A 53,869-nucleotide genomic window follows, 5' to 3' on the forward strand; every position below is an offset into this window, starting at 1 on the left:
TAATATAATATAATATAATATAATATAATATAATATAATATAATATAATATAATATAATATAATATAATATAATATAATATAATATAATATAATGAATTGGCTTGCTTTCAGAGTAGAAGATCTTGATTTTAACAGTACTGTAAAACCATAACAATACTTACACAGACAGAATACCCAGCAGGATTAGTCTTGGTTTCTTAAATAATTGAAGGAGAATGAAGCCATGTTTAATTCAGGATTCAGGTTATGTTTATTTCAATATTGTTTCTTATTTTGGAAGCTGGTAGGCTAGGTTGACTCAAAGTTCAAATTAAGGATGTAAAATATCCAGTTTTGGAGGATTCCATCAGTATGTATAGACTCAGTTCTATAGAAGACACTCATACAGAGAGAGATATGAAAACTGGAAAGCACTGAATGTGAAAAGAAGTCATTTTTAGATGCAGATTAGAGTCACCAAGAGACAGAGGCCCAATTATATGATCCAACAGAAGCATTTCTGAGCATTTATCCACACGACAAAGCAGGAGCATCCAAAACCATGAATTATAAAAATCCATAGTTTCCCTGGGAATGGCTTCTTTGTTTTTAATTACTGGCTGCGGAAAGTTGGAGCTGCATCAAGCTGTCAGAGTTCAAAAAGTGACTGACAAGGCCGATTCGGGTTCACAACAAAACATTTTTTTTGGTTGTTTTTGTTTTAGAAATTGTTTCTCCTCTCCCCTAAGCAGGATTATGTGCTGCGACTTTGATAAACAGGCAGCTGCAGGGAGGCACATTTCTCACTTGAATGTCACCTTATTTCAAATTAAAAGTAAAAGTTATTCATAATCAGGAGAGATTTTCTCAGGCAAAGATAACATGGTAAAAAAAAAGATATTTTATAAGAGTAAAATTTCCTAAAGTCAGGGGGAAAAAAAACCCACTTACTAAGCCTCATCTAAAATCCAGCCTTTTTTAGTAGCCTTTAGTTCGTATTTGACTGACAGGAAATGGAGTTGATGGAGAGGGGGGAGACATGCATGCGAGACAACAGGCTAGGCCTTGAACCTCTATTAAGGCCTCCATGCATGAGCCACAAATGTCACCTTTATGGCAACGCTTTAACTCCTGAGTGCCTTTCCAAACATCATCAGCACAGCATACATCACCAAAAAAGTAAGAACTAATATGGTAGAGAAAACTGAATTATTGTCACACTGCATCGCAACATTTAAAAAAAATATGTATATAGTTGCAATATATTTTAGAGGGAATTCAACCCTGTTTTCTAATAACTTTAATATAAGTTGTTTATTTAGTTTGTGATTAAGACTTTAGTCTTAAGTTCATGTTTATGACTAAATAAGTTCTATATAATAGAGGAAGACAGCTGGTCTTCAAAGTTCTATTTTACCACATTTCATACACTCACTCTAAATTAAATAAACCACACTGTATTTTTTTTTTTTTTTACCGAAATCTATCATAATGCTATTACTAAAAAAATTTAATTCAATTCAATTCTATTCAATTTAGAAATACTTTATTGATCCTAAAGGGAAACTAAACGTTGTAGGTACTCATTATCAGTTTTTCAACGAGTTGTTATAAATGTTAGTAGCTGCATAGTTTAGGGAAAGCCTTTCACTGAAGACACTCGGTAGATGGTAGCAGATCACTCTTTTCATGACAGACTTATAAAAGATATGCAGAATTTTGTTGCAAACGGTGAAGAACCTATAAGTTTCTGTCATGATTTTACCCTTTGTGGACTTCTGGTTAAGTTTCTTTTTGAGTTTTCAGTTACACTTTGATTTATATAATTCTGTGTTTTCTTGGTCATTGTTTTCATTTCCATTTTGTCATTCTAGTTGTTTTCTAGTTATATTTAAGCAGTGTTGTATTTTTCGAATTACCCCCTTGTGACAGTCTTCTATCCACTAGCTCTCTTCTACATACTTCCATCTACATTTGCTCCCTGTCAGCTGATTAGCCCAGTCTTTGTTCTGTCTCCCATATATACACCTCCTGTGCCACATTGCTGGATTCTCTTCATCACTTTATTCCTTATGTGAGTTTCCCTGAGCATCTCCTAGTGTTTGATTCCTGAGTTACTTGCCTGTTGTTTCTGGATTATTTGCTTCTACACTATCAACATATTCATAAAATCTGCAGGATATCATCTCTGCCTTTCCCTCTCTGCATCTGAGTCTTTAACAAACATGAAGAAGTACAGTCTGCTATTTACCTACTTATAGATTGAACTCTCAACAGTCAACAATCTAGTGCCTAGCTGAGATATGAAGGCATTGTGGTGTTTGACATGTTTAGGTCTTTTTAAAATTATACAATTTCTGGGGGGATCCAATTAATAAAAAGTGTAATCAACATGATCTAATGTGAAACATGAAAGGACCAGGAGTCCCATGTGGGGCACTTTTCTGGCAGGAGTTGGTAAGATAGTTGGAGGCAGCTACCAAAAAAATTATATTGGAGCTTTAAAAAGGCACACGATTTGTGTGGAGGTTGATATTCCAATATGAAGCCAACTTAAAACATTTACCCAGAGCAAAAATGGTCAAAGCATGTGTAAGTCCAGACTTACTGATATTAGCAGATGCTTCATCCAATATGAAAGGGCTATTTTCCAAAATGAAATGGGTAGAATTTTCCATTTTTATTTTAGCAAATCTGGTCGTTTCATATCCTAATAGACTTTCAGCTGTAATTGAAGTGGAAGGTGATTCTACACGGTAGAATAAACACAAATCCACATCACCCACAAATTTTCTTTTCTTTCCACTTTACAGTGATGTATCACCTTTTGTTTCTTTATCAAGTGAAATGCGTGAAGTTTTTTGGCTGTAATACAGCAAAATGTAAAAAAGGTTCAAGGGTGTGTGGATAATTTTGTGTGGGAGTGTATAACTTAGTTAAGGGCAAGATTTAACACTGCATAACTCTGGAGCTTTGTATGATCAAATGCCACCAGCACAGCAGTCAACATTGGCTGGACACTGCCCTGACACATGAATTCAGTCAGTGGATTTCATCAACATTAATTTCTCTGCATAATAAGCGTTGGAGGACAACTTGCACCAGAGTGCTGAGTAGCTTCAACTTTAATTAAGATCAAAGTAGTCAGGAAATGTTAAAGTTCATCACTCTCACATAGGGGAGCTGATCCTGTATTGCGTTTCTGCATCACATCCCGATATGATCATCCTTACAGAGACATTCAGACCACTGGGAAATTCCAGGTTAACTAGTCTACAACAAACTTGATTCAGAGAGATTGGAGGGACAAGCAGGGCAGACTTTGTCAGGGGGAAAAGGATATGCTTCATAATGAGTAAATGAGTGGAGTGATGGAGTTAAAGAAGGAAATAATAATGCACATATACAGCAAACACATTTTGAAACTCTCCATGTGCTGTGGTTGATTCTGGCACGCAATTCTACAATAATCCTAACATACTATGACAATAAAGATCCTTTTGAAGACTTGCTGTCTGTCTTTTATTTATTTATTTTTTTTTTTTTTGGTTATTACTGTAAATGCTCATATGATTTCTATATGCAAGAGAAAACAGTTCAATTATTTGTCTGAGGATCAAGTGAGCTAATTTTTGCTGCAGTCAATGAAGCTGCACTCCAAATCCAATGTGTTATTTTTTCAGAACAATGTTGTTAATTTTAAACCAGATTTTGCTGTAAATTCCAAAAGGTTCCACTTTTATCCTATCAGTCCGCATTATATTGCCCCAAACTTCAAAAGGATCATTATTCTTGCTGTTTCGTTCTGGAACATGGATGCCATTTTTGCTCAGTCTAGGACAGTAAATTAACTAAGCTAATTAATTAAATGCATGATTTCTTTTTTTTTTTAAATGGGTGATTACTTTTACATATAGGGCATGCTTGGTTTGACTACCCCTTATCCACACTATACTGCTTTGTGTACTTACCCAAATGAATTTTTGTTATCAATTTTGGTGATTTAAAACATTTAAAAGTGAGGCAAATGAGATCTGTATTGTTTTATTCAATTGCAGGAATTTAAAATGGGCAAATTGATTTCTCCAGATGCACCTAGTGAAGCTGCAAAACTTAATAAAACACACACACACACACACACACACACACACACACAAAAACAAACAAAAAAACTGAATCATAATGATGTATATATTTTGTTTTTCCAAGAAGGTATACTTTACTTAATCATATTTAGTTACTTTAACACAATGGTTTCATATTAGCAGGGTAGGAAATAAAACCATTTTGTTAAAGTAACTAAATATGATTAAGTTAATGCCAAAAGCATTTGTATTTTTTTCAGTGCATGAAGTTTTTAATGTTTTCCTCCTCAGCTAGTTTGCTCTCCTACTTTGCTGTCTGCATCCTTAAACTCCTTGTTCTAGGCGAGAATTGATACTTTTGATAGAAATCATGTCTCCAAGCTCCAGTGGAGCACATCACACAGGAACCCACCGCTGTGATCGCTCCGGTTTTGCGCTTCGCTCCTCCTCGTCTGGCTGCAAATCTCCCGAGCCCTCAGGTGCTGAGAGATGATGGCGCAGTCCGGATGAATCGCTTCACCCTGAAAATTAGACACACGTCCCAGTTTAACTATGGGGACTTAGATACATGCTTTTCTGGTTCTCAATGTATAACGCGTTAGGCTGAGGCGATAGTTGGAACCCATGAAAAAGGGAAAAGTTAGAGAAATAATGTCCCAATCAAACAGCTTTATGATACTTTTAAAAAACGATATACTCTACTATAGTCTTAGGGAACAATCTGACATTAACATTCTGGGATTAACAGCTTTACGAAAAGGAATCTGGGCTGAAAAGTCATGCGTAAACCTGTGCGCTGTTGGACCTCTCATTAATGTCCTCATCCATTCTGACTGCTGATTTGATTGAGGGTGCAGTTGATGGATGCAGGTGGATAGGAAAGCGATAATGAGAGCCACGCAGCTGCGTAATAATATCAGCCCAACTGTGACAGAGCCGCAAGGAAAATCAGGAGGACAGCTCAGGAAAAAAAGGATAACCAAATAATCCCATTGACAATAAGAGAGATTGTTCCAAGATCTCAAAGGAGCAACTTTTGCTAGACTTTGAAGGGGTTTTACGCGCCTTTTTTTCCTTTTTGCGCAAATAAAAAGAGCAAAATAAAAAATACTCACCATGGGCTTGGAACACAGCTGGATGTAAAAGATGAGGAGGATGACTTTCTCGTATCCTTCCTTGCAGTACATTCCCACGCCCTTTGAGAGATGTGTGCAGGTTTGTGTGGTGCTTCTTATAAAGTGACTTCCTCGGTGCAAACATCCAATGTCAGCCTAAAACAGACGCATCCCTGTTTCTCCTGACTGTGATCTTTAAAGTTGACCCGCTGCTGCTGCTATTGCTGCAAATCTGCGCCTCAGCACAGTGAAAGCAGCTGAAGGAGAAACCTCATTCAGACACCAGGGACGCATCAGAACAGCCAACAGCCAATGGCCTCATTTCAAGTCACTGCGCACCTACTGTATGTCTTAAACTGGCAGGAGCTTGTCTATTTTAAACTATTTTTGCTTGTACACAGCAAAAAAATGGAAATCTAAATGAGTAATTTTTGCTTAAATTAAGTACATTTTTCCTTGAATTGAGGAGGTAAGTGAGATACTTTGCTAATGGAACAAGACAATTTACATCTAAAATAAGAGAAACACCATGGCATTATCTTATTTCAAGTGCATATTATCTAATTATCTTATTTTAGGAGTAAAAATACTCATTCCATTGGCAAATCATCTTATTTATCTGCTAAAATTAAGGGTATATACACTCAATTAATTTTTTTTTTTTTTTACTTATTTCAAGATGTTTTTTTTGCAGTGTACGTTGGTTGGCATTCAGAGCCAGTAATAGGAGAAAATATTTGACACTTTTTCTCAATGATTGCATCCTTTAAGAGTGTCTATTCCAAAGCTTTTAAAAAAGAAAAACAAGGATGGATGCTGTCACGCAAATTCAGCTAATTCCCTTTGTAGAGGGATTTTCATTGCAATGTTTTTTTTTGTTTTGTTTTGTTGTTTTTTTAAGTTTAGTTAAATCTGTTTCTTTCAATAAACAATGTGAAAAGATTGCTGTGTTGACGGCTGCATATGGTTCTGTAATTTTAACTATTTCCTAAGTAAAGAAACCCAAAACTGTGATTTCCTAAAACATCAAGAATCATACATTTCATTTTTATTTGGAAACCAACAACATTTATTGAGAAAGACACTCTTTATTAAACATGTAAATTGACTACACTGAGTTAAACCATATATGGCTGAAAAAATGAAGTGTATGCCCTTAGTAGAACCATCACTTCTAGCAATAGTCAGTTGCTGTTCTCATTTTTGTAATTTTCCTGCTTCGAGTGGACTTTCGCTTTGAGGATTTTTGTTGTTTGTTTTTTTTTTGTTAAACAAAATGAGTCAACATTTCCAGGTATTCAAACTAGGTTTGTGCTCTTAGCACTCTTGAAAAACAGTTCAACAGTTTTTCATACTTTTTAATATGTTGGCAGTTTCTTCCTGTTAAAAGGGAGTTTTTCCTCTCCACTGTCGCTACAAGCATGCTTAGTGTGAGGGATTGCATCCGAGTCAATGAGTCGATACAATCAACTGGTTTTCCTTAGATAGAAAACTTTGAATGCCTTGAGATGACATGTGTAGTGAATTGGCGCTATATAAATAAACTGAATTGAAACTGAATTGAATTAACATAACAGTAAGGTATTCATCGTCCTTCAGTTTTCTTTTTATTTCTTTCAGTTACAGTGGTTTCTTTTAAATATTTAACTTGAGATATAGCATCGCACCAATAACAGTTTCAAACATTATTACTTTGACAGGGCCTGATTTAGGGCGACTTTTTCTCATAGCCGCAAACATGATTCCCTTTAACTCTATGGAGAAAATAAGCTCCTCTAGCAATGCTGGGTTCATGGGAGCGCACCGGAGCGAGTGGAGTGGACAGACGTTATGTGCGTGCTCCTAACGGAGTTATCAACATATCCAGTTCCTGCAAAACTGCTCAAATCAAATCTGGCCCAGATAGAGAACACAAACACAGTGTCAACCGCTAACAGATGTCAAAGTGGGGCATGTCAGTATGGTAGGTTATGGCCAAAAGGGGTTATGAAATGATCTCAGCAACATAAATTCCTAGCTATTTTACCATATCACAACTGTCCATTCAGATTTATTCTCACACTGTTTAAATTTTTTACAAAAAAACGTAACTCTGACTAAAATCAAATTTGTACTTTAAAATATTGCTGTTAGTCTATAAATCACAAAATGGCTTATATCACCAAAATACATCACAGGCTTGTCGTCAGACCTTCCAGGTTTTCTGGCTATAATCATGCAGAACCAAACATTAAGAAGCATCATTTAGTTCTCAACATTCATTAATGTGGAAAAAACTCCCAGAAAAAAATGTAAAAGTGCTTAAACCCTTAGTTTCTTTAAATTGAGATTAAAACTGAATTTGTTCATGGCTTTGACTGTGCTATCTAATAATTATTCGCTAGGTTTCCAGTCCAACTTTGGTTCCAATGCTTTCATTTTCTTAATCATTTGATCCTTTTTTCATACAATCATCTTATTTCTGTATCTACAGTTTATCGCCTCTATGTCACTCCAGCTCATGTACAGCAGTCTGAGTTTCCTTGCCACAGAAATGTGTTATATAAATACACTTCCTTTGCCTTATAAAAGGTTTATTGAATTTCATAAAAAACGCTCCCAGCTCTCATTTGAAAAGACCTATTAATTGTGATTTATGTAGCTTTCCGTGTCCCATTAAAACCATGCAGTTTGTGATTACTTAGTGAAAAAGCTAAGAAATTTGGTGAATTTAAAACGTTTATAAACTTATATAAAGTTTATATATATATATATATATATATATATATATATATATATAATCAGGTGGGTTTAAAAGGATTTTTTTTCTGTATAATCTGTACAATCTGTGCATGTAGCTCCCATATTCATATCTATATTTATATTCATACACAACTCTTATAGTCCCTAACTATTACTTTTGCTTGTAAATACACTTGTAATAATATTTATATCCTGTATAGCACTTCTGGATAGATGCAAACCACATTTCATCGCTTTGTACTCGTGACAGTGCAATGACAATAAAGTTGAATTCTATTCTATTCTATTCTATTCTATATTTTTTACATGTTTCTGTATATGTTGTGATGGAGGTGTGTTTCTTAAGAATCTGATGTTTTTTTCTTGTTTTGTTTACATTTTGTACTTCATTTATCATGAAAATGTGACTTTGTTAATATTAAATTAAATAAAAATGTATTGGTATATGCTTGGTGTGCATCATTTATGCATAATTCTACTAATAAAAGCAAATATATAAAAATACAAATTACAAAATAAGAAGAATTTATCTTAATTGATAAATCTTCTTTTATGGCCAATAATGTAAACATTTTATGTAGAGTACAGAGAGATAAGTAGTTTCTTTTCTAATGTGTGTAAAAAAAATTAAGATGACTGTTTGCTTTTTTGACAATAACTTTTCCATCAGTGCTAGATGATTTACAAATGAGTTCCAATCAGTTCACCTGTAAATTTAGATCAGGATGTGGCCAAAAACAACAAATCATTTCCTAAGGACATTTTCCAACAGAAAGAAAATAGGACTCAACCTTCATACCCTTGCCCAGAGCTGCCAAGTGATTAATCAATGGGAGCGCTTCCCTGCAGATGTTTCACAAGGGCTCCTCTTAAACAGTGGAGTAGATTTGTGACCACATTCACGATGGGAAATTGAATCTGTAGATTTAGAATGCAGAGCAAACATTAATGAGCCATCAATTCTGTATGGATACACATTCATAAACCAGTAGGCTATTATTTCTGTATGTTGTCCTGATTGTTTGGTTGCTGATTTATATGGAAGACCAACTCTGGAATAATTTAGAATAAATGTACAAATATGCTAATGTTAAAAACAAAACATAACAAAACAAAACATACATGAAAAATACAAATAATTAAAAGAGATGAGTATATTTATAATATATTAGTTTTTCACCATATTCTACTGTTTAAATCATTTCTTTTTTTCTCTGTCCATTTGCAACAAATACATTTTTTTTCACTTTTCATGAATTTCTTTTACTTTTTATTGTCATAAGTACTTCTTACTTTTTGCCTGACTTATATTTATAATTACCAAATGCATTTATCTCAGTATGCAAATGAGGTAGGCTGACCTTCACTGGCCTATTCTACAACTATTGGTCAGGAGACACTACCAGCTCCATTGGCTGTTCCATTGTCACTACTCCCTCCCCTCTTCCTTTCCCCTCTGGGCCAGAGGTTTCAGGCTGTGTCTGAATGTCTGCCCTAATCACTATATAGGGCACTATAAAGTGGTTACGCCGTTTTAGACGAGTGTCCGAATGTCTAGCGGATGAAAAAGTAGTGGACTCAAATTTTCCCAAAATGCACCTTAAAAAGTAGTGATTATCCTGGATCACTAGACGAGCGGATATATCCCGGAATGCTTTGCAAGGAGAGCTCACTCCGCAAAGCATTAATGGATTTGTTGTCACAGCGGCCCACGGTTGCTATCCAACAGCCACGACAAATTGCAAAAATGGCGCAGGCACCATGCGTGAAGGCGGAGTCACGTGACTAATGGTGAGCAAAAAGTAGTAAACATCTGTCTCAATGGTAAGTTAACAGAATTCACTATTAAGTCTATTATGTAGTCCCCGCTCTATATAGTGATTGAGGGATTTAGGAGTAGGGTGGTCAGTTGGACACAGAGTCAGACATACCGTCTGAACGTTCCAGACAAAAGTTCAAATCCAAATTCATTTATCTATGAAGCACATTTAAGAAAGAATAGATTGTTGACCAAAGTGCTGTGTATATCAACACACAAAAATTTGAAATAAACTAGAAAATAAGTGAAAACATGGCAGCAGATATATTTAACAGTTTTATAAGGTGCTTTTATATGTGTTGACATTCAACTTAAACTGGAATTTTAAGTAAAAATTTCAAGGTTTGAAAAAAAAGGAAATTGATTAATTGATTGATTTACTGATTTCACAGTAGATACATTTATTTGTTACATCAGCTTAAATAGTCAAATAAGAAAAAAGTGCCAAAGGAAGAAAAAAGGTGCATGGGATACATCATATACTGCGTTCACATATGAAAGTTTTTTTTTTTTTCCAAATACAAATTTGCAAAGTTCCCGTTTAGTTTCAGGCCAATTAACAAGCACTGCAAAGCGTATTGCCATCCTACATGATTGTCCACATTACGCCATCATGCATGTTTTACTTTTTTTTATACTTAATACTAAAGTCTTAAGATTTGGCAAAAAACAAACTACAAAAGGAAATTGCTGTTTTTTTTTTTCAGAAGTATAACATAAGGCTAGGTTTGTATTGTATCATGACATTCGAAACAAATTATATCTATAAGAGATTTAAAGTGCAAAATGGATTCACAAAAAGAGAAAAAGGACTGAAAGACAAAAGCAACTAATAAGGCTTCTTTCAAAAGAAAACTTTAAATGTTCAATGGTTTTCTGTTTTTTGATTGAGTAGACATATTTGTATACACACATTGATTATTTTAAATGGCAAAAGATATGAAGTTGTTGAAGGATTTTTTTTAAATTATCAGTCATTTAAATTAATCTTACAATAACATGTCCCCTGAATGTTAACAACATTATTTTATATGTTTTATTGAATAAATGAAAACCTGTTTATTGAGATTTCATATGAAGTTTGTCATTTTGCTTCTGTGCTGGTTCTCCTTTTTAAAAGCCTGTCCACAAAATGTGGCCATGCAGGCTTCCTGACCTTAGGGATGTGTCGTGAGTCAGCCCTTGCAGTCAAACTGTGCATGTGAAATCCTCATTTTAGTCTAGAAGTGAGATGAATTGAATTCAGTTTGACAGCAGAGCTTCTATGGGGTCACACTTAGTGACCATACAGACACAGTCAGTGAAGCAGAAACGGCTTATCCCTTGTTAGCCTGTCCTTATCCAGGCACCATTTTTTAATATTTTAGACCTCTTAATAAAATTTGAAACCATTTATTTTAACGTTCACAAATACTTTGCCTATGGAATTACTGAAGCAATCTAAATAAGTGCTATCTCATCTGTAGACATTCCTGTGATTCAATCCAAGGACAATAAAAATAATTAAAAGTAAGCAACTTCAACTCAAACAGTTTTGTTTTCTTTAAACTTGCAACAAAAAAAGGGTTAAGCATAAGCTTGTGGGCAATATTTTTGCATCTCCAGATTTGTAAATGCTCACTTATATAAAAAGAAAAAGATATCAATATTTCCTTTTGTAAATATTTTAACATATGTTTTGAGTAGGGATTATTAGAGGCCAGCTACCTGACTTCTCAAAGCTGTCCGACATCTTTAACAATCATTGTGTTGTCAGATTTCACCAGAAATAAATTTGAAACAGTTTTATGTAGTGAATCAGAATACATCAGAACATATGTTTGAGATATTTGCACAATTATAAACCTGCTACATTTATCATCTGTTGACCAGCTATTGCTTTTCTTCTTTTATTTAATTTCAACATTTCTCAATTATCTGAATATTTATTTTTGTTATTATTTCTTTTTCCTTATTATGGTGTGTGTTTCTCTTTTTCTGTACAGTTTAACTTTTTAAAATGCAATTTTTTTTTTACCAATTTATTTTACATCTGGTAGTACTTGTAGTATTTTAAGCTCTATTCATTTTTAGTTCACAAGGCTACATTCATAAAAAAAAAAAAAAAAACATGGGACATGTTTTTGGGGGTTTTTTTATCTCTTTTTAGTAATTTTTGATTAACTTGACTTAATTATTTAAAATGACATTTCTATTTCTTAGCTATATGACAATTTTCCACTTTGAATGACCAGAACAATCTGTCAACTCAGAGAGACATTACATTTTTGCTATATCTAAGGAGATTTATCTAAGTCATTTTTACCAGAACCAGATCTAGGAGATTCCTGACCAGCAGATAGAAACACAGACTAGAAGCTATAAGCAGCCAGTACACTGTGAAACAAAAAGAGAGAAGACTGCAGTTATCATATTCTCCAGCCATGGATTGCAGTTATGAACAGCCATGAGCATTAAAGAACTTGTGAACAGCCATGGCAACAATAAACAGCCATAAGCAATTTGGCAGTTATGATCAGTCAATGGCAGTAATGAACAGCCATGAGTGTTATGGCTCTCGCCATCTCTTGACAAGACATTATGGATCCCGGACGAGCCCCCGGTTGTTACCAGCACCAGCAGCAAGTGACACACATGCTGAAGAGCAACATGGTTCCAGTACACTGTGGATCCCAGAGAGGAGAAATTACTTGCCATTTTGCCCAGGCCAGAGCTTATTCATTCTCAGATACATTTTCCAAAATATAAATACTATTAACAAAGTTTAGAGTACTAATTAAAGGAAGAAATGTGAATATGCACAAATAAAATAGGGAAAATCATTTTTTCACATTTTTTAAAAACAGAGAATAAAATAACACTGCTGCCTTGCAGCAAGAAGGTTCTGGGTTCCATTCCTGGCTTGGGGTCTTTCTGCATGGAGTTTGCATGTTCTCCCTTAGCATGTGTGGGTTCTCTCCGGGTACTCTGACTTCCTCCCACAGTCCAAACACAGGACTGTTAGGTTAATTGGCTTCTGTAAAATTCTCCTCAGGTGTGTGTGAATGGTTGTTTGTCTCTGTGATGCCCTGCGATGGACCTTTCCAGGGTGGACACCGCGTCTTGCCCATAGACAGCTGGAGATGGGCATCAGCACCCCTTGGGATCCACCCAGAAATAAGAGATTGTTCTCTATACTTTTAAGACTAGTTTAGGGTTGAACAATATTGCTGAAATTGAAATTTTTTTTCAACCAAAATTGCAATTGTGATTTTTTTTCCTTTGCACTTGCCACGAGCATGTAGACCCTAATCCCCCACCCCCCACCCCCACCCCACACACACACACACACAAGAGAAAAGTGGCAGCAGCGACACTTGACCATGATCCGAACATGCCAGTTCTAGCTTTATATGTAGGTCACAAAATGAGGCAAAATTTGCTGCTATGCAGAGGTCGGTGCTCCCTTTCAACTATTGCAAATGAAAATTATCTTAAATACTTTGGATGGATGGGTTTCAGGTTGGATTGTAAAGAGTCTAAAAATAGAAGCATTTCTCAATAAGAGAGAATATTTAAATATATTTAAAGATTTCGCAAGCATTTCATACAATGCTAAGTCAAAATCAATTCAGATTAATTAATGACTTCAGTGCCGCTACACCGGAAACTACATTTCCCATGTACCATCGTAGGAAATGTAGTTTTCAACAAAACTGGGTCGTACCATCGGGTGGGATCTATTTTTAATAAAACACAAGTCTCCTATGTGACCATCATTCTTAATAGTCTTCTTATATCATCATACAATAACATATTAAATGTACAATTTTCTTCAACTTTGAATTATAATTCATAAAATCCTAGAAACAAACAAACTAATCCCCCCACTGGTGCGGAAGAATACAGGCCTCCTGCTAATGCCAGTCCTCTTCTACCGTCGAATTACAGCTGGGCCGGCACGCAGTTGGACAATCACCGAGTCATAAAACGACTAATAGAAGCAAAGTAAGTGCAGTAAAGTTAAAATTTCACTCCACGCTAACATGTGAGTGCATGTTGTTTGTAGAACCAGCAAACTGTCCTGTTTTTGTAGTTTAGTTAGCGCCACGTGGTCCAACAAGTTGGCGACGCTGTCAAAAACTTAACCTGCAATCAAAGTAGAATCAGCTGCAAGGGAAATGCAGCCTTGGTTTTTATTTTCCTTCATGTTCATATTATTACTCGCCCTTTTACTGTCCTTTTTTATTTAGACCTTTTAAATAGAAGTTTTATAAATTATCGTTTAATCCACATGTTGCTTTTTTTTTTTTGCTAGCGTTTTATCCCAGATGTCATGAGTCAAGTTTTGTAGTAGAAAATTGTTTTTTCCGCTCTTATATTGACAGTCTGGTTGGTTCAATACTTCGAAAGCTGTTTAAACTAACTCGGCTTTTGAAAGGCAAATGTGTGATTTATGTAAAATTGATCAAAGTTTAAGTTTCCAAAACATCTGTTAATTGAGTAAACTTTTTAAGTAGGGCTTAACCGTTAATCGATCACACTTTAGTGAAGATTAATCGTTTTTATTAGTGAAGATTATCATTTATTGAACATTAATCTTTAATTGAAGTATAGAGGCTCCAAAACATGCCATTATCTGACAGGTCAGCTCAGGGGCGCCGCCAGGAATTTGGGGCCACATGAAGGACACTGATATCGGCCCCCCTTAAAAAAAATAAACAAAAAAAAAAAAAAATTGTCTGGTTTAAATTTCTTTAAAAATCTTCTTTGAGTAAACTTTTGCTCTACGATTAGTAATCAAAAAAAAAAAAAATTAAAGATTATTGGATTGGCAAAATGATCGTTAGCCTTAGGTCTAATTTTTACGTTTTGACTCCTTAGCGTTTTAGATATAAGAAACCCTTTAGTGAAATGCTCTGCTTTTAGTGTGTCACTAATCATGGTTGCATTAAAACATATTTGATCCAAAAACGCGTTTAAACACTTTTGATTAATACCTGGATCATATATGCTTTTTTTTTGTATGGAGAGCAGTTTCATTCAAAATTAATTAAATACTTTTACTGATTAATTGTCAATTCTATTAAAGAAATATCCCCATTAAATAAAAAAAATAAATAAATGTTAACATAATTTTATTTTATATTTCAAGAGCTTTTTATATATTTTCACAGATTTTTAATTACATTATTTTATAATGGAGTTTTATTTTGTGACAGTTTTGTTTTGTAAAGCTACTTTACTTATTCACTTTTTTTTTTTTTTTTTACTCAGTTTTTTTTTTTATTGGGAACTAGCTTGTAAAATATCAAACAGCAGAAGAAGAAAAGAATTGATGCCGTTTTTGTTTGTTTTCAGCATTTCCAGAATGCTTCTGATCTTTTTAGATTTATTCGACTGATTTCCAATGTCTGAAAACAGAAGCAGCTCAGACTCATTGAGGGAATAATATCACTCATCCGAGCCTGATCTATCCTGGAAATGGAAATCTCACATCCTCCCAGGAAGCTAACTATTTTGGCTTTGAATTGAAACATAAATCTATTCAAGTTTTTTTTTTTCTTTCATTTTAAACTCATGGTAAATAATGAATAATATGACGAAAGAAACAACTAAAATGTTGATACAAAAAGTATAATCATATTTTGTCACACTACACTGAGCATACCCGATGATTACGTCAAACAAGCAGTTTAACAGAGTGTAAAAAGCATCCTATTGGCTCAGAAAGTAATTAAATATTTTAAATATGTAGTTCAGCATATTTAAAATATTTAATAAAAAACGGGCTTAAGAAAATAAGTCACTAGGTGCGTAAAGTAGCTTTACAATTTAATTGTAATTATTTATGAAATAAACATATTTAACATATTTTTATATTTCATGGAGATATAAATGGTGGTATAGTGGAGGATTTTTGCAAAATTTTTTAAAAGACCTACCCTCTACACTTAATGACTGACCTACAAAAAAAAAAAGCACAATTCTCCTCCTGCACGCTCTGATTAAAAGTTACTCTTTGCATTGCAACCATAATATTTGCAATTTTTTCACCATGTCAGATTCAGCACCAGTAAGTGAATGTAGGGACGAGCACGTAGGACGGCTTAATGTAAACTTATCACCGGAATCATTGACAATTAGGAGGACCAATCACTTTGATGATCCAACCGGAATAAGAACATCCTCCACGATACCTTTTTATTAATGGAATATTGGCTGACAATTTATCAATAGCAGTATTTTTTATTTTATTTATTTTTTTATGAAACGGCTTTCCGTATTTTTGGAAAAAGGGGAAAAAATTTGTAATTTACTCCAATTGCGGTATTTTAGTTTAAGTTGTATCCTACATTTTACTTAAACATAAATAAAATCTCAAAAACGCATGAAAAATATTAGCCTGCAACACTCCTTGATCAGCTTTGCTGGCCCAAATTTTTAGAGTTCCAATTAATTGATATATAGTGGTTGATCGATTCACATAAAAGGTGACATTTATTGTAGAGTAAATTTTCACAGTTGATAACAAGAAACCCTCTTTAAAGCCGTCTTTGATTTGAATGGATCCCAGCGGGGATGTAGATGATTAAGGCTGAAAATGAAAACTTGAGGGACAAGTGAGATTAGCTTTTCCCAAATGTTTATCATGCAGTTTAACCCCCCTGGTGCAAAGTCAATTGAGCTTTACTGCATTTTTGATACAACATTTTAGAAATTCTAATCTCAATCACATTTGCTCCTCATTTTTGCTCTTTCACAAGCTATTTCTGACACATCTAACCAGCATGGTCCTTGTAAAAGGCTAACTGCACTATGAAATATACAAAGAATGCTGTGAAAGTTCTTACCTGATTTTTTTTTTTTCTTTTTTTCTTCATCCCAATTTTTCACTTAATTGCTGCCGATCATGACATTTGAATGTGTTGCGTAAATAACCAGAAAAAAGGGAAATTATTTAATTTTATTAATCAGAGAAAACAAACCTATCTACCCCATTCTCTACATGGTTCATGGATGTAATGAGCGGTTATACCTGCTTAACTGAGTTATAATGGACTATAAGTGTTTTACATCATCACATGTGACCACTTTCAAACATGAACAGCCTGTTAAAATCTGGATGGCAGTTTGTTCTCTAAAGATCCCACTTTTGTCTTCTAATCCTCAGAATATTTATTGAATTATTGCTTTTGGTGGGTTAAAGTAAAATGTGCTGTGAGTTCATTTCCGTCTGCAGTTGTTGGCCTCGTTACTCATCCATTGATGCCATTTTTGCTCTGTCTCATTTTTTAAACATGAGGACTAGTTTTAATTTATGCAAGTGATGTTAACAGTGCTTTAGATGGTACTCTGGCTTCTTCTGTGACCTCACGGATAAGTCGACCATACACCCTTTAGATTGACTGACTGGTTTGGTGGCAGGTCTTTTATTTTCTCCCCCATTTTTTTGTTGTTGTTTGTTTCTAATATGTACAGGTCTGGCTGTCATTAGGCCTCAATTTAGAAGTGAAATGAAACCAATGTTTTCACACCAGAAAAGTCCTCCGGTTCACTTCTGTGCTTAAGAGCAAAAGCAGACTGTCGTCTATAATTATTTTTATGTAAGCCAGTTTGAATTCAAACTGTATTTTTGGGACTATGAATAACAGCACAGCCACATGTGAGATTATTATTGCTCCCACTGGACATATAGGATGACAGCAGGACCGGTCACACAACTGAAAACATAACTTTGAAAGTCTTTCATGCAGCACCTCTATTTTGCATATTTATGCACATACTTCAGCTGCAAAACCATTGTTTCAAGAGCAGCTTATTAAATATAGATTTCAAGACTTTATTTCCAGTTTTGTGACTTTTGGAGAAAGTGTCCTTTCAGCTGAAATAGATCCATCACTTGCTGGCTGCATTGCTAAACAACAGACAGCAGATCAGCTATGATTTTGATTCATTGACTACTATGGTGGCACACCAAGTCCAGCAGAGATGCATCTGAGTCGGTCCAAGGCTGGTTTGTATCCATGCCTAATGGAAACAGCAGCTTGGAAGATGGTGACCCACTTTTTGAGGTTGTTTGGCCCAGACCAGGGTTAGCTGGTCGTCGCTCACACCTGCACTAAAAGTCTGGACCAAGAGGAGAAACAAACTCTGGTTCATTTGATGCAGAATAAATGTGGCATGTGTGAATATGCCTAAAGCAGTCCATAAAATGGGGTGAATTGCAGGTAAAGAATGACTCGCAAAGTGGGACAAAGGAATTGGATTGTTTAGATGGTTTATTTCTATTGGTGAATAAAATCATTTAAGTTTTTTTTTTAAGTTTACTCTGATTGTTTCCAAATTTAAAAATGTTAAATTTTTTAACCTAAAGAATTTTAGGTGTGACGGATAAGGAAACACAAGAAAATTAGTTTTGATGGTCTACTTCCACCTGTTTTTTCATTTTTCTTTATGATCCTTTGATATACAAGTTGGTAATAGAGACAGCCTGGGCAGAAGAATGGATCAAAATCCTCAACAGCGCAGAATCCCTCAAAATGTCATCTCAGTTGGGGGTTTCCGGCAGGCTAATGTTCCCACCGAGGAGCGAGGAATCATCATCGGAGACAACGTCCAGTTTGGAAGAGTGAGACGTCGCTCCAATTTGTCTCAGTCTGAGAGCTCAGGGGCTGAAGAGGAGCGACTGGGCGGCTCTATGGAGGCAAGTTGTTCCTACGGGCGCAGCCCCATCATTCAGGGCATGCAGGCTGAGGCGGTTTGGTACAGCCGCCCCGCGTATGAGCAAGCCGAAGGCGACTATCACCGGCGACTTGCCTCTAACGGAAACGGGCCGCTGTCGTCCTCACCGCGGAGCCCAAGCACTAAAGGGACTTTGACGTTCCACTCCAGACGCTTAAACGATCAACGGCGAGATGAGGGGAACGGCGTCAAGACTGTGAAAGCGTCCGGTACCCCTCACCGTCAACCGGGCAAGGGTCGCAATCGCACTTCCTCTGAGACAGAGCAGGGAGGCAAAGGCAGCAGGGGGCCGAACCCGAGGAAGAGGGGCTTCTCCGAGACTGAAGGCAGGCCAAAATCGGACAAGTACGACACCTGGCGCTAAGAATTCGTGCATCGTGGTGTGTGTGCTCTAACTCGGGCTACCTTTGTCTGTCTGCATTATTGTTTAGCTTTTTTTTTTTTTGTCTGTTTTTACATGTATGCAAACCTATGTTGAAACATTGAAATTTTCACTTTTCTCCTGACAAGTCATTCTTTTATTAAAAAAATAATAAAAATACTGATTTAAGAAAAAATCTTTATCTCAAGGTTTAGTGCAAAGTAGGGCTGCAAGATGTCAGAAAATGTTGGAATAAATTCACAGGCATCAATAGCAGTAAATTGTGCATCCAAATATTGCTGTGAAAGCTAGTAATGTTGTGGCTAAGCAGTTTGGTTTTAAGCGATGACTGTAGTGATTCAGTAAATCAAATGGATCTCATTTGCAGGTTTAAAAGGAGTTCAAACTGTACCTGTTGGTACCGCTTGGCCTGATCCAGAGCTACAGCTAACATGGCAGAATGCTGCTTCCTTTGACTCATGTTCAATAATAAAAGGTTGATTGTGTTTTTGCTGGCAGGCATGGCCCAGCCTTTTGTTTGCTAATCCAGACTTTATAAAGGAGGCAGCTCTGTTTGAGAGGAATGTGTCGCTGTCTGCTGCTGTAACCTATCTGCAAACAAACAGGAGGTCTCTTTATTACGTTTTTACCTATACCCTTTTTGTTTTTTTGCTTCAGTGTACCTTAAAATGTCATAAGCTTTAATGGCTTCCTCACATTCCATCACTGAGTTCACGTTTGACTGCATCGTGTTGTAACCCGCAACTACTAAACCCTTTACTTCTCCTGTCTGTAACAAATAAGCCTTTAACTACTGTTTTCATCATCCTCTCTAAACTGTCCCAGTATCAACATGAGTGGACTCCAGGGCCTCGCTGCTGAGAACATCTGGTTCGACAAACACCGCTACGATGAAGCAGAGACGCGCTTCTACGAGGGAGCGAATGGCCCTGCCACCCAGCAGCAACAGGTAGCAGCCCCTTTAGATTTAAACGCTGGAAGGACAGAGGTATTTATGCTCTGGCTCTTTGGTCAGTCATTTAGAAAGCAGTCAGAAGCTGCTCCAATTTTTCTCACTCCACTGTTGGCAACAGTTTCATGGTCTGTCGCAGCGGTCGGCAGCCTGCAGCAGCTGCTTGCTTGTTGGCTGTTCTCGATTTAGAAGTGGCTCATGGCACTGAGATGGGTCAGGTGGTTTTGGCAGCTGCCCTGACCTGTCAGACTGTCCTGACTTCCTGCATGGGGGGGGGTGTATGCAATTGAACCTTTAAGTAGGTATTGATCTTATTTAAATTTTTCCAAGTATCAGAAGTGAGAACGCTCATCAGCAGTCGGTTCATTAAAACATTAAATTTTTTTTTTTATTTCCTCAGAAAAGGCACCAAAATATCAGTTATTTGGGTGCTCTGCCCACTACTTTCTTTACTGATCGATGAACAAACGTCAAAGATGCAACAGACACTTAACTACAGTTTGTTGATGCAACTGACTGATGTTCCAGGATTTATGAAGTTTTCTGTGTTTTTCTTCGTTAAAGCAAGAATTTATGTTATAAAGAATTTTATAAATATGTCAAATTCTTTATAACTTGTAGAGGAATCTGTTTTTTGCATTCTTTGTAGTCTTTATATTTCTATCTTAAAGACCAGCTGATGCATAATTTATAAGGCTGAACACAATAAGTTGTCCTAAAAATTTAAATGCAGTTTGGGTTATCCTGCAAATTTTATATACGGTACAAAAAAATGCTTCTTTGACTTTAAACTGAAGAAACGGTTCACTTAATGCATTTGATTTGAACATTTTTGATATTTCAAACTGGATTTTGGTCACTTTCCCTGGTAGGTCTTCTACAAATGTTAAATGTCCCACAATTTCCCCATTGTGGCTCAATAAAAGGATATTCTATTAATTATTTGGATTAAGTCACAAAATGTGCAGTACTGTGGAAGAAATAAACAAAGCAGTTTGGGTTAACTGTTGCTCATTTTATGTATGAGTCAAGAAATTATTTTGAAAAAAAGCTTTTAAATTAATTGATTTTAATTAGGAAGTTAAGAAACATTTGCCTCAATAAACATATATACTCCAGACCAGAGCTGTGAAAACGTGAACCCTGCGGTCTTCTCTCTGTCAGTGACTCACCCTGAGGCGCTTAAAGGCAGTTCATTGGGACAATCTACTAGTTTGCATATCATGGGGGAAATAAACATGATCAAAAGGAATGGCTTAATTGGTCAAATGAAAAAAAAAAAAATTGTGTGGGTTAGAGCAAACAAAAACCAAAGATGGATATGCACATTAGTTCTAGCTCCCCAGTTGGTTTTTCATCATGCTTAAGGACCCCAAATATTAACCCTACAGCTTCTTTTAATGCAGTTTCTTCTGAGTTTTTCCTGCCTTTAATGTTTCTGTATTGCTGGGGGAGGGGGGTCCGGCCAAAGCAGCCCAGCAGCACTCCAAAGGTCGCCAGCAGAAGCGGCAGCACAGGAACGTGAGTCTGTCCTCATCCAGGTTTATTTTTCAGTCCTGGGAATGCTGCATGACTGAACACTGAGCTTAATGTTAGGGTTTGGTTTTTCTTTCTCCTCCTTTCATTGTCTGACTAAAAATGTTAGTTTTAGTAGATGATGCATGATCAAAGGCTATAAGTATTGTCCTGGCTGTAGTCACTGTAGATCATAGCTTCTTTATCTAAATGTTGGGAGATTTGATCCCTGTGTTTTTTATGTTGTTTTTTGCAAAGACTCCTGCAATGATCATGTCAAATCTCTTTGAGGACATGGAAATAAAGCTGTAGTGTTATCTGCTCTGCGGAACAGAAGATAATTAACTGTTGGCATTTCAGGCAAATTCCCTGCAGTAGGACCGTTTAACAGTTGGAACGTGTTTTCCTCTACGTGTTTTTTTTTTTTTTTTTTTTTTTTTTTTTTTGCGTTGCCGTTTATATTTACAAATATATGCGACTTGTATGTGATCTCCTGTGTGAACTGAAGTCATAAAACGCGAGTGTCCCGCACGCGCAGCAGAGGACGCGATGGCGTGACAGGCCAGCATGCTCTTTTATTTTATTTTTTCCCCAGAAGTAAACATGGATGGTAGCGCCGGCGCGCATCCAGCTGTCTCTTCCAACCATAAAAATACAATCTTCTCATTATGGTTAAACATAAATACTGCTCCCCGCATCATCATCTGCCATGGTTGTTGTTTTTCTTGCCGCTACTGTGTAGGAAGACGCATAATAGTGACCTTTGTCGGGTATTAATGGCGTCAGGTTGGATGAATCCGACCTGGCCGTTCAGACACAGGTTGCATTTGAAAAGATCAAATTCGTATCGGATTCAGGACCACATAGCCAGGTGGCGTGGGTCAGATTGGAAAAAATCGGATCTGTGTTGTTCAGACTGTCATGAACAGATCAGATCCAGGTCGCATATGGGCAAAAAAATCGGATTTGGGTCACTTCAGGCTGCAGTCTGAAAGTAGCCTTTGAAACCTAGAAGCATGTCTGTTTCCTCAGCCGAGGATGAAAACACCTCAGCCCTGCATGCCCTTTGTTTTTTAACCCTTCCTTCTATCATATGTGTTTCTTCTCTTTACATTAAAAATGGGAGGGATTGTTTTTGTCTGTGTGCCTAACTATGAGATTACTAGCTAATTTGCTGCATCTTCCCACAGTCGTCTTCTCAAGGAGGAGACCAGGAGCTTGTTACACGAATGAAGAGCCTGGAGTTGGAGAACCAGACTCTGCACAAAGGTTTTTGTATTTCCATAAGCATCCAAGCTTTTTTTTGTTCAAAAAATGCTGTTGGGTTTGGCTCAGTTGTTTATTTTCCTGCTTTCATTAATCTGAGGAAGAATTAACAAAAGTTAAAACCATTAAAAATATTGCATATCAAGTTGTAAATAAAATAAGACAATCTTATTTCAAATTCAGTCATTTATAAATGGATATCTGATTATTCTTTGGTTTTAAAGTCATTATAACTACATGTTGACATGCAAAAGTATATTGGCTTTACTAATTAAATGAGATTTGCAAAATGGAGGAAACATTTGGGTGGCCGTCCCCTGATGGCTAATGTTACCTCGAGTGGGAGACTTATTGTAGCCTCCTTAGCCGGGACATCTTCCCTCAGTAACAACTTCCAAACCAAAGAGTGTTTTTGCTAAATCCTTCTTGGAAGGTTTTGTCAACTGTAAAAAAACGGTTGGATCTTTGCTCTTGTGTTGATCCAGTTATTGATGGATAGTTTAGCCTGAGTACAAAAGCCACCCGCCTGCTTTAAAATGCCTTGTGTTAGCTGGGTGAAATGCCATCATTTAATGCCACCCTGTTTTTGAATGTCAGTGGTGGAGGAGATGAGGACAGCTCTGCAGAAGCTGGAGTCCAGAGTGGCCGTGTTGGAGAAGTCCCCTGCACCAGCAGCTGTCCCCTGTGCTAAGGTAAATGGCTGGCAAGAAACTGTGGATTTGTCTTTATGAACAGGGCTCACCGTCTGAATTTTATTTTTTTCCTGTGTATTTATTTTCAACTTTTGGACCTAACCTTTTTGTATTTGGCATTTAGAAATTGGACGTTTCTGAGCTGTTTTTTCCGTTTCAATACCCAGGCAGCACCAGTCCAACAGGTGAAGGTAACCAATGGCGATGATGCTGATGACGACATTGACTTGTTTGGCAGCGATGAGGAAGATGAGGAGGCAGAACGCCTTAAACAGGAGAGACTGGAAGCCTATGCTGCTAAGAAAGCAAAGAAACCTGCCGTCATTGCTAAGTCCTCCATCCTGCTGGATGTCAAGCCTGTAAGCAGAGATGGGAACTCCGGATACTGAATGCTATAAACGCTAACTACTGTGCTGATGATGTTTGTTTTTCCTTGGTGTTGACTTAGTGGGATGATGAGACTGATATGGCGAAGCTGGAGGAGTGTGTGCGCTCCGTGCAGATGGATGGGCTCCTATGGGGGGCTTCAAAGCTGGTCCCAGTCGGTTATGGCATCAAGAAGCTGCAGATAAACTGTGTGGTTGAGGATGATAAGGTCGGCACAGACATCCTGGAGGAGGAGATCACCAAGTTCGAGGATCATGTAAGTTATCTTGGGTTGTATTGTTAATGTAAGTTTAGATCTAAACGAGCAGTATTCATACCCTTTGATATGTTTCGGTAAGCAGCACAATTTCCAGGCTATTGTGTTGCATTTCATGTCATAGAGGAAGCCAATGCATTTGCATTGTGTTCCTTTTACTTTAAATAAAAGAGGCTGAAGAAAACTGGCGAAACCACTTTCTTTAGAAGTTAACATACGGGCTAATAGTCCAGTATTGTGACATCTATTCCCAGCTTTAAGGCTTCAGAGGTTTGTTGAAGACCATTTGCAAGCAACCCTTAGGAACACAGACGAGTCCAGAAAGTTAAGTTTAAAGTTGGGTTCTAAAGTAAAGCACTACATCAGACTACTGTTAAAACTATAATCTTAAAGGTCCTTGGGGAAATAATTGAAGAAAACACTATTTTACTATGGAAGGTGGAGAAGAAAATTGAAGGAAATATATTCTGTTATGCCAAAGTGGGGATGTGGAAAACATGTGGAAGATGATTTGTTCAGATTAGGCCAAAATGCAAACTAAACCAAATCCAAAGACACACTGTCTCCATGGTGATGGCTGCATTGGGCTGTGAGGATGTTATTTTTTATTTTATTTTTTGGATGATTTTCTAGGAAGGGGGGAAAAAAAATTCAATACCTGCTTTCAAATCTTTATTTAATTAAGAGACTTGACAATTAAATACATTTATAGGTTAGTTATAAATACAATAAGGCTGTGCTTTTCTCTCCTCAGGTCCAGAGTGTAGATGTCGCTGCCTTCAACAAGATCTAATCCTCTGCTGCTCCCAGCATTTGTGGATATTAAAAAGCTGAATCTAAAGCACAAATTTGTCTTTCATTTTTGTATAAATATTTACAAAATATTGTGCTAATAAAGCAAGATTTAATTCAATGAGCACAACTTCAGTGTAGAACCCAGGCCAACCCAAAACCCGGGATACACAGGCTGGGTGAATGTGGTCTTCTCTTTATGAAGCAGAACCATTGAATCGGAAACATTATAGTATGTCAGCGTCCCGGCCCTGTAGTCCAGATACACTCCTATCCTGTTACCACATGAAGTCGGGATGGCAACGCTCTCCTTGTTGTGTTGGAAAGAGCAGACTGTGTTGGTGCAGTCCAGGCTCCAGGATTTGGAGTTATGTCCCAGCTTGCAGTCGCTCCCTCCTCCAATCCTGTTCATGGTCTTGTAGCAGATGCCGACTGAAACCCCGCCGTTCCCAGCCCACTCCACCTCCCAGTAGCATCGGCCGGCCATCCCAGCTCTGCAGAGCACCTGGGCCCAGCTGGTGAAGCGGTCCGGGTGGTCAGGGTAGGGATGTGGCTCTGAGCGGGTGGTCACTGACCTCCTGCTGTCAGACACGCTCAGGTAGGAGTTAGCTGTGTTCGGGTCCAAAGTTAAATCATGGTAATCTGGAAAAGAGAACATGGTCTCACCATATTACAGGCTTCAGAAAATATACGTCTGATTAAAGATTTGTTCTCACATTGAAGGAAATCTGCTCTTTTCCTCGGTTCTGTGGTGTGGTGAATGTCTGCATCCCTAGCTGTTAAAGGAGAGGAATATTTAAAGGACACTTGGCCAATAAAAATATCTGCATGCGTCCAAATAGACGTCCATACCTTTAGCCTTTTCAGTGATGTTGGGGTTGCTGCTCTCCTTCAGTGAGTTTACTACAGATACAAACAAATGGTTTATTATAAAATTCTTTAAGATGTTGGGTTCCTGGAATAGACTTACCTTTATCAGAAACTCTGCTGAATTCTCTTTGAAGTGTTTCATCCAGGCCTCCATTCAGATCTCCAAGGGAGTCTCTCATTGTTTTATACATGAGATAAGTAAGAGCATCTGTGTTGGGCATCTCCGGTGTCTTCATGGGGAAATGAAGCGACTTGCACTTCTGCAGAAGGAAAGGAGGCTGAATCACAGGAAGCTTTCAGAATAATCCATGTTAAGTTCATCTTTAGGCTGGGTAGCTTCTCAACATTGAAACCTAAACACTGGATCAGAACTATTTAGAATTACCCTTTACTACATATAAAAGAATTAAACCATCTGGTCTATAAATAAAATTCCTGATACTGTGCTGCCTAATAGGTTAAGGTTAAAGACATGAGCTAGCATGCTAAACATGATTATAGAAAAATTAAACAAGCCCATACTAATTTAATTACCTTTGTTTAAAAACAAAGGGTAATTTTATTCTTATTGTGGTTATCTTTGAGTTTGAAAACAAAAGTTAACACCAAAACATTTTATCAGTCTAATTGTTAATGAAAATGCTTTTTGATATCCTTTGCTTTATAGATTTAACTACAGAGGTGATGTTTGCGGGTTGGTTAGGCTGCCTGCTTGGAGTGAATTTAGGTTTGTTATTGCAAGCAAACATGTTTTGTAAGGGGATATTTGGGAAAAAGTGTAATCCAAAAATTAAAAACTTCTTAATGGAAATAGTTTTTCAAAATGTGTTTCTTCAGCTATGTTTTACTTCTGTTTCCTATTAAGTTTTATAGATTACACTTCAGTTCTTTGGGCAGGCTTTCCTCTGAAGTGAGGAGACATTTCTATGGGTCTGCATGGACTTTAGAAGCCTTTTTATTGGTCACTGTGCACGTCAAGAGTGAACATTTATACTGGGCTTAAAGTGAAGCGAATGTGACCTGTTAAACATTTTAGAAATAAATTAAAATATGTTAAAACCTGACAAATTTGAAAATATAAATGGAATAAAAACTGGAAACGACTAGAAAAAAAAACCCCTCAAATCTGCAAGTTATTCTCAACCTTTTTCAGACAGACGTTTTTAAAGTAATTTCTGGGTACCTTCCTGTCTTCAAATTTCAATTTATAAAACATGTTTGCAACAATAATGGAACAAAGTACACTTCATACTTTAACCCTACAGCTGGATTTAAACCCCTTTTTTTTCCAAACACATGCAAATACCAAGCAGGGTAGAGGTACCTTTTATGTAATTAACTTAAAGGGGTCATAGAATGATTATACAGGGTATTTAATGCTGGTACTTAATAGACATTTAGTATACTGTTAAAAAGATGAGGTGGAACTGATCACATTGGCAACAGTGCTCCCTGAACAACACTTTGTATCAAGAAGAGGCATGAAAATGTTACAGCAAACAAATGTAGGCAAATTTGTGACGCTAATCTTTAAAGGGGAGCAGAGAGCAGGTGGCATTCCTGAAGTTTTGTTTTCACAACCAAATATACTCATTGTTTTGCAGAGGTTGGAAATGATTTTCATTTATAAACTGATAAGGACTTTTGTTTTTTAACCATGATCCTTAATTCAGCAGTTCCCTTTATTGTTACAACCACATTTGTTTTATTTGGGTTATGGAACACAGCTGGCATCACCAGTGCATAAATCAAGGAGATGAAAACCATCCATACCTGGAGGAAATGGATGTGGTCCTCTGTGTGAGAGAGCTTCTCCAGCTCCGCCTCTGTCCTCCTATGCTCGGCCATGTCCCTCTGGATCCTCTCCAGCATCTCCTCAGCCTGAGAGATCACCAGTCTCTCCTGGGATTTGATCATCTCCTTCACCTCTCCGCTTTGTTTCTCGATGGATCGAATTATCTTAGTGTAAATCCTCTCGCTCTCTTCCACCACGGCCTCTGTCGAGTGCTGTAAACATTAAAGTCCACTTTAAGTATTTCATTTTTTTTTTTTTTGGTATATTGGAAACATTAAAACCTGTGGATCAGGTTGATCTTGCCTTGATGTATCTGATAGCGTATCTTAGTTCCTTCTCTGCATCCTTCAGTTTCTGCAGCGACTTCAGAGATGTTTCTTTGAGTTTTTTCTAAAGGAAAATGGATGAATTATAGTATTGTAGGAGATCTATCCCAGGTTAACTTTCTGGATTCAGAAGTTCCAGAAACATTGAGCTGAAGCTTCTGCTGCAGGACAAACATTTTACTTTGACTATTTTCAATATTTAACATCTTAAAGGCTCCACATGATGCTATAAGGTCATGCTGTGCTTTAAAGACCACACTTTTAGCATCTGTGGTGCATTTTCTTGACTTTCAGAGTCCCCAGAGATAAAGAATGAGTCATTAATGTTTTATCTATACATTGCAAGCTTTACTGAGAGTTATTGTTCCAAATGCAGAAAGATATAGAGCAGCATTTGCTGCTTTAGTTCTACTGCAGACTATTTTGAAAGTGCTGATTTATTATTTTATTTAAAATGAGGAGGTAGTTTCTCTTTGATTTGAACTCTATTCAAAATACAGGAAAGGAAAAAGGTTTATATAAGTGTTTCAAGATTTTGTGAGTCAGAATATGTGGGGTTGCTGCTCCTGCACTCAATTTTAATGGAAACTCAAACTAAATTATTACCAGTTTTCCTGAGCAGGGATAAAGCCAGAGAGCTTGTTTCATATGGATCAGTATGATAACCAGGAATAAAAATGCATTTATTTTTTTTTTTTCAAATTTGAATAAAACACTTGTTTAAAAAAACACAGAAGTAACATTTATTTTCCAGCTACAATGAGGCTTTTTTGAGATTCAGCAAAAATGCTGAATAGCTAACCATAAGATTAGATTTTTTTTTTAAAGTGCTTATAACATACATGCATGGCTAGTTGACTTACTGAATAGTAATAAACTGTTCAGAAAAGTAAAAAAATTACTTAAAGATCTTGATTTTAAATTAATTGCATTTAATGATAATTGATGTCTGATAGGGAATTGAGACAGGCATCTCTCAGAACGTAATGAAAAGTAGATTGTAAAGGCAGATTAAATGCTAAACACTACAAATAATTAAATTTTTGTTTATTTGGGGGTTATTTTTCAGTACGACCTCAATTAAGCTCATGGCATGCTTGTTGGCAAAGTATTTTTCAGGGAAGAGAGGATTTAACAGCAAAACACATTGGACATGCAGTTTAAATAATCTTTCACATAATAGTTTCAATAGAATAGTTTAGGCCAATTCTAAAAAATAAAAAAATGTTTTTAATTTTCATGCAAATAAGAAACTACCCTTTTTGTAAGTTTTCATATAACCAGGCTTTATTTGTGGTGATTTTTTTGTTGTTGCATATTTGATCATCTAACTCTAATGATTCAGTGAAGAATAGAATAGAAGCTAAAAAGGTGGCTGAAAACCACATAAAGATTTGCCAGACATTTAATTTATAAGACTAATACAATTAACTAATTAGAATTAGATTTAAAAAAGTAAAAAGTCATAAATATATTTTAAGATGTTATTTGGTCTTGCTAGGCTTTAATTTAAAATGTATCGACGATAAAATTGTTTCAATAAACATTTTGAGTCCCCTAAACTGGTCCAGCTGGTAGAAATCTGTCCAAGCTGAATAAAAGAAGGGATCAAGCTACAGCCCTCAAGGTTTCCTGCAACATTTAGACGCATCTCTATGTCGAAAACACTCAGAACTAGGTCATCAGCAGAACTCTGTAGAAGCTGAAGATTTTATTCAGTGTTTTGATTCTGCCTGTTTTTCAGCCCAGCTATGGTAGAAGCAGCTGGTGTTTTTCTCCAGAATCAACTTAACATGACTGACTGACAAAGATAAACTTACATTAATATAGAAATTAGGCAGTTTGAGATAATTTACCAGTGCTGTGTAAGTCTTCTAAAATATGCCATAATGGCTGGTATCATGCATTGGCTTAGTGTATGAAAGAGAAAATGCACAAAAAACAAAAAGTGAAATAGTAAGAAATGTTATTGGAGTAATTCTTTTCATCCATCTTTTAACCTAAATCAGGGTTGCAACTTTGGGGACCAAGACTTATTGGCACCTATGTGTTGTTTTTTTTTAATTATAAATTAAATAAAGGCAAACCTTTTAAGGCAGGGTTGAAGCTTTGGCTTCTAGCACAATTAAAGAAAAACAGGAATGCTTTTTGAAAACGTCACTATTCATTAGTTTTACTTTATTGAATCTGAATGGACGATCTAACAGGGAAGGGAAATATTTAAAATAAATCTGTTTTCTAATTGCTGTAGTTCAGTATCTAATAGAATTTTGAAGATCTTTTAGTATTATTTATTTTCATAGTTGAGTTTTTTTAATATATATGTTTAGAATTGCAAACATGCTGAAAACATGATTTACACTGTAGGAAGTTTCAACTTCTACAAATAGGGTTAATTTCCTTTATTCTTATGTCTTTAGCTCTTCCGTGTCGCTTAGAAATGCTTCAGTCAAAGTTATTACCCTTTATTGGGTTTAACATCATCTAATAAAACCCAGATCAAATAATATCCTTAATTTACTTTGGCAGGCTTTCGTCTTTTCCATTTACTTGGTTGAATGTTTGAGAGCTGTTACACACACTGCTTTTATATTTATCAGCCATCAGAACAAGGAAAACATTAACCAGGTTTTTTTTTTCTTTATAAAGCTTACTGAGAGCAGTGAACAAAGAGGCTCAGAGGAAAACTTGAGAACTTGCCTACATTAAAACAGCCGAACTACCCTTTAAATGTTCCACATGAAAAGTGATGTAAATATGTGCTTTTCTAAAGAAACATAATTCTATTCATATTACTCCAGAAACAAATGTCAAGTCTTGTACTGTACTTTTACTAACCTGCTGGTTGGCCCTCTCCTCCACCACTGGCACCGTGTTGTGGCCCTTGTGCCTCTCCTTAACGCATTGCGAGCACACGCACTGCTGGTCACTGTGGCAGTACAGCCGCAGTAACTTTTCGTGCTGCTTGCACAGCTTCTCCTTCAGCCTGTCTGTGGCTGGGATCAGCTTGTGGCCTTTTCTGTGAAAGCGCTCTTCGTGTCCTTTCAGGTGAGCCTGGCATAAAGACTCCAAACACTGGACACAGGATTTGACAGCTCTGCTCTTCCTGCCCTTGCAGACGCTGCATTTTACCTCCTCGGGTTTTGCAAGGTGCTGGGATGCAGGTTGAGCTTCACTTTTTAGCAGCTTCTCCACCACTTCGGCCAGAACGGTGTTCCTGCTCAGCAGGGGTTTTGGGTTGAACACCTGCCTGCACTGAGGGCAGCTGTACTGGTCTTTCTGCTTTGCTGTGTTCCAGTAGTCTTCAATGCAGTCCAGACAGTAGCTGTGTCCACAGGGAATGGTCACAGGGTCTCGCAGAACTTCTAGGCACACGGAACAGCAAAATTGGTCCTGATCTACTGATATAGTTGCGGCTGCCATTGCACTCTGACACACACTGAACTGAAACAGGAAGGAACAATAATGGGCGTAGCTGACAGGTGTGCCGATACCTGTATCTCAGGTTTCACCAGCGGCCTCCAATCACAGCCAGCAACCCTGAGATAGGCCCTCCCAGCTAAAGATTGCAGAGATCAGTCTTCTGCAGTCAGGTGAGAGTAGGTGACCTTTAGAGGTAACCTGAAGCTTGTTCTTTTTAGAGGAAAACCCTGACGCATGTGAAGTCAATAGTATGTCGTTTGTGTTTGTGCAACAAAATGTGGACAAACAACCAGACATGGAGCAGTCTTTCAAGCTAAAATCAAGATAGAAACAGCTTTAATAAAACCATCACATGTGGTATAAATGTGCTGCTCTCCCATTCAGAAGGCTTCTGTTTAACTTCAGTCATGCTTAAGTGTTCTGATCAACAAACTATTTTAATATAAGACAAATATATCCAAATAAAATACCAAAGTTACTGTTAAGAGGGTAATATACGTATCCAAAGCAGCCTGTGCGTATAAAAAGAAGTAATCTAACTTAAACAGGACCTGACCACTATTCTTTGTAAAACTGTTTTGTGAAGAAAAGTTTGTCGGTGACACAGTTTGAAGCACTGTTGCCTTGCAGCAAGAAGGTTCTGGGTTTGATTCCCCGATCCGGGGTCTTCCTGCATGGAGTTTGCATTTTCTCATGCATGTGTGGGTTCCCTCCGCTTCCTCCCACAGCCCTATGAAATGACTTGATTTAGTTGGCATCTCTAAAAAGCGCCTGGGTGTGGGGGTGTGCATGTACCTGTCTTTCCCTCAGAGTGAGGACCATTTTTCCAATTTCACCCTCAGATTGAGAACTAGCTGTTGCAAAGTGACATGATTTTGCCGGTCCTCACATGCTGTTATGCTAATGGTTAGGTTTAGGGGTAAGGTGTCAATTGAATTAGGGTTAGGTATGCATTGGTAATGGTTAGGCTTAGGGCATAGAAAGGGTTGAACATGACTGAAAATCAATGGAAGTCAACATGGTCCTCACTACGATTGCAGAACGAGTATGTGTGTGTCTCAGTGTTGCCACAGTGGGGTTGAATGTAGGAGTTTATCCTGAAATCAAAGGGTTGATGGTTCAAGCCCCAGCTTCGGCTTTCAGTGTCTTTGTGTCCACTTCACCTGCATTGTCTACTGGTGGTGGTCAGAAGGCCCACTTCTGTTAGTGTGTCCCAGGGCAGCTGTGGCTACATTGTAGCTTGCCCCCATCAGTGTGTGTGTGAATGAGTGAGGGACTGAATGTAAAGCACTTTTGTTAAGACCTCTGACATGAAAAAGTGCTATATAAGTACAGGCCTTTTACCATTAACCCTGCGACAGACTGGCCTCTCGCCCAGCGACAGCCGCATGAAAGGCAAGTCAAGGTCACCATGACCCTGACATGATAATCAGGAGTTTGTCCATTTCTTGTAAAATTACTTAAATGACATATTTGTAACTTTAGGGGCCTTTAATGGAAATGCTCCTCAGTAGATTTGAGAGAGATTGATGTGTCAGTTGGACTGAGTGCATTTTCTTAACAGTTGCTGTTGGTCTCTCTCTCTCTCACTCATTCCTCCAACTTTGGCCATCAGTCTTTACAGTAAGTTAGCAGCAAGACTGTGGATCTCACTTCCTCCGTCTATTTACTGCATTGACAACCCTTCTTCCAATAGACAAGTGTTTATTCCAATACATAGCTGTAATATTTCCTTTAATACACTGTACTTTATTCTGTTTTCTTCCCTTAACTCATTTTGTTTGCTTCTTTTTTGCTTGTTTTATTGTAAATCAACATGTGATTTATTTCTCTCTAAAAAAATACAATACATGGATTGATTTTATTAATTAAATAGGCAGGGGATGTTTTTTTAATGTGTTACAAATGAGTCTCCAAAACAAAATAGCTGCAGATGAAGCGTGAGTTAAAGATAAAAAAAAATAAAAAAAAAAAAAACATAAAAGCATAAAGTCTAAAACACATCATGGTAATTCTCTTAGTAACACTGGAATACAATACAGTAAGTTTTTTCATGCTTCTAGCTGCTTCTGAGTAATTTTAATGCATTGTTGCTGCATCTGTAAATAAATACCGTACTAAAATATGTAGCAGATATTAAAGCCAAGAGACTAATGTCAACATATGAAATCACTGGAAAAATGCCCATTCTTGATCTTTACGGTGAGATCATAGAAAAGAAATTATATTCAGGTTGTGTGGATGCATGCATATCATCCAGTCTGATGTCTAGAAGGATTTATCTTCTTCTTGAGGTAGGACGCCGCTGCAAGTGTTTTGGTCTGGATACCGTAGACAGTTTAGAACCTGAGCAAAAACAAAAGATCAACATTAAAAAATCAGCGAACAAACAGCAGCGCAAATGATGAAATCAGATCAGTTTACTGCAAGAGAGTAACTGATCTTAAATATAAAGAAGTTAAAAAGAGAAGAAAGTATTTGGGTGTAAAGTTGGCTAAAATTTCCCCGTGAAACTTTTTAATTGGGATCTGGTGTGGTGTCTGTAGTTACCGAATGGTGAGAAGGCAAATGTGGCCCCAGCAGATGCTGGAGACAGGAACGGGTTCAGAGGACTAACGGCCGGCTGGTCCAGACCGAGAGGAGGTGCCGCTACCAGAACAAAAACACAAAGTTACTGCTGAGTCTCCCAAGTTCAAACATCACGAATCACATGCAGATTCAGCAAACTGTGCTGTAAACAAACATGCTGAGAGAGAGGTTTCTGCCGAAAGGGAAAGGAGGTTCGGATGGGAACATTTTTTATTTATTAGAACAACAGAAACATGTCAAATTACAGAAAGGCGAATGATTGTAACTTAACAAACAGAGACATTCAACGCATAAACCGGCTCTGTAGGAAAACGTCTAAATTAGGGCACTAAAAAAAAAATCTTAATACTTAAAAATTAGTCAAAGCTTTGCTCCTCATCCCTTAATAAGCACAATTTTCATAAAAATATTCCCTTAAAATAATCAGTGATTTCAAAATTAGCTCTATAAAAACACTTTTTTCTTTTAGAATAGAAGTTAAACTCGTGTTTTAAGAAAAGTTAGCTCCATGTGTTTTAATGTTAACAGGTTTGTGAAAAGCAATCAAAAAGCTTTTGTATTAATATTATACTATATGAAAATAATGCTGATGTAAGCTATATAAACAAAAGAAGTTTAATCTTCTATGTCTAAAAAAAATCAAAATGATCCAGTTATTTACAGAAAATCAGTTTGTAATGATCTACTTTGTTTATTTACATTGTCTTTGTACAAACAGATTTGAAAGTTTGAGGGGAAAAAACTGCTTTTGTATTTTCTTTCAAGCACACGTTCAAGTAAACATTATTAAATTGTAGATAGGAGCTAAAATATTTATGAATTTATGTTTATTAGACATGAAATAGCATAATTTACTCCACTAGGTGGCAGCAAATTGTTTTCAACTGATCATTTTCTATGGTATGTTTTCGCTGGTCTTAGGCTGAATTTAGATCAGAAAAGGTTTAATGTAAATCCATCACATTAGTCCAAATGATTTTAAATTGTAGAATTAAACTGAAAACTAGGCTAAAACATGCTTATAGCACTCTCCACATTTATTACCCCTCTGGTTTAAAAAAAAAAACAAACAGTTTTGGAAATAAACGCCTCTTTTATTGAAGATGAGGTTCTTTATTGGTCATTCTTTATTCTTTTTTACAATTGCCCTCACTGTATGTGATGGAAAGATAAACCTGGGTCCTTTATCAGCCTTATTTGTTTCAAATGTTTTGATTGTAGACAGACATTAGATATGAACAAGCTCTATATGCATCTAAACAGGCTCACCTTGTGGCGCCGCCGTGCCTACAGGTGGTCGAGCCTCATTAGTGAAAGGAAATTCACTCTGAATCTCAGGAATTTGAGGCATCACGATTTTAACATCCTTTACTATAAAAAAAAAAAAGAAAGAGAGAGAAACATTAGATCAGAAAGAGTTGATGGAATATGTCACCTGAAAATCCCTCCTGAAGTGTTTTAACCTTTCTCATAGATGCTGACAAACCCTCCCTGGCACACTTCGTGCAGCAATCCCTTGAAGTCAGACACAGCTGTCATCACCGGGTCGAAGGAGAGGCTGGGGTTGGCGTTGAGCAAAGGAGGAGCTGACAGCGCAGGCGGAGCATGAACGGAATGGCATCTCTGAACACACATCCGCAGAGGAGATGGTGTTAGAATGAGTGCTGCTGAGTCACTGTAGTAAGAAGCAAAAAGTGTGAGAAGCGTCACCTGGAGGAACTGGACGGGGTCCTCGGTGTGAGACAGCAGGTCCAGTTCGGCCTCGTTCTTCCTCAGTTCATCGATTTCCTTCTGGATCTTCTCTAGCAGCTGCTCGGCTTCACCGGCGGCCGTCTTTTCCTGGACTTTGATTAGTTCCCTCACTTCAAAACGCTTCAGCTCTATCAGACGAATTAGATCCGTAAAGATGTTGTCACTTTCCTCTGCTGCAGCCCGAGCCAAACGCTAGAGGGAGACAGGTGGGAAGGCAGGTATTATTGAGGAAAATAAACTGCTGCTATATGAGGATATATTGATGCAGCAGCTGATATTTACATAAAGAGCAGGTTATATGTTTTACTTTGAGTGTTCAGACATTTTCTTACTAAGGACTTAACAGAAAGAAACTGTATCAGCACTTACACCGAGAGAGAAAATTGCTGTTCTTAGGTCTTGTGCCTCTTTTTCTCTTTGCTGAATCTTCAGCTGTGAATTCTGTCTCATGTCTGCAAGCTGCGTCTAAAAGAAATAAACATGAGGGGAAATGTTAGAATTATAAGTCCTGTTTACAAAACAGATCTCTCACTTTATAGAAGGTGCATAGATTTTCCAATGATAAGCTGCTGTAAAACCAACAAAAGGTCAAAAACATAAAAAAATCCCTGTTTAAATGCAGCGTTTGTATAAAACCAACTGACCACCAAAATAAAGGCCAAAAAACACCACTAAAGGCAGATTTTTAACATAGAAGAACAACATTCCTGCAACAATATTTATGTCAGAATATTAGCAGACATGGAAAACATGGAGATCAAGGTTTTGTTCTTCAGTGGAGATTTCTCTTAAGTTTTACCCCAACATTCCTGGTGAACTACTGTGTCATTTTATTCAGAGTAAGATGGACTATTCAACCCCAGCATTGTCCATCACCTGATTACAAAAAACAAATATGGGGCTGTAAAACAAAGCCTTTAAGGAAACAGGATGGTCAAAAAGATTGTTAATCCCCCCTCGATAGAGGAGGAAATTAACTTGTTTAGTACAAAGGGCTAGAACATTTTAAGCTTAACAGAATCTGCAGCATCTTTGACTCACCACTGACTAAAATCAACCTAAACACGACCCCATCAAAGCAATAGATAGATAGACAACAATGTTAGGTTGAACTTTGAGTTGTACTCAAGTAACAACTAAATGATGCACTCCAGATTAAGGAGTAATCACTCATTCCTTTTGCTGTATGCAGCGAGGACCATGTGTTGACCCTTATTGATTTGAAGTGTTTTTCCGTTCTTTTCTATACCCTTGCACTGACAATAACCTTAAATCCAATCATTACCAGTGCATATCTCACCCTAAACTACACTTTAGTCCTTAACCAGCAAAATGTCCTTACTTTGATGTTGACATCTGGTCCTCACCCTGATGCCAAAATAAGAGCATACTGGTATTGCGTAATTAGATGAATGCTCAGGCCGTCTCTGGCGGTTTTCTGTGGAGTTCTTAGCTGTCAATTCTGATTTTTTTTTTTTTTTTTTTTTTTTTTTTTTTTTAAGGCTACAGTGGCTCTTTGCAAAGACACACATCTATTAATAATTAGACCATCTCTATTGTAACATGTATTCTGTCCAGCTCAACTTAAACAGAAGTTAATCTGTTTGAAGGAAAGATATTTTTAAAGAAATTTTAAACTAATCCTTTGTCTATGTCCCTAAAATGCAGCATTAAATCAACTTTGGTAGGTCTCTGTCAGTATCCCACTACTCAGCTTGACATTGAACAACCACCAGAAGTTCTCTTTATCTTCCAAAACTGAGGACATCTCTTTACAGAGAGACCTTTGTCCTTTTTCTATCATTTTTCAGTGTTTTACGTCCATCCACTCAAGAGACTCTTTTGTTGATATTAACCCTATTGTGATGAAGAAAAATTATTTCAGTTTAATCTTTTTAGCAGATACTAGAAGGGCTGAAGCGGTATTTGAAACCTCTTTAAATCTCATTAGGTCTTCTTAGAACCTTCAGTTGCAACTGAAGAGCATCGCACCATCACCACCATGTCAATAAATGGATAAAGTGATCTTCATGTGAACTTCTTTGTTATTATACTGATGCTCTACAAATTCCCATTCAATGTGCAAATGTTTATAAAGTCCTAACAGACAGTGCAACTTTATTTTTAGGTTAATCTGATTCAATATAACTAATAGCAGGTTTAAACTATGAATATGGAATGCTGATGTCTGATTTAAAAAAGCATTTTTAAAGCGATATATTTTCAATATTTGTTTAGATAAAGTTTGAATTGTAAAGAATATATGTGATACATGAAAGGTGTAAGAAGTTTGCTGATGAGTCATTATGGCATTAAGGCAAAAAAATATAAAAAAAATTTAGTTTCATGTTTAGATATTTTAGAGAGTCATAGAAAAATGCATAATATAAAAAAAAAAAAAACCTATCATAGTTTGGAATCCCAAAGATTGTGATGGATTACACATAATATGTTTGATTTACTTGTCAATTTTGATTTTAGAGGAATTAACCTTCTGATCTCCACTAAGATCCAATCGAGAAAAACAGGCCCAAACACTGTCTGACAGACTGATTCATCTCTAATTAAGGAATAAAACCTTAAATTCATCATGACTAGTGAAACATTTGATTTCCTGGCATTTCTTCTTTGCTTATTCTACGGAATGACTTACCTGCATGTGTTGTATTTCTGACTCCACCAGCACCGTGTCGTGCCCCTTGTGACGGTCTGTCAGACACAGGTAGCAGATGCAGCAGCTGTCAGTGCGGCAGTAAACCTCCAGCAGCTTGTCATGCTGGGGACAGATGGTCTCCTGGAGACGCTTGGAGGCAGGAACCAGCTTATGCTTCTTGAAGGCGGTGGATTGGTAGTGAGGCTGGAGGTGGACATCGCAGTAGGAGGCCAGACACACCAGGCAGGACCTGACAGCCTTGTTTTTCCTCCCGCTGCAGACGTCGCACTCCACGTCGTCCGCTTCGGCTGGACATCGGTTATCCGTCGGTACCGCCGGGGCATCCTGGAGAGCGGTTTCCTTGAATTTCTCCACCACGTCGGCCAGCATGGTGCTCCTGGCCAGCACGGGCCTCGGGCTAAAGCTCTGTCGGCATTGCGGGCAGACGAAGATACCGAGGAAGTCGTCCTGGTCCCAGTAGTTCTGGATGCAGTCTGAGCAGTAGCTGTGACCGCAGGGGATGGTCACCGGCTGTTTGAGGACATCCAGACATATAGAACAATTAAACTGGTCTTTGTCCAGAACCACTCCACCCTGAGCCATGTTTAAAACCAACGGAGAAAATCTGATAATATAGCAGGATAAACAGGCTTCCTACAGCTACAGCTTTGTTTACAGGAAAGCGAGAGAATGGAGGAGGGGCCTATCTACGACACCGGAAGTAGAGCGGACATTTAATTTAAAGAGACAGGGCATAATAGTGCGAAAAGTTTCCATTAAGCCCACCTTATACAAGAACGACTGACCAGACCTTATTTATACCCTATCGGCGGTCTTCAACAGGGGGTCCACAGAGGTACTACATTGGGGTCAGGAAAGTTTTGGTTGATTACTTTTTTTTTGTATATTACCCCCCTGCATTTTTTTCCACTAATTGAAATGTCTTTAAATACACATTAACATGAATTCAGCAGACTGTAGTAACCAGATAAATGGAGGCAGAAGATGTCTTTCAGTCATCAATGCACACATTCAGCGACACACAGGAGCTCTTTCAAGCTGGGCACCATTTCATTCACAACACCTGTCCCATCAATCAGGAATCCGAATCAGTAATACTTTAATAAGGGCGAAATTACTTTCTTTACATTAATCCATAATAGAGTGACTATAGGACCAGTTTGATATATCACAATTTCATACAGTATATATAATTAGGGGGTCCCTGCTCCATCTCAGCAACTGTTTGGGGGTCCTTGGCCTGGAAAACGTTGAAGACCTCTGCCCTAACACACGACAGATTTCTATATTATGGTGACCCCAATAGCAAAGCAGGTATTTTTAATTACTGTGTTAATAACTATGTATAGTTCAATAGACGGTTGGTAAAAATACACTCATATAATATTATATGAGTGTATATGTTTCAAACCACAATACAGATCTTAAAAGAATGATGTATTTCAGGGGTCTTCAACGTTTTCCAGGCCAAGGACCCCCAAACTGATGGTGAAATGGAGCGGTGACCCCCCTAATTTTATATAATATATCAATGAAATTGTGTTATATCAAAATAGTCCTATAGTCACTCTATTACAGATGAAGTAATGCAACGAAAGAAATTTCACCCTGGGATTATTAAAGTATTTCTGATTCGGATTCCTGATTGATGGGACAGGTGTTGTGAATGAAACGGTGCCCAGATTGAAAGAGCTCCTGTGTGTCGCTGAATGTGTGCATTGATGACTGAAAGACATCTTCTGCCTCCATTTATATTTTACTACAGTGTGTTGAATTCATGTTAGTGTGTAATTAAAGACATTTCAATTAGTGGGAAAAAAAAAAGTCTAATCAAGCAAAACTTTCTCGACCCCCGTGCAGAACCTCCACGGACCCCCTAGGGGTCGCGGACCCCCTGTTGAAGACCTCCGATGTATTTGAGTATTTTATTTTGTACACTACAACTTGGAATTATGGGTAATCCTGAGCATAGATTGAAACCATAGCCGTTAAGTACAAAGTGTTAGCGACGATGGATATCAAAAAGAGGTACTGAAGCGGATTCCAGAAAAGAGAAGAAAAGAAGAGCTGCTGGAAGAACGGAAACATTTTTCCAAAAGGGAAGATGGGGGGTTGGGGGGGTGTTGTACTTCATATGGGGCCCACCCAGATAATGTAGCTTAGGGGCCTATTGTTGTGTCGTTACGCCATTGCTCAAAATCATTATTATTAAGACAATAAAAGACCTGAAATATTTCAGTTAGTGTGCAAACAAATCTAAAATATATGAATGTTCAAGTTTTCTAATTACATTATAGTAAATAATGAACTTGATCACAATATGCTAATATTTTGAGAAGGACCTGTATGTTTTTAAAATTTTGGCCAAAAGAGCAAAAACTGCCTATATCTGTTGGACATAACTTTTTTCATGAATAATCAAAGATTTAATTAGGTGACCTTATTCATTTTACCAATTTAAAGATTATATAAGACTTGGAATCAACTTTATTTATCCCCTGGGATTGCTCCTTCAGGGAAATTCTGGTCCCAATAGCTTTTATAGATTACAAAGAGTTGAAGCAAGATGCCATTAAAGATGACAATATAAAAAGAGTGGATATGGTAGCATAGAAAAAAGGAAAAAGTTTTAATGTCCTGCAATATGTTTCCCTTAAATTTAAAAATATAAAAAAACAGCACAGAGATAATGAAAGACTACACAGTAGCTGACTGTGATTATTGCACTTGCAGTGCAGAAATATACTGACCTTGTAAAATAGGTAAACAATTACACAGGCTATACAGTAGTCAGCATGTGTTTTTGCACAGTGAGAGTGAAAAATATATTGCACAGAAGTGACAAGGTAATGTTTTGCATAAGATGTCCAAGGAAGGGGGTGCTGACCCTTGTCCCTCTTCATATCACCTCCTCCTTCCCCCAAGTGAGGAGTTGTACTGCTTGATGGCTTGGGGAACAAAGGAGTTCAGCAATCTATTGGTCCTGCATTTGGGGAAGAGCAATCTCCCACTGATCAGGCTCCTCAGAAAGGTGAAGACAGTGTATAGGGTTCAGCTTCAAGCCAATCACAGAGCTTAGCCAAAAAAATCAGTTATCCTACCATATGAGATTATTGGTACAATCTTCATAGGGCAATTAGCCCATTGAAGGGTATATTGACCTATTTAAAATCTACAAAGAATACATTTAGAACAATATTTACTGACATTTTGCGCCTGCTCAAAATGTTTCCCATATAATCCTCAACACTTTCACGAAAAGTGATAAAATCAGGAAACTACAAGTTGAACTACATTCCTGAGGACCTCCTTTTTAAACCTTCCCTGCCTGCATGCTTCCAGCTAACCTGGGCTACAGGGTCGTGTTTTTTTTTTCTGTTTTTTGTTTTTGCATATTCTCCTAAACCTGGTAATACCTTTGGTCACTGCTACACTGTGTCCTTTGTCTAAAAATATTAGATTAAATGATGAAGTAAATTTATATTTTTTAAAAAGAGCACTTAGTAATAGAGGAGGAACAAGATGGCCAACATGAACAACTTCTGCATACCACACTGTAAAATTACACTTAGGTGACAAACACCTCCACTGGTCTTTAACAGACCATAGAATATTTTTATTTTTTATTTCAATAAATGAAGCAATATGACCCGTAATATTGATAGGCCTACCATTGATGAACTATACGGTTAGGGTTTCTCTTTTTTCTGTTATTTACCTGCTATCCAGTGCCATGTTCATTTAGCTTACGGTACACCAACTACCTATTCTACATAGTCTACAATATCTTATGAAGACAATGCATCTGCAATAACCTCAGCCAATTTTAAATGGTATAACAACAACTCTAGCTTCATTGTTATTATACTCAGACCTCAGCTTTGTATTAAAGATACTTTAAACATATTCTTTTTTTCCAGCTTTTATTGTCATTACACTGTCACAAGTACAGGGCAATGAAATGAACACTCTGCATTTAACCCATTCCCTTGGGGAGCACTGTGGGGGTCAGGATCATGCTCAGGGACCCAGAGTTTAATTCCGGGGGAGTGGGGCTCGAACTCAGAACCTCAGGATTCCAAGCGCAATGCCCTAACCACTAGGCCACATTTGTTTATAAACCATTTATAAACAAATGTTGCGTTTCACTGCGTCATCACTGACCTTCCTGCTATTTGTACCCTAATGTTCTTTAACAAACCTCGGAGAGCATCACAGGACTGTTGGATTTATGTTATGAAAACAAAAACATACAGGGGAACTTAATTTAATGGGTAGGTGACTACTAAGAGCAGTTGGCTGCACTGGTTTTTATCTAAGGGTCGAAAAAGTTTTGGGGGCGCAGCAGAAATGTGCTGTACTTCCAGATCATTTATAAAGAAGAGCAAAACATGTGTCAAATAACTTTTTTTTTAGTACTATTGAAAGCCTCTGCAATTTAGAAATGTTCTTGACAATGAGTCAATGTTTCACATCTCAGACAGTTTATTTGCTGAAACAAAGGATCGATTTCATAAAGGGACTTTTAGTGCTCGTAACACATTGACTAGACAACCTTTCAACCTGCTTTACAATGAGATAACCAAGAAGGGTAGCTGTGGCAGTAAACTAACAGCTATAGCTGTAATAGTATGGACACCTGTGACTATGTGTCAGTGTGAAAGCCAACAGGAGTTACTGAAAGCAAGTTTTCCAAATCAAATAAGCATTAAAGTTTGAGTAGAAATACATTTGAGAAATCATAAAAAAAATACCATATGATGATTTTAGCTCTACAAATACTGATTAAGGAAAAACAGTTCTGCAAATCAAATAAGACAATAAATACAAATTAACCTTTTATTGTTATCAATCACAGATTCTTTAGAATTTGGATTAAACAACTTTTAATAAAAAAAATTTTTTTAAAAGTTAAATTCCACAATCTGAAATATATATTTCTGTAACAAAATAGGCACTTTTCACAATTTTGGTTTCATCACCACCATTAGATACCATCAAACATTTCTTACTATGTATTCCTTTTGAATTTAAATGCATTAAGAGCTTTTAGAAATGTTACCTGGCATCATCAGTACACATCCCTGCTATTAAAAGGGCAATTTGTCATACAGTTTTATATGTACTCCCTTAAAAGATGTAACATAACAAAACATTTACTTTTAGCCAAAATAAAGTAGTTTTTTTTCAACTAAAAAACAAAGTTCTTTGTTAAAAGAGCTAGCCTAACATTCTAGCACTCTTGTGAGCATATTCATTATTATTTAAACTTTGCCTACATGAAGATCGATGCCATTGTTGAAGGAAGGATCGAAGTCATGTTTATAGTTTGGCACTAATATGTATCTACAATAGAGGAAGCAACAAGCCTCTGGAAGATGTTTTGGTCCAAATTTGGATTAAACTTTACATTGTTGGCCTTCTTGAAAATTGCTTTATACATTTGAAAACTGGCACTGTATCCAAAAATACCATCCATGCCAGTGGCTCTATTATGCTGTGGACAAGCTTTTCAGCAGTGACAGGGAAGCAGATCAGTAATAAGAAAGACAAAACTAAAATAATTAATGTGTACTTAACTGTGCAAGAAAAGACACAGAGAACAATGTTCAGTGCATTTTTATTTTAAAATGCATTAAGATAATCAACAAACATAAATAATGTTTGATAAATAAATCTATGTCCACAAATCAAAGAACAGTAAATGGAATAAACATTCAATTAATATCTTCAAACTTCAAGGTTTTTACCAGGATTTCTTTAAACTTTGTATTGAGAGCATAAATACATAAAAGATTGGGCATACATTTAAAAAAAATCTAAAATCTCTAGAGGACAATATTGATTTGGTCACAAAAAGGAAGCTCTGATGCATAAGTGCCAACTTTGGACATTTCAAATATTTTTTCTATAAGAGCCCTCAAGCCCTCCATCTTTCTTGTGTTGCAGGTTTTGAAAAGTTGCCAGCAACCTCATGTTAGCCTTTGCTTTATAATACCTGCCAATCAAGACAACATTCTCTGTAAAATCACATGCAGATCCAACCAAGTTTTCTATTTTTAAATAGCTGTTTTTTCCTAATCTGGAAAAATAAAGTGCAGATAAACATATATTTAGTACTTTTTAAAATACAGTATTCCCTTTCAGATTGTTAACAGGGATTAACCCGTTTAAAAAATACTGGTCATATGGTTAAACTTTATCATGCTTAATATATCCATTCAAGTATTCCCTTAACATGATTTGGGGTTTTCATTCCAAGTTATTCTCTCTGGTTCTAAACTATAAGGAACAGGCTTGAAAAATATTTTTACTGTTTTGAAACATGCAGTTATGCCAGTGGATTTTTGATGTTTACGCTACATGCTACTGTGAAATTCAATGACGTTTTTTAAATAAAAATGTCTGATACCTGCCTACTCACTGTAAACTAATTGGTAGTCACAGGACTAAAGCTTTGTTCTGGAGTCCCTCTCTTTAAAACTGAACATTTCAAACACTTCCAATTTTTTGTTTTATACATATTTAACTGAAGTAAATATTTTTTTTCACACCAAACACACCAAATATAAATAAACAGCGAGTATGACTGGCCCCAAATCAGAAAACATCAAGTATTAGAAGTCGACTAAAACCCTCTAAAAGGTGTGGGTAGGTCTGAGTGTGTGCAATGCAGAGATATGCGTCTCCACTCATGATACCAAAGAATCTTGGTGCGTCTTCATTTGTTCTTGTCCTCAAGGCCACTCTCTGCTCTCAGTGCCTGACTGCTGGCTGAAATAAAGCTGATCCAGTGTTTGAGTTCCTCTGGAAACTGTGGACACTCAATCTGCAAATAAACACAACGTTAAATACATTGTAGGAAAAACTGAAATGCAGATTCTGAGCCTTTAAATCTAAACCAAATAATTATCCGACATCTCCCAATGCTGTCAGAGTAGGGATTGTTTACATGGCACTTTAAAGCAGAGTTCCCAAAAGTACAGCAAAAGAGCAATAAACATATTCACATTAGAAAAATAAAGCCCTAAAGAAAGTGATGATTATTCTTAGGTACACAATAATAAAAAAAAATATATATTAACACATTAAAATTTTTCTGAGAAGCTTTCTTGTAAATCAGGAAATTATTCCATAAATGTGAAGCAGAGACCCTAATTCAACCAATTAAGAGTAAGATCTTACACTGTAGTTCCCCCACTCTCATATCCCATCATTTAAAGCTTTTATCTTTACAGATTTTTCAATTCAACACGTACAATTCGATCAAAAGATTATGATCTTAAATCAATTCTTGGAAAAAATCTGATTCTTTTATTTTGTTAATTAAAACTGAAAACTCTACTTATATGACCGCACACATTGCAGTATGCTTAAACTTTTTGGTTTACTCAGTTTTGTGGTTATAAAATCAAATGTCTGCCGAATTGGATTGGTAATTTAAGTAAGTTAGTCAAAAAAAAAAACAAAAGGCTTAATTTGGTCTTAAAGCACTTAATATGAATTTACTTCAACATACTTAATTTCTAAGTATAGTGCATATGCACTGCAGAGTATACATTTTCCTTGTGTAAAATTATGGGTTTTAGTTAGTTGTGACCCAAGTATATCAAAATGAAACCTGACTCCGCCAGATGGATATGCGGAGCAAATCCATCTGGAAACCTTCCGTTGAAGAAATTTTGGGAATGGGCGAAAATACTGGTTAGCTGATTGGCCTATGTTGGTGATAGACGGGCCAAATAAACCAACCAGATCAACAAAGCATATGATGTACTAAAAGCCAGGCTACTCTTGCCGAAACCAGTCGGGAGAAGAGCAAAAACATCTTTTCCTCTGAGGAAAGCCTCCAGAGCAGTGTTTTGCTCTTCTTTCAGTGAAGAAATACTCTGTAATTCCGATAAAACTCGCTCGATAGCCACGCTAACGCTAGTTTCATCGGCTGAAGCCGCCATGTTCTTTAGATTGAACTGTCGCGCTTCTCGTTGCGTCACACCTCAACCCGACTCAAAGCCAACACTGATTGGACGTTCGTTTGGTAAACGGCTCCAAATTTTCTTTAACGGAGAGTCTCCAGACTGATCTGCGAGTGAAACCTTGAAAGCTTGCGAGATCAGGATGGTCTCACGAGGCTAATCAAAATGACCTTCAACAGGAATTTTTTTTTTTTTAGATGTAGGAGCTTATTTTATGTGTTTTGCTTTCATCAAGGCACCGTGATTCAATTAAAATTGGATTTTTCCAGAAAAAAACAAACAAACCTGATCTAATATAATGATCAAAAATGCAAATTAAAAATAAAAAACCCTCACCTTCTTCTTGTAGATGAACTCAATGATGCTTTCTGGGCTGATGCCCACCACATTCTGCCTACAAAGCATGACTGCAGAAACAAAACTATCTCTCTTGGACACAAAGCGCTGCTCTAGATAGAAGGCCTTCTCATCCCAGCCTAACACTTTGGTACGAATCTGGAAAGCCTCTCTGAAGGCCAAAGAGCGTCTGTAACGAATGGTGGAGGCCCCTACTACCAATCTGACCCCCAGTTTGCGTGAGGCCATGAACAGCCCGTTTCTCATGTAGTGGTGGAAGCGGGCAAAGTCACACTCCCTTAGATAGCGAGAGTTGTTCATGTGGCCGAGGTAGTCTAAATCATTGGGAAGAACCATGCCGTCAATGCTTTGTTCAGCTAGTATGTCTTCTATTCTGGGCAGGAACCATGCTTCTACAAAGACCTGGGCCCCCCGCAGGAAGTACCACACGTCCAGGTTGCAGAAGAGTAGGAGGAGGGCACTCAGCACCAGCAGCAACATCTCTCTGCAACACAAATACACATATAGATCAAAAGAATTAAAAATGATGCGACAGATATTAATGCATTCAATTGTTATTACATAATGTCTTGTATAAACCGGGTTGCTTTAAAAGATTTTCAGTAATATGCAGCTTTAGATTCTAGAGGCATTAACACAATTTGTTATTTAACATGATAAATCCATATACACAGGTAATTAGTATCTCAGCTTTCTAGAGCTAAAACACTTGGGTCCTATAGCTCCACAGCCACGCACTGCAACCCTGACACGAGTGGGAAGTGAGCGGAGCTCCTTTCCAATAAACCTGCTGTGGAAGACAAATCTTTTAGCTTAGCTGTTAGCAGTCAGAGGCTGCTGGCCTAAGCAGACACAAGCACCGCAGTCTGACGTGAAAGTCCCCCCTTTCCAGCAAACCGTCCCATAGCAAAGGCGACGTCCAAACATGTAACAGAAGCATATTTCCACGAACGTAAAACTCACCGTCCGTCCCACAGAAGGCGCTACCATAGGACGGAATACAACTTCAAGAAGCCGGTAGGTTCAATGGACATGACTTCCGGGTGTGTGACGTAACAGAGCTTCATTGGGTAATTTGTTGACATGGTTGCAGGGTCGTTTTGCATATTGACGCTTTTTGGTTTCTCAGCTTTTTCTTCCGTTTTATTAATTTTTTTTTTTTACTTGCGTTGTACGGAAGAGGATTAGGGCCATTGGAAAAAAAAAAAAGCTAACTGATTAAAAAAAAATTGTTTCAGTTTAATATGGGAAAAAAATCATAATTCTGACTTTTTTTTCTCAGAATTCTGACTTTAATCTCAGAATTTGAACTTTTTTCTCAGAATTCTGACTTTGATCTCATAATTTTGACTTTAACCCATAAAATTCGGACTTTTTCCTAAGAATTCTGAATTAAATCTCAGAGAAAAAAGTCAGAGTTCTGACTTTAATCTCACAATTCTGAATTTAATCTCAGAGGGAAAAAGTCTGGAGAAAAAAAGTCAGAATTCTGAGATTAAAGTCAAAATTCTGACTTTTTTCTCATATTATACTGAAATAAAATTTAAAAATCAGTTAAGTTTTTTTTTTTTCTTCCAGCCCTAATCCTCTTCCACGGTGTTGTCATGAAATATAGTAAAGGTACTGTATAAACAGCTATTCTGTAAAACATTCATGGGATATTTACATTACTTAACTGTCTTGTCAGAGATATTATAAAGGATTTTTTATAATCAGGTGTAACATTTTTACTAAGTGTATGCATTAACTTTTTCTAGAGTGTTAAAGTAGTTCTGAACAGTTTTTTTTTTACATCTACTCCATTCAACATATGTTAATTAATCTTTACTAGAGTAGAATTAATACTTCTAGACCAATAGGTCATAATACAAACATATCATTTATAGTCAAAAAAACACATTATGCTTACATATATTTGAATGAAAAAAAAAATTCTCCATATAGCAAAAGATGGTGGTGGATTTCAGAAGGGACAAGGATTGTCTTCGTCCCCTGTACCTCAGAGGTGCAGCTGTGGAGGTGGTCTCCAGCTACAGGTAGCTGGGTGTGCATTCATCCAGTAATCTCACCTGGAGGGTCCATCAGCATCTCTACTTTCTCAGTAATCTGCATAGAGCTGGACTCAGGAGCTCAGTCCTGAGGAGCTTTTTTTTTGCTGTGATGGACTGAGGACTGTAGGGAGCAGACTTGACTCGAAACTTGGGCCTCTACACATGGGGAGGGTCCTCATCATGAAGGACGCCACCCATCCTGCAGACTCTTCCTGCTTCTCCTCTCAGATGAGGAGCATCCAGAGCAACACCACTAGGCTCTCAAACAAGTTTTCCTGCAGCTGTTACCGAGTGCTCAATTCAAACAGCAATTAATCCAGATTAATCTACTACTTTCTTTTCTTAAATATTAATACAAGTCCACACTTTGCTTCCAAAAACTGTAAAAATGAGCTGGTATGACAATAAAAACATAACTAAATCCTTAAATGTTGGGTAAGAGCAGACATCTTTTCCAGGGTTGACTTTGAGTCTGAACGTCTAAATTACATAAAACAAGGAAATGACCCATACTCTGTGCACATAATGGATCTATTAGAAAGGTATGGCGTTATCACAAGGCCAAGCTGTTATCATATATACCTACTGACAGAAAACTATTGTATTGGAACATGATAAAACTTTATGGTGAACCTGATATGAAAATTCATTATCAGCCATTTAATGAGTAAACTAGAACAGAGCAGAGGCTCCCTATAAATGCAATATTCAGCTCTAAAAGGAAAACTAAAGTTGGTAAATAAGCTAAAAGGATCAAACTAAAAGCCAACTTGACAAGCTATTGGGTCTATAACAGGGGTCTTCAACGTTTTCCAGGCTAAGGACCCCCAAACTGATGGCAAGATGGAGCAGGGACCCCTTAATTATATATATGGTATGAAATTGTGTTATATCAAACTGATCCTACACTCTATTACATACTGTATGGAGTATGGTAATAAGAAAAGTAATTTGGCCCTGGGATTATTAAAGTATTTCTGATTCTGATTGCTGGGACAGGTGTTGAAATGAATGAAACGGTGCCCAGCTTAAAAGAGATGCTGTGTGTTGCTGAATGTGTGCATTGATGACTGAAAGACATCTTCTGCCTCCAATTATGTGTTTACTACAGTGTGTTAATTCATGTTAATGTGGATTTAAAGACATTTCAAGTAGTGGAAAAAATTGTAGGGGGGAATATAAAAAAAATAACTTTTGGGACCCCCCACGCAGTACAACCATGAACTCACTAGGGGTCGCAGACCCCCATATTGAAGACCTCCAGTCTAGAAGAAAATATCTGTTAACATTTTATGTCATCCACATTCTGTTGTATTAACAGCTTTAAGCTCCATGCTTCAAATCTATTACTGAAAGTCTGTCTAATTTACTATCTAATAGCTATTCAATCATCTTTCACTCTCTGTTTTTTATATAAAAGCAAAAAGATATATTTATTTCCCAAACTGTTAGATGTTAAAACCTAAGTAGTAATTTTCAGTGCTAACATTTTTATAGAAGCTTTAAAAAAAGAAGCTGGCACCTGCAACCATGGCTGTTTTATTGCAGCTGCTAGCAGACAGAACACATCATACGGTTATATTTACAGTTACAAAAGTTATGATGTACCACCGTTTCTTAATGCAATGTGCACCATTAATCCTGCTTCACATCTTTAAATACTGGGCTCAAAGTACCCTGAATGCAAAGAAGAGGCACATCAGTGAAGAGGGGATAGATCTGTACAGATGGGCAAGAGTCTCTCTGAGGAGATTAAGGATGGTGTGCAGATAAACTGGCTGCTTTTCTTCAACATGGAGAGAAGATCCTCTCATCCAACTTTATTTGCTCTTGTCATCAAGACCACTTTCAGCTCTCAAGGCCTGGCTGCTGGCAGAAATAAAGTTAACCCAATGCTGCAGGTCCTCTGGGAACTCAGGGGGCTCCACCTGGAAGCAGGAAAACACAGGATTATTGTCATTTACTGTCACAGGGAAAAAGATTCATCCCTTCAGCTTTTAGCTACTATCTTACCTTTCTTTTACACAGGTGCTGCAAGATCTTGTCTGGACTGCTGCGTATCACACTTTGCTTGCAGTACATCACGGCACACACCAGCTTGTCTTTTCTGGACACGAACCTTTGCTCCAGGTAAAAAGCTTTGTCATCCCAAGTGACGATCCGACTGCACAGATCATAACCCTCTCCTATACACAGAGCCCTGCGGTAGCGAATGGTGGTGGCCCCTACTACCATGTTGGCTCTCAGGGCCCGCACCGCTTTGAACACACCGTTGCGCGTGTAGAGAGAAAAGCGGGCAAAGTCGCACTCCCGGAGGTACCGAGCATTGTTCATGTGGCACATGTCAATGTCGCGTGGAGTGACGAGTCCCGTCACGACCTGCTCTCCTGTGACGTCCCATACTGGAGGTTGAAACCAGGCCTTCAAGATCACGGCGCCAGCTCGCAGGAAGTACCACACATCCAGAGAGCAGAAGAGAACCACTAAGGCAGCCAGGACCCACGCTACCCACCACATTTCTGGAAAGTCAGGACAGACAGAGACAAACAATGAGTGCGATGTTGTTTATTTCTAAATTAGAAGTACAGAACAGAATAGACGTGTATATTATTTTCATAAATCCTAGTATCTGGTTTTAATTGGTCCAAAAGTCGGAAGAAAAAGCCCCCCCAAGTTCACGTGTTTTTTTTTGTGTGCAGTGTACAGCTATATTTAACCAGATTTCATTTGTAGATCCACGTTTTTATGCCTTAAGAGCTGCATGTTTTTGCATGGATGTCTTTCACTTCTGTTTATCTTGAAACAGAGCTTTTTTTATATATATATATTTTATTAGTCTTCTTTGTTTCTAAAGTTTCTAAAACTTTAAGCAGAAGAGTCCTTATAAACATGTGTCACCAATTCTCAGTTGTATTCATCTTTACTGGACTTTTTACATGAACAACCTTTCACCATCCAGCACACATAAACCTCAGACCTCATTATCTAGTTTCCTGCTACTTTTAAATGGGTATCTGCTTCAAATAGATAAACTAAGATGTCTGTCATGTGGTATGTTTTGTATTCAGGGGGTCAATCAGTATTTTTAGCTCAGGTTTGTTGGACCAGGGGATTCATATAAGACCTTTGTGGATGATGATGATGATGATGATAAATAAAGAATATCCCAAGTTTTGAACATCTCTGCAACTTTAATACTGACCAATATGCACTGGTTTGTTCCATAATGTTCTCAAACAAACCTCTACGGCCTTCATAGAACAGCTGCTTTTCGACTTGGATTAAATTCTATACAGATGAAATGAATTATCAATTAGAGCTGATCACTATACGGAAATTATGGTAATTTTGTTCATTGTAAATACTTGGACAGCAATAAATATTAGATCATCATATAAGTAGAAAGAAAGCAGTCACAGTTTTTATAAATGTTTTTTTATCTAGTGGTCCATAATTAGTAAGTAGCTAACCAATGCAATGTATGCAAAAGTGTTTTACTGCCAAAACACTTGTTTCTTTAGCAGACAGTATTTTGTGAAGCTTCTTTTTTTTTTAACCAGTGGAAATTGCAATTAAAAACAATTATTTTGGCCCTCCAGGTGAGCTGGTCCTCTGTCTCTGTGCTTCTTTCTGATTCTCTGCTTCCATCTCCTTGAACTCCAGTCGGCCTCAGCAGATGGCCGCTCACACCGAGCCTGGTTCTGCTCGAGGTTTCTTCCTGTTAAAAGGGAGTTTTTCCTCTCCACTGTCGCTACAAGCATGCTTAGTGTGAGGGATTGCATCCGAGTCAATAAAATCAACTGGTTTTCCTTAGATAGAAAACTTTGAATCAATTTGACTGTATGATCTGGTTAAATTGTAAAGTGCCTTGAGATGACTGGGGTTGTGAATCGACACTATATAAATAAACTGAATTGACAAACCCTTATTAAAGTCACCCCAACCTTCCTGTATCAGAGAAATCCTAGCTTTCTTGCTCATACTTGGACAGTTTGCATATTTCATATTTGTCTGTGAAAATCAGTAATTCTGACTCCACCAAACAAGCACTGGTTGCTTTTAATAAGGTGCTCATACTTGAACAACTCTATATTAATCCAGTTTAATTTTAAACACTTATGAAAAATGTGTCACACGAATAGTTCTATAAGCTGCATAAGTACATTTGTTTGAAACTCGGGAGCCTTTAAAATCAGTGACTTTAAACTACATATAATCTTATTCTTTCTTTGATCTAACTGGAATTCTTGGATTTTTAGTTTATCCCGATAGGAAGCTGCAACAAAGCCCAAACTTTCCACAAAATAAGAGTCTGAGAACAGGTTCTGCCAGTAAAGCAGGCTTTCCCTGCATTAGCCGTTTGTCTTAACGGCACGAAGTTTTAGCGAATTTGAGATTTTCAGTGATAGAAATATTTTTCCAAAGCTGGTAAAAGCAGTTATGAATCAGGGCCGCGAACCAAAAACACCCACATATTGTCAATCTTAGTTTGATTAGCAGTCAGAAATAAAATTCCCCAAATGAAAATGACCATGTTATTGTCATGCTAACACCATAGTAGCACATTAAAATTATGAAGGATTGGTTTGTAGCGAAGACAGTGCGAAACTACTTAATATTCACATATGTGTGTAAAGTTCAATCTTACCTGTCGGGTGTCAGTTACTGTCAAGGAGCTGGAAACTGCGGCGTCTGCACAGTACAACTTAACTTGTAAAGAACTTCCGGTAATACTTTTCAGAATAAAACCACAACAGCAAGTAACTTCTTACAAAACACAGAAATTAGCATAGGAAAAGTACCTTTCAATTACTGTTCTTATCAAGACTAACGCCAGAGGCTGTGAGGAGGTAGGGGTAAAATGTATATATATTTCGCTGACATATACTTTTAAACTAACATTTACTTTGACAGACTGAGATGGACTCACTTCCTGTAACCGAAAATACATACAGGCGAAAGGAGAGATCTGATTGGTTCGTTGGTTAAACCTCAGTGATACCTTTAGGCCAATAGCATTATTCAATGTCTTCATTACTTAAATTGTCAAGATTATAATTTTTTTAAATGCAATTTCTTTAATGATGCTTAAACATTATCCCAAGAATAACTGCATGAAAAGCAATACAATGTGGATTTTTTTTAAATGTACAGCAAAACAAAATACTTTCACAACAGTATTTTACAAAATTCATATTACAAGCACAATTAATAGAACATTGTAATAAATTATAAATTACTTTCTCTAGGTTGCTATTCAGTCCAAGTTTAATGTAAGCTTCAAAGGGTTCAGCATAGTAGTCAGATCTTTCAGATTTTTTATGTGATTTAACTTCTTCAATAACAAAA

General features: G+C 37.2%; 6 protein-coding genes across 8 annotated transcripts in view; 1 reads left to right on the forward strand and 5 right to left on the reverse strand.

Moving 5' to 3' along the window:
• LOC107081700 (pituitary adenylate cyclase-activating polypeptide type I receptor-like) overlaps positions 1-5,381 on the reverse strand; it is a 33,917-nt gene extending 28,536 nt beyond the window's left edge. The window contains exons 1-2 of the mRNA XM_015369893.1: positions 5,181-5,381; positions 4,478-4,586 (exon numbers count right to left, since the gene is read on the reverse strand). Coding sequence (XP_015225379.1) covers positions 4,478-4,586; positions 5,181-5,252 — 181 coding nt within the window. The 5' untranslated portion in view covers positions 5,253-5,381. The remainder of the gene's footprint in view (positions 1-4,477; positions 4,587-5,180) is intronic.
• Positions 5,382-13,572: 8,191 nt separating this feature from the next.
• On the forward strand, positions 13,573-24,759 carry LOC107081711 (elongation factor 1-delta-like). 3 transcript variants are annotated; one of them, XM_015369909.1, is made up of 9 exons: positions 13,622-13,728; positions 18,198-18,810; positions 19,673-19,796; positions 21,255-21,320; positions 22,505-22,583; positions 23,178-23,272; positions 23,440-23,631; positions 23,721-23,915; positions 24,670-24,759. In XM_015369909.1, exons 2-9 carry the CDS (start codon positions 18,227-18,229, stop codon positions 24,706-24,708), a joined length of 1,374 nt encoding a protein of 457 aa, XP_015225395.1. In that variant the 5' UTR covers positions 13,622-13,728; positions 18,198-18,226; the 3' UTR covers positions 24,709-24,759. The 3 variants fall into 3 exon arrangements, with proteins under 3 accessions (XP_015225397.1, XP_015225396.1, XP_015225395.1); XM_015369910.1 differs by lacking the exon at positions 21,255-21,320 and having other exon boundaries at positions 13,619-13,728; XM_015369911.1 differs by lacking the exons at positions 18,198-18,810; positions 21,255-21,320 and having other exon boundaries at positions 13,573-13,728.
• Positions 24,760-24,797: 38 nt separating this feature from the next.
• Positions 24,798-31,130, reverse strand: LOC107081714 (E3 ubiquitin/ISG15 ligase TRIM25-like). The gene is made up of 7 exons (XM_015369913.1): positions 30,537-31,130; positions 27,676-27,762; positions 27,351-27,584; positions 25,678-25,837; positions 25,560-25,610; positions 25,424-25,483; positions 24,798-25,349 (listed from the first exon to the last, which is right to left on the reverse strand). Exons 1-7 carry the CDS (start codon positions 31,119-31,121, stop codon positions 24,820-24,822), a joined length of 1,707 nt encoding a protein of 568 aa, XP_015225399.1. The 5' UTR covers positions 31,122-31,130; the 3' UTR covers positions 24,798-24,819.
• Positions 31,131-33,131: 2,001 nt separating this feature from the next.
• On the reverse strand, positions 33,132-38,798 carry LOC107081712 (E3 ubiquitin/ISG15 ligase TRIM25-like). The gene is made up of 7 exons (XM_015369912.1): positions 38,116-38,798; positions 35,832-35,927; positions 35,421-35,654; positions 35,174-35,333; positions 34,980-35,081; positions 33,672-33,770; positions 33,132-33,467 (listed from the first exon to the last, which is right to left on the reverse strand). The coding sequence occupies exons 1-7, from the start codon at positions 38,716-38,718 to the stop codon at positions 33,400-33,402; spliced, it is 1,362 nt and encodes a 453-aa protein (XP_015225398.1). The 5' UTR covers positions 38,719-38,798; the 3' UTR covers positions 33,132-33,399.
• Positions 38,799-43,796: 4,998 nt separating this feature from the next.
• Positions 43,797-47,517, reverse strand: LOC107081678 (protein THEM6-like). The gene is made up of 3 exons (XM_015369869.1): positions 47,433-47,517; positions 46,449-46,953; positions 43,797-44,965 (listed from the first exon to the last, which is right to left on the reverse strand). Exons 2-3 carry the CDS (start codon positions 46,947-46,949, stop codon positions 44,858-44,860), a joined length of 609 nt encoding a protein of 202 aa, XP_015225355.1. The 5' UTR covers positions 46,950-46,953; positions 47,433-47,517; the 3' UTR covers positions 43,797-44,857.
• Positions 47,518-50,032: 2,515 nt separating this feature from the next.
• LOC107081691 (protein THEM6-like) lies at positions 50,033-53,255 on the reverse strand. Its single transcript, XM_015369881.1, has 3 exons — positions 53,169-53,255; positions 50,534-51,039; positions 50,033-50,448 (listed from the first exon to the last, which is right to left on the reverse strand). The coding sequence occupies exons 2-3, from the start codon at positions 51,035-51,037 to the stop codon at positions 50,341-50,343; spliced, it is 612 nt and encodes a 203-aa protein (XP_015225367.1). The 5' UTR covers positions 51,038-51,039; positions 53,169-53,255; the 3' UTR covers positions 50,033-50,340.
• Positions 53,256-53,869: the final 614 nt, after the last annotated feature.

This window comes from Cyprinodon variegatus, unplaced genomic scaffold (genome assembly GCF_000732505.1).
Source record: "Cyprinodon variegatus isolate N-32 unplaced genomic scaffold, C_variegatus-1.0 Scaffold39, whole genome shotgun sequence".
NCBI lineage: Eukaryota > Metazoa > Chordata > Actinopteri > Cyprinodontiformes > Cyprinodontidae > Cyprinodon > Cyprinodon variegatus.

Excerpts from the sequence above, each read along its gene's own strand:
- LOC107081711 (XM_015369909.1), top strand. The coding sequence starts at position 18,227 with ATGGATCAAAATCCTCAACAGCGCAGAATCCCTCAAAATGTCATCTCA. Across the intron at positions 18,811-19,672 it reads GGCAGGCCAAAATCGGACAA|TATCAACATGAGTGGACTCC; the intron begins GTACGACACCTG and ends AAACTGTCCCAG. Across the intron at positions 23,632-23,720 it reads TCCTGCTGGATGTCAAGCCT|TGGGATGATGAGACTGATAT; the intron begins GTAAGCAGAGAT and ends GTGTTGACTTAG.
- LOC107081714 (XM_015369913.1), bottom strand. The coding sequence starts at position 31,121 with ATGGCAGCCGCAACTATATCAGTAGATCAGGACCAATTTTGCTGTTCC. Across the intron at positions 27,585-27,675 it reads ACGCTATCAGATACATCAAG|CACTCGACAGAGGCCGTGGT; the intron begins GCAAGATCAACC and ends TAATGTTTACAG. Across the intron at positions 25,484-25,559 it reads CATCACTGAAAAGGCTAAAG|CTAGGGATGCAGACATTCAC; the intron begins GTATGGACGTCT and ends CTCCTTTAACAG.
- LOC107081712 (XM_015369912.1), bottom strand. The coding sequence starts at position 38,718 with ATGGCTCAGGGTGGAGTGGTTCTGGACAAAGACCAGTTTAATTGTTCT. Across the intron at positions 35,928-38,115 it reads CAGAAATACAACACATGCAG|ACGCAGCTTGCAGACATGAG; the intron begins GTAAGTCATTCC and ends TATTTCTTTTAG. Across the intron at positions 35,082-35,173 it reads TGTCAGCATCTATGAGAAAG|TAAAGGATGTTAAAATCGTG; the intron begins GTTAAAACACTT and ends TTTTTTTTATAG.
- LOC107081678 (XM_015369869.1), bottom strand. The coding sequence starts at position 46,949 with ATGTTGCTGCTGGTGCTGAGTGCCCTCCTCCTACTCTTCTGCAACCTG. Across the intron at positions 44,966-46,448 it reads AGTTCATCTACAAGAAGAAG|ATTGAGTGTCCACAGTTTCC; the intron begins GTGAGGGTTTTT and ends GTTTATTTGCAG.
- LOC107081691 (XM_015369881.1), bottom strand. The coding sequence starts at position 51,037 with ATGTGGTGGGTAGCGTGGGTCCTGGCTGCCTTAGTGGTTCTCTTCTGC. Across the intron at positions 50,449-50,533 it reads AGCACCTGTGTAAAAGAAAG|GTGGAGCCCCCTGAGTTCCC; the intron begins GTAAGATAGTAG and ends TCCTGCTTCCAG.